This window comes from Anopheles nili, chromosome 3, assembly GCF_943737925.1.
Source record: "Anopheles nili chromosome 3, idAnoNiliSN_F5_01, whole genome shotgun sequence".
Lineage (NCBI taxonomy): Eukaryota > Metazoa > Arthropoda > Insecta > Diptera > Culicidae > Anopheles > Anopheles nili.
This window is the reverse complement of record NC_071292.1, coordinates 60599399-60671487: the sequence shown is the minus strand read 5'-3', so window position 1 is coordinate 60671487 and position 72089 is coordinate 60599399. Positions and strand designations below refer to the sequence as shown.

Genomic DNA, 72089 nt, shown 5'->3' with positions numbered 1-72089 from the left:
TATGACGGTGTTGTTCATTTGATTAAACTCGCTTTAACTCCCGTTGGTATGGAATTTTAACAAGCCGTTTTCAAAACTCCCAACAGAACGGTCTTTTTAACGGATCGCATACGGATGGAAGCATCCGTTGCCATGGTGACGATGGTGATGATGATGATATGAAAGCGTGTTGTTCCCAATTTGCGCATCGTTCTCGGGGCGATTGGTGGTTCATCGCCATGGTAACCGGCTTACCATTTTGCAGTGAGAATTCGCTTCACTGGACCGTTTCGGCTGATAATTTCCGTGTCGTTATCGGATAATCGCAATGTCTGCCGGTGTAAACTGGCGTGCGTGTAAAATAGAGACCGACGCTTTCCCTGTTAATTAGAGTAGCAAAGTCAAGTCGCATAACTTTTGGGGTAAAATCAATACATGGGTGGCAAATTTTTGGACAAAATTTCCATCGTAAAACGCCCAAAAGCTGGTGATGGTGAAGCCATTCTTGCGCTGCAATGCAACGATAATTGTAACTACAACAGGCGCGATAGAAGCGATGTTTGCATCCACAGTCTTTTTCTTTTTGTTTTGGCTCTGTCGCTCCATTTTACACTCGCAAACCCGAGTCGGTCGGTTGGTACCACCGACCGCACCAGGCAATAGTAACCGAAACGCAATGAGCGAACCCCCCAACCACACCGACGTCGGGCTGCATAATTGTGTCGCTGATGAAATTTTGTATAAATTTTAATTGGATTCTACCCCAATCACGCGTCGAGTGGCGTGAGCGATGATGATGATGAATTTATTCATTCCAGCCAGAAACTTATCGCGAAACGGTGCGACACAGCGCATACACACACACACACACACACAGTTGGTACAAAAAAAGATGGTAAAATAACGCACCAACGCGAGAAAGAAGAAGCAGTGCGAACCACGGCCAGAACGCAGTGTTCGGAGTGTGCACTTCATAATGCGTTTCATAACACCGCCGGTGGCGTCGCTGGTGTCGCCTTTATCCACCGCCGGACCGGGGCCTCGAAGCAACAAATTAAAAGTGACACTCAAACCAATTGTTGGCCCGACTGTTTCGCGTTACCATGGCGACCGGAAGCTCGTGGACGCGCCCGCTTTGCGAAAGTTGCAACAAAAATCTTTTAACTTGTTAAAAAGTTACGCTTCCGTGGGAAAGGGAGACGATTCGACCGGTCGCTCGCGATTGCAGAGAGTAAAACGAACGCGGAACTTTGCACGATATGAAAAATGCATTACAACACAAAGCGAGCCCCGAAAGAGTCGGCCCTTTTTGGGGAAGGAAGCAGTTATTATAAATTCTATCGTAAATTTGTGAGAAACGAATCAATTTACGATACATTCGCAAAATGTACGCGCTATCTGCCCATACACTTACAGCAGCTTCTGTCTTGTGTATGCATGCACGTGTGTGCGAAATTTGCTCTAATGAACGTGCCATTTCGAAATCGAAATTCAATTGCAGCAAACAATTTCTCCGTGCGGCAGTAGTGAAAGTGCATTAACGAACCCAAGCCCAAGAGGCGCCTTGCGGGCATAGTCAAAAGGGACTTCGACCCTGAACGAGGCAGCCGTCAGCGGCAAAAGCCCGCCATTGGCCCCGAGGGCATTCGTACGCGTCCCCGACATGTGGCTTCAGGCGTTTTTCCCCCCTGCCAACGCACCGAAATGAAGACGAAATGAAGCAAAAAAAAAAAGAAAAACATCGGAAAATGCTCATCTCCCAGGAGCATTGATTTAAAATGAGCGTGCCATGTAAAGACGGCAACGGGCCAAATTATTGGTTTCCGTTCGGTGCTCGGTGTATTTACGCTTCGCAACATCTGATTGACGTGGGCCATCCAGCCAGCCAGCCAGCCGGGAATCGATTTGTCACCCTTCGTATGGCCCAGGACGCAGTTCCTCTGCTCGGCCAGGCTCTCACACCATTCGGAAAGGGATTTCCACCCTGAGGCTTTCCGTCCCGTGACCCCGTGGTGCGAAGGATTCGAACCTCATTTCGTGTCCTTATCCCCTATGCACCCAAGGTGCCGCGTAATGGAGTGCGACACGTGGTATTCGCAACACTTGTTATTACGCATGAGGCTATGGAAAGCTGCACTTTCTCGCCCATAATCCCATCCCGGTGGCGGACGGAGTGGGGGTGTCGGATTGCCCTGTCCCCGGGCGTCGTGCTAAATGCTTATCGATTTCCAGCACCCCGAGTTTTGTCACCCGTGTAACGGATTTGCTACGCTGGCCAACCAAGGGATTATTGACGCCAGCGTTGCTTGATTGCCCCAGCAGCTGGGCTCGACTGGACGGGCGGTGGATTTTGGGTGGAAGAATATTGCGTGGTTTTTATTCTCCCCTTTCAGGCGGTAAATCATGCTGGATGTTGTGCAAAAACCACGTGCGGGAGGATTTTGTTTATACCTGCCATATCAATCACGTGCACATTAATTATATTGATTGTACTCGTTGTGTTCCGGTCGTCGGCGGAGAGTTTCACAAATAGTCGGCTTTGAAGTGGGAAACATAACCTGTTGCCCTAAACGACCGTAAGAAGCAGAAGGAAATGTAGTGGGTGGTGGTGGAAACAAACGCCCCCACACTGTACGGTATGCGAAATCGGTTCTCGCATGGCCACGCAAGCAAGTGTTTTTTTTGCCGAAAACCGATTCCGGAACCGAAATCGACCCATTGTGGTAAAAATCCAACGGCAACCTCGAGCGGCAGCAGTACTTCTTTCGCCATCGAAGTTGGCATGAAGGCGGGCGGTTAAACGTTGCTAGGTTACAACAACGACCGAGACCGGCGTTTGATTCCGGCTCGTTGGCAAACGAGAGAGAGCGAGAGAGAGAGAGAGAGAGAGAGAGAGAGAGAAAAGGAGCGCGTTGGCACAGTGCACGACATTTAATTTGCAACGCTTAGTCAGCTTCCGATTGAAATTTAATAGCAATCCCCGGGTTTCCACGGATCGCGCGGAAAGCGAATGCGATGGAAATATAAAACCGTTGGCGAAATGAATTTCTCCGATCTCGTCTTCGCTGGGGTTTTCTTTTTTTTCTTCTCTCTCTCTCTTTCTCTCTTTTTCTCCTCGTTTGCAGGCACACGCTCGCTTTTCCCAGTTTTCCGTTTGTAGTACGCAAACAGGTGAAACTGTTTGATCTTTCCAGCTATCCGGAGCACCGGTGGCGCGTTTCGTGTTTCGTGAAGCACCACCATTGAGCCGAATCAAACGAACGAAATGAACCAAATAGAACACGTGACCTTTGTGACGCGCTGTGGTTGCGTTTGTGCCACGCGCGCCGCAAACACTTCTTTATATAAAGACCCAAGTAGCGTCTTTGATTTGTGGGCTGTATTTTATTTGCCTTGGCCGATGGCACAAAAAAAAGGCCAATATTTTCTTTCCGCTTTCAGGGAGAATGTATCACTTGCGTCCCATTCATGCGACTTCCCCCGACACGTTCCAGATCATTAAGGGAGTTGGTTTTGTTTTAACAAATAAACCATTAAACTTTTGTGCATAAAAACCAGTGAATGGGCTTTCTTCCTTCTCATTTGCACTCCTCACGCGTATAAAAACGCCCTGGCTCTGCCTATCGCTCGCAAGGCTGCCTACTGACCAACGCTACTTTATTCCGAATTGACTTCCGGGCAATTTACGGTTTGACAAGGGTACCGATCGGAAGTTACACAACGGCGCCATCGCAAAGAAAAAAAAGAAACCCAAACTGTCTCACGCAGGGCAGACCGACATGACGGGCTGGCCCGGGGTTTGGCTCGTGTCAACTTGTGCGCAAATGTATTTTATTGTGCCTATTTTCTCAGCTCACCGGGAGGGCCTTTTAGGCCGAAGTTTTCGTCGCTAACGTGAAGGATGTACTTTTTTTTTCGTTGCTGCCACTTTCATCGCCCTTTCACTCTCTCCCATCCCAGACACCGAAGAGAAGGGGGTGTCCTTTCGCCCTGCCGTATGCGTGGTATGGTTATTTGAGTAAAACCTCCCGAAAACACATGTCCGCTGTCAGGCGCAACGTTCTCCGACTCCGCTTTCCGCTCAATTGATTTTGTCGCCAATTTAAGTTAATGCGTGACCTCACAGGACGATCGACCACCAGGGGAAAGCAAGAGGCCAGCAATCCCTTTTACTTTTTGAGCATTCGGGAACGTAAAAAAAATCCCCACCCTCTTGGGGGGGACTGTGGAAGGATTAGTGAGATTGTATGGACAAAATGGAATAAAGGAATAACGAGAGAGAGAGAGAGAGTTCATATCGTTTTCCCCCAAAAAAAACCGGTGGCATAACGGAAAATATTAATCAACTCGTCCTCTTTAAGGGCTTCAGTTCGAAAGCTCTTCAAGCAATAAGCGAAAAGCACCGGCAAGAAAATCACTTATTAAATCTCCAACGACATGAAGATTCCCGCTCGAAACGGCACTCCATCAATAAGCAATAAATATCGTGCCTGGCCGCACTGCCGGCCGTCCGATCGCGGTCTCTTATCGTCGGTGACACTTTTCGGCTCCGTGACGGGAAAAAATTAATCAAAAGTCGAAACAACCCCAAACGGCCACTGCACACGCGAACCGGAGGTCGTGTGTTTTTGTTTTCGCTCGTCGTGTGCGAGCTGGAACTCAAACACTATGCGAAGTCGGTGGGGCTAGTGGCCTTTCGCGGGGTGTAAGATTAATAGTTAGGTTTATTTTCCTCGATTTTTTTTTGTGTGTTCTGCTTTGGATTTTGCCAATTCAGCCACCAGCCATGCCATGCAGGCACGGGGTACAATTTTAGGGTGTGTGCCTAGGGGCGAACTAGCGCCTAACAACTCATTTCATTATTGGACCCCCGCCCCAACACGTTGTTGACACGTCGCTGGGAGGTGTGCTCGTTGCACGAACGGGAGAGTAGAAAATGAAATTTCATGCATCGTGATTCGCCGTTAATAATTACTTTAATAACTCAATTAAAACGCTCCCCTGCTGGTGCACGGGATCGCGCACGGTTGCTGTTAATTTAAGCTTTTGAGCGGTTTGGAACAATAACGAAAGCGCGGGAAAACAAAATCACGCAACGATAGGAACAGTTTTACAAACAAGAAAAAAACATTCTAACACATTGAATGCGTGAAAAACTATCAAACAAAACTTAGTCCCCGCTATTTTGGAATGAACTGCGATACATTTCCAATGCAGACAGATTCCTTCCGGCATTGTTACCAATTCCAGGCAAAAAATCTCCATGCGGCGAATGCTTTGGCCTCACAAAACTATGCCGAACCGAGTGCAAAACTCCTCCTTTAGGCCCTGGAGTGGGATGTTATTCAAACACCCCCATTCCAGTGGTCGTCAGTCGGGAATAGAAAAACTTTTCGCCCCATCAAAGTCGTCATCCAAGCAGGCGGTGGAACCGTGCATTTTCTACACATATAGCCACATGTGTGTGTGGCAACGTGAGTGTGCGTGTGTACTTCTCACAAACGACTTGATAAGACATTTTCAATTCCTTCTACCTATGGGGTGAATGTTTCACTTTTAGCGCCGATCCGGAAGGAACCAGCCCGAACAGCATGAATGTACACATCTCATCGTGCGAGCTATTAGACGAAGTTAAATCGAGTGTAGGGGTTGGGTGGCCAGACTCTCGGTTTTTATCTCCAGTCTCCGGTTCTTTCTTCTCCCGGTTTAAATAGTGCCGGCCATAAAACGAAAATTCATTCCGTTATCATCCCACCGGACTGGAGTACTCCTTTCCTGCAGAAGGCAAAAGGGCCCCGACTGTGGCCATTGCGCGCAAGATACGAGAACTCCCCTTTTTCACCCGGGACAATCTCCCCTGAAACACTGGATTCTAGTGGTTTTGCGACGGGTAAGGCACGCGCGCGCCCTCGGCGGCGGTGGTGGTGCTGATAGGGACAAATTTGCCAATAAAAATGTAATTTATGGAATCCCTACTTGCGAGACGGTATCGGCTCCATGCATCAGAATATGAAGCGGATGGGAAGTTTTCTGAACGCTAGGAGTTAGCCGGTGCTCTTTCGATAGGGGGAAAAGTAAGAAAGAAAATTCCCGCATGCGGAAGCGGTCGTATCTTTGCGCGTTTTACGCGAGCGCTTGTAGAAGAGATGTGAGTTTTTGATGATGAAAAAAAATCCCCTTTTTACCATGCAATGAGAGGAAACAATTTAGGGCGCCGGATAAAACAAAGTTAATTATTATCCCTTCGGCAAAACTCCAATCTCCAAATCTTGATTTTAATGAAGCACAAAATCTATTCTAAAGCACTTAGCAATACCAGCTTACTAAAGCACTTAGCAACGATGCTGACTGTTTTGTCATTTGTTTGGCCGATGTATAAAAATGATATTTTAATGTTCACGTTTCAAAAAAAAAGGCCACCCACTTACCTGTCGCAGATTAATGCGGTTTTAATGCTGCAGTAATGGAACACTTTTCCACAGATCTCGCCCATCTGGAGGAAACCCATGGGATGGAAAATTCACCCATGCAAAAGCCCAATGGCCGCTGACGATTCGACGGTACAATGGAGGCCTTCAAAGCTCAATTTATTTCCCACCCAACTCGCATGATTGATGGAAACGAATTGAGGTACCGCCACTTCTATTGTGTGAATGTGTTTTTTTTCCGTTCGGCAAACCACCTCTCCTCCCCAATCAAATCCAATTGATCTTCCTCCCTGCGCGTTCGATGAAGCTCCGGCACGTCGTTTGCTACGACAGGTGCGTACCGGGGCGGAAGCATCCCGGCCGTAAATCATTTACGATTTCACAATAAATTTTAATTAATTGCGTGGCTTTACGCATGATATTGCGCATCTCGTGTTCTCGGGATGGGTGGCCAAGTGGCCATCACCCGCGCCAGTCCCCACTGCAAATAAATGTCAATCGATTTCGGTCGACCGACACGGACACGGATGGGTTTTGGGGGTAACGGCGAGAACACGGACACCACGCCCTACGGTGATTGAACACGCTAACGATCGCATTAACGTCGTCGTTGTTACATCGTTGGTGGTGGTGGTGGTGGGCCACTTTCCACCGGTGAACCGAATCGTGACCGAATTCATAACGAGATGATTTCATTCCATGTCATAATGCAACGAAACGAGTTCTTTGCAACGGAAGGATCACACGGAACGCTCGAAACAATCGCGCGCCCTTTCGATGGCCTTTTTGGTGTGCTTTCCCTTTCATCGATCGGATGGGGTGGGAAAGGAGAGAAAAAAAAAGACACCCACAGCCTTTATTAAGCTTTAAACCAATTAAAATGTAATTCAATTGTAACATGAACAACACGCAGTGTGATCCATGTTGCAGGTAAAGCCAAGGATAATTAATTTCGTTCGCATTATTCAAGGCTTAAAGGCGTTCATAATAATTTATGCTACTGTACACCTTCATAAGCAACGTTACTCATCGCAAGTGCTTTAAAATGAGAGGACACTTTCGCTGCAGTCGTGTAAAATACATCTTCTAAGCCTGCAGCCTTCCTCTTAGGTGGGCTATACCATCTTGCCATTCATCCAAACGATGATTCATCGACAAAGAACGCACCCTTGCGGATGGGATGAATTGCGGCGTCTTACGCCCGCAGGAGCAGATAATCGATCGATCGGTGGCAACGTGACACCCTTCACTCGGGGAGAGAGTAAATATCAACAACGAAAGAACGAAGGGATATGAAAGAAAAAAAAAAGCACGAACGAACCGAAAATGAAGTGCAAATCACATCAGCAACACAATAAAACACCCCTCGGTGATGGAAGATGGTCGATTCTATGGCCGCACACCTTCGCCATCGAAGGGACTGATGGCAACAGCAATATTAGTAGTAGTGGTAGCAAAAAAATGTGTCAAGTGCAACCCTCACATTTCGGTCGGAGACCGATAAATGGCTTCCGTGTTGACCTACGGGCGACTGCGCCTAGGAACCAACTCGGCAACCTATCCTAAACCTGGAGGCGCTTTCTGTGAGAATATACACGCACAAACCCTTGGTACGCCCGCGTTCCGGTGGCAACAATTATCATCTTCAGTTACGCCTCGTGCCGGCTGGCCAGTGGATTGTAGTGCGGAGACGAGGATTGCTGCCTTTTGTTGGGAATTGAACCGATCCCATGGTGATCGTCGCAAAATTGCGTACGAAATTATTTGCTAGCTTCGGTGGGTGGGCACTTCAAACCGGGGTTTGTACCGAAAATCACATTACAGCTCACTCCATGCACCGTCCACGGTCCAATGCCTAATGCTGAAGGTTTCTGCGGGGAGTGTGTATGTGTGAATAAAATCAACACACTTTACGTTGATAAATATAATTCACATCCAATAGAGAGAGAGAAGAAAAAAAAACCCCTGTACATTGCCGCTTAAGGATATCTATTTGCCATTCGGAGTTGCCGCTTTTTCACTTCCGTAGGCGCGCGCGTAATCGCATTTCTGGTTCACTAACCTCCCGAGCTGGCGGGCTTTCTACAAATATCCGACATCAATATCCATTCACGTGCAATATTTTACATCCATAATGCCGCTCCGCACTATTTCATGCGATGGGCCACGAACCGTGGACATATTTTTCCAATATGTGTGCCCGCGGAGTGGAGGAAACTTATCAAAAGATCCACTAGACACGCGTTGATCCCCCCGGTTGCGGCAAGAAATGTAGAGTAAAATTTCGAAACGATTTTTTACCCTTTTATTGTAGTCCCGGTTCCGGTTGCTCGGTGTTCCTCGAAAGCGCGGTGCCCCCAGCAGCCGGTCACATCAAAGTGCACCCGAGCGGGAAACCAATCTTTGATATTTGCCAAGTACGCACCCAAAGACGATTGTGCCCACCCCCGTAAGCGATTGTGGGCGCCGACACGGGATCGACACAGGCTAAGCAAATACCGCTCGCATTTGCTCGAACCACTCGAAGGGCAATCGTTGAATTGCCTCCCATTCAGAACACACACACACACGCACAGAGGCACATGCACACATACCACCCCCTCGAGGGCAGGACCGAAATTGCAAATCTCCAAAGTGGAAAACATCAAAATCCCGGTGCGTATTTTACGAGTGCGAAAGGCAGCTCGAACCTCGGATGGATGGATGGATGGGCGCGCAAACCCTTGTCGTAGGGTAGTTCCCTTTTCGATTGGGAACGACTCTTCCGACTTCCGGGTTTTTTGACCTCCCACCCTTCACTGGGTGGATTGATTGGCAGTTCCAGGGTAACAAAACCCCGAGCGCCGGGAATCGTTTACGCCGACAAAATAGACGCCAGCCGCCGTGACATTTGCCGACGACGCACGCGAGGTCAACCGATACCGGCCAGACCATCGGGCAGAATTTTCTCAGCTCATGCTCAGCTCCACCGTCCATTCGAATGCGATGCCACAAATGGAAAAAAAATGAAAGCCCACCATTGCACCGCGCTGGTGGTGGTAAATGCAAATAAATTTCACAACATTAAACTCCCATTCGCTTTTCCGGACTTTTCCCAAACGCCCCCAAACGGCGGGCGCATTTGTCAGGTATCGGTGTAAGCCCTCTCTCGGGAGTATCTGGAACCGTGGGGTGGATTGAGAACCGAAGTGCCGTAAAGCCTCCAAAGAGCAGCTGGCGACTAATCCAACCGCACGCACTCGACAAACCGCACATTACCGTAACATCGATGCTCGAGTGTACCACCGCAAGGCCGGTGAGATAAAATCGAATCACAGCAGAAAGTGTTGCCGAGTGCTTGGCTTACAGGAGCAAAAAAAAACAGGACAAAAATGGCATTTCAAAGGCACATTTGATTAACCTGCAGCAGCACGTGGCACGTGGCGAGTTTCCCTTGCGCAAGGACGCCTTATCATTACAGCCATTGGGTGTGCGTATTGAGCGTCGCTGTAGGTGTTAAGCGATGTTATCGCTTCTCGAGAGAATTGCGTCTACGTGCGCCAGGACACCGGTTTGCGTGCTTATTTCTGATGGGAGCGATATTTCACCGGATAAAGCGAAACTCATTTGCTGGCGGATGGAATGGGAACGTTCACAAATTGATCACATTTTGGTTGGCTACAGGACTAGGAGAAGGTTTAACTGAGGAGTTTAATTCATCACCTTCATACTCATGTTTGTTACCATAAACAATAAAATCATTTTGAAAGCTATTTAGCAGCACCTTTTCTTGCTCTAAACAACGATCATTACTGTATTTGATCTTGTGTAACACAATCCTTTCCAGTAATGCAATATCAGCAAAACCAGAACCAATAAACCCACTCAGCACCGATGTGCATACCATTCACCATGGCAACGATTGTCATCGTGCTGCGTCTCCAGAAACGGCTTGCTACGATGCGATACCAAGCCAATCCAGGTGGGGTTCAATTAAAGTGTTTTAAAATCGGTCGAGTGCACAAATGGACGGTAATTATCCTCTGCCCGCAATGATAATTAAAATCAATTCTGAGCTGCCCCGCACTTGACAATCGGGCCCCTTGATAATGACGACTCGGGGACGTGTGTGTGTGGGCGTCCTGTTTGAATAATTACACGAAAGGCTCGGTGCGGAGTACCGGTACGGCAAGATTTATTACTACCCAGGACGAATCGCATTCTAATCAACGATGTACGTAATGAAGTCGAGCACCAATCGAACGATCGGAACAAACTGCTTCTTTCCGCTTGTAGCTGCGTTGTTTTCCGAACATTCCGAAGCCAACGGTGCTTGCAAATGAATCGAGCCCCGGAGCGGATGGAACCCGACGCATCCTTGTGCATTGTGTTCACCTCGACGGGACCCCCCCCCCCCCCCCCCGGTCCGGGAGATTCATCATCCGAACCGAACAACAAAACGCCATTCGTATCGAATGAACGTCACTGATCAAACGTGAGGCCCGTGGCCCGTGAGGGTGTGGTGGTTTTTATGCGCTCGTAAACCTCCGTTCCGAAGCAAATTAGGTTTTTCGCACCAAAGAAGGTGCAGCCTGAAACAAAAGGGATCCTCGCACGCAGGGATGAAGGTGAGGATTTTATTAGCACGCCGTTCGTTAATTTGGAAAGTTTTTCTATTCGTCTTTCGGATGCGTTTTTTTTTGTTACGCATCAATTTTCGAGGTGTGCTCCAGCTGTTAGTGCGGCCTTTGTGGCCGTTGATTTGTGGGGGCGTATTGATGTCGGCGGGCAGCGCTTTCCATTTCCATTTCATTCCTATTTTCACAAAGCACACTATTCGCATCGAAATTCGCCCTTAAAACGCGCCACCAAAAAGCCACGCTACATAAAATAAGACATCAACTCGCTCGTTCATCCGGCGGTGAAATATACCAAAACGAAGGCCTGCCCAAATCAAAATGCTTTTCTCCCGTCGAACACACCAACACGGAACATAATGCGTACTTTAACCTGGGAAAACAATCGCTCTCTCTCTCTCTCGGCGATGGATGGATGTGTCTGGCCATCGCTGGGAGCAAGCCAAACGAAGCCGAAAAAAAAACGGAACAAAGCGAAAGACGGAAGAAAAAACACATTATGGATTTTGCTTCCCAATTTCCTCGCGCGCCAAAATCTTTCCCATCACGCGAAGGGCTGCGGTTCCACCCTAAGGATGCGCGTTTAGGCGGCCTGCTCCCAAAAACCGGCTTCCGGCCGTTACGTTCCATCCCACCCACGACGACGTATTTAGCTTGCCGCGTCGCTTGTGTCCCTTAACCAACAACCGATGCCAATTTCATCCCACCGGTGGTGGGTTTTTCCCTATTCATTTCCTGGGTTCGTATTTATTTTGGGCTCGCGGAAAATTTTTGATGAGCACAATTTCCAATTAGAGCGTGTTTTTGAGGGGGTGACGCGACTGGCACGACGGATACCAGCCACTGATTAGGTTGGGGGGCGCTGGAATCTACCCACTGGCAAAGGTAGATGAATTACCGGCGGCATTTGAACGGTTTTCTCCACCCCCCATTCAACGGTGATCAGTGATGTAGCCGTGGGTGAGTTGAAAAACCTTCACGCAAAAATGAGATGAATGCACGCAAATGTGGGAAAAAGAAGCGTGCTTTAATGTTAAACTTTGAGCAGAACTACAGAACTCAAACTAAACCGTTTAATCAATACTCTTCACGAGGTTGAGCAACACTCAAGCCGTCGGTGGGACAAAACGAGAGGGGCCCAAATTATATTTAATTCCGGGTGAAGCTCAGTAGCGGCTATAATGCTGTGGAGGAGAGCTTTGTTCTACTCGTATCTACAGCAAACCCATCGGCCATCCTGGCCAGTCGAAGCGAGCCCCCAGTTGGTACGAAATATCATCTGCCTACAAATTGCTACTTGATCTCGTTGACGGCCGGCGTAATATCTGAGGCCCCCTAGCTAGCCAGCCAGTCAGCCAGCCAGCCATATTAATTCCCTCTTCGGGAACCGGAAGTAACCTCACCGGCCGGCTAGGTATTTTTCCAAACGTGTCGGAGGGTGAAGCCCCAGAAGCCGCGTTCGACCGGACGGATATTGTTGTTTGCACCCTCAGCCATTCCCGAGATCTTGGAGTTTATCTTCAAAGAGATGAAATTCATTTCTTGTTTGTATTTCGATAACCGCCCGCAGCCGCCGGCAGCCGAAAACGCGAGGTTTTTGCTTCATCCGAGACCGTTTTCGGGTTTCGGCAAAGAAAAAGGCGACCACCTGGGGCTCGCAAAAGACGCAGAAGGCAGGCAGGGTTCTATTTCCAGCGTGCTGTAGCAGGTTTTTATATATTACGCAAGTTCTAATAACCAGCTCGCGCTTGCTTTCGCCTACGAGTGCGAGCGAGAGAACAGAAAACGAATGAAGGCTAATAATAAGAGGGCTAATAATAAAACGAGGCCCAAAATGGGAAGCAGTTTTGCGCCTTGGCAAAATCTCGCGCTTCTTTTAATCAAAAACTGTAATTAGATGCTCGCTGCATTCGAATGCCACTCAGCGTTCCGGGGAAGAACTGTTCGCGGAAACTGTCGCCCAATTGTTGGGGTTAGCAAAAAGGGGAAAAGACTTTCCCAAACCAGCCTCACATCGGGACAGTTTTTCCCTCCACTACGAGCCCAACCACCCCCATACACACAGAGTACACCCGTATGCATCATAATTTATGATCTTCTTACTTATGCCACACCAGTGGCGTGTGATTTTCGCTGAAACCTGGCGAGAACCGACGAAAGCAGCAGCCGCCATTTCACTCTACCAGCTTGCGGGAGAAATTTGACGGATGAAAGCTTAAGATACTTAAACGCCAACGAACGCATAACGGGGATGGAAGGATGATGGAAATTTTCCATCCCGCTGCATCTCGGCGCTATGAAGATTTATCTCCACGGAAATGGAGCGATAGTTCGCACGGGCGGAATCCCTAACCTGATTGCAGTGATGCACGTTGCAGTAGGTGCAACCCACGGGAACCTGAAAACCCCCATAGCGGGTTGTTTATTGCTCTTGTTTTTTTTTTTTGGTTTGCTTCAAGAATAACTTAACCATGCCCTACGGTAACAAAAAGCGTGTGAATTGTGGTGTGCTAATTTCAGCGATACAATTTCCCAAACACGGAATATTACCCAACACGGATCACCTGTAACCGACGGTAACGACGGTGCTGTGCATGCATTCCTTTTGCCAAACGCGCGTTGATGTATGCTTTCCTTTTTTTTTCTTTGCGGTTGATACGTCCCGAGTCGCGTATCATTTCGCGGAGCACCCGCGCCAAGCGAATATATAATATAATTATGCAAATTTGCTCCTCGGTTATTAGATTTCGTTTTTTTCTTTTGTTGCTTCCTCCTCTCCAGCATCATATCCGGGAATCGCACGCCATCGTTCGGCGTTGTGCACCGAATGCAACCTTGCAGCTGGTTCAAAACTCCTTTAAAGTCTCTCCTTCTCGCTCTCAAGAGCCTCATTGTTTTCAATATGTTTTATCTCACGCTCACGTGAGTGAGGATATAAACGAGGACCTGCCGGGGCAAACAGGGTAATTATTATTAAAGACCACACTCGGTCGCTTTTAGCATGCTGTAAATCGTTGAACGACGTGCAATATTGGATTCAAAAAAAAGGGCTGACAAAAAAGCTCATTTCTGTCATCCTCAAGAAGGCAGGATAAATGTACCACGCTTCGGGGGGTGGGATAGTTTTACACCCACCTGTCGGCAGAGTGAGAGTGCGTCTTTCTAAAGCGACTACAAGACTGCCGAGAGCCTTTGCAAACTTGCCTTCTCGAATAGTGCCCTTTTAGCTGGTCAGTGTTTTTGCGCGTCTAGACACGTTTCTTCGCTCGTTCGTTTGGTCACTCGCTACAGATGCAACGGTTCCCGGACCCGGAGCTAATTCAACGACGCACACCAAGGGCGTGCTCTATCGAGCGTTCTTGAGGCACCTTGTCGTGAATGGTGAAGGAGCTCGATTGTCCGGCTCCAGGCAGCAACTGGTAGGAGATGATGAAAATTTACTGGCCAACCATCCGGCGGCGGAACTCGTCCGACTCACGCTAAGGAAAACGGGGTTTCGAAAACCCCGTAAATTACATTCAGACGACACACACTCGAACTCCCGCCCCATGGGAGGCGTTCGTTCGATGATATGCTAAGCGCGCAACGGTTGTATTTATTCTCCTTCACGCTTCCTAATCCGGCGAGCCGAGCGTGTACCGACATCCTTCAACGTTTCATCGGGAATTAATGGCTTAAAATATTCATTATTCAGACGCTGATGCAAACACATGCGAGACCATCCACCCACAAGCGCGGGAGGCCCTCGTGGTAATGGCCCTCGTGTCACACGCACACATACAAGCGCGCATGGGCGCCGTTCCGATGACTGATGCTCAATTGATTGATGTTTTCCCGGCGCTGCAACGAGCCCGATAATAATGCTTCACCTCCGCCGGGGACGTGGGTGGCGCTGACAAATTTCAAACTATCGTTCGTATCACCGCGCGAGAAGGCGAAGGTTCGCGCACAAGGCAAGTTCACAGGCTGCGTCGGTCCCGGTTTCGGGACGAATTTGGCAGCTAATGTAATTAGTGATCCGAAACCCGGGGGGCTGGAAGCTGGAGCGAATGGTTCAATCGACCGGCTAAAATCAACCTCAGCTGGCAGATAATAAACGCCGCGTTTGATCTGAGCCTGCCCCGGGACGGAATGACACCATCGGGGAGCGAGGATCGGCAAGAATGAATCCTTTGTTCCGGTGGAGCATCATTTTTCAGGCTGACAGCGGTCCCAATGGGGACCACGGGCTGTAAGCGGGTGGTTTCTTGCTCTCCACCCAAAGAAAACCATCGACAGATAGACGATGGCGCTTGGAGTAATTTGTCTGCGGGTGAAATTTCCTAATCGAAATCATCGATTACACGCGTTGTGTGGTGGGTTGTGTTTTGTGAGTAAACGCGTCCGTTTTTCCAAATCAACGATGATCAACCACAAGACCGCAAGCAGTCCTTCGACCTTAAATCAGCCGAGGGCGCGTAATTTGAAACAAAACCGATCGGATCCATGGAGCAGCCAATGGGGCGTGGTAATGGATTAGAAAGCATAAACCACCTTTCGCTTTCTTTTTGGGTGGTTGCAAACATTCGACAGTATAGATCCAAATCGGTATCGGTGGACCGTTTGTTGTCCGCGTTGAAATGTAACAGGATCTCTCGGGGGCGATTGTTCCAACCATCGCGCGAATGTTTCAAATTCAAACCGGCCACTTGTCGGTGAAAACATGTCGGTAATATTTGCCGAATTCAACGATTAATCGCCCCCAGTCGCGGTGTAAGAATCACGGGAAAAGAGGATTCAAGTGTGCTCACTCCCCCTCGACGGAAGGCGCTTGATGGATCGAAAACGGGTGAACCCAGGCATCGCCCTGAAACCTGAGCGGCTTGCGCGAATGTTAAAAACCAATTATCACGCTCACTAGCACCACGTGGACCGAGTGAAAAGTGGGGGTGTAATCCAGCACGGAGGCAACCCCGAAATGTTTACCCTCTCGTCGTCGTCGTCGAGGTTGTCGAATTTCGGAAGTGTTATTCAAAAAGCACCACTCGGGCCGAAAGTAAGTGAGCATTAAATTTATGCTCAAGCACCCGGTGTTTGGGCGCAATCGTCCTCCCGACGGTGGGCGTCCTTTTTCGACCGTGCCCGCCCGCCTCGCGGAAAGATTGATGGATGGGATGGACGCACGGTGAATGGACCGATTGTAAGGGTGGTAGTGCTCGCTCAAGTGGCTGCTGGGTGGGATGGATGGAAAATTAGGGCCACGCTTCTCGGTTACCATAGGGAAAAATGATGAGAGCCGAAAGTGGCCGTCCGTCTATCAGCCCGCACACTAAATGGATGTAAGCCGGGAATTTGAGCTGAAAACAAAATGCTTTTACGGCCGACTAGCGAGAGGGTTAGGAAGAGTAAGTAAAAAAACGCTCGCACACACACACGCACGCGGATAGTTCGCGTATGCAGGGAATCTAGCAGCGAATGTTTGAGACGGATGACATACGCACGCACGCAACTGGAATATATGCATATTTTAAACCAAACTTCATCTCGTCGCCAATGGCTGAACAATTTGCACTTTCAAACATCGCCCTAAAGGTGTGGCTCTTGCCCTGTGGGAAACTTACCATCAGGATATATCGAAAGACAAGTTTTTCTGAGCTCCCACTCTTTGGATACATAATCTCAGAGTAGTGGTAGAACTTTAACGGCTGTGTGGAAAAATATTTCAACTATCAACTAAAACCAGGGGCGACTAAGCGTCTTACTAGTACCGGGATATGTGGCTAATTTTATTTAATTTGTATCGCAAGAAAAAATAACAGAACATAGGTACTAACAGTAGAGTATAGCACATTGCACAAAAACGCTATCGCTAGAAAAAATAACAGAAAATATATACTAACAGCAAAGTATAGCACATTGCCCAAAAATGCATAATATGTAGATATATTGTGCTTATAATAATAATCAGCAACAAAGGGTTTCATTATAAAATTACGTTACAAAAAATATCTAACCATCCGTATTAAATGCGAGTGCATTTTCCAAATATGTCCACAATTTTCAACTGCAATGGTAGCGTAAAAATAGCTACAAAAAAAACATCACCTCATTTCCTGCCCATCTTCACTGCAAACGCCCTCTCACAGCTCATAACGCCCCCGTACAAAGGGGTGTCGCAGCATACTTCCATGCTAATGTACCGCACACACCGGCGCATTCTCTAGAGTGCGATTTGCCATGCCGTTTTAACACCAAACCGAGCGAAATGCCGGAAACCTGACACGTGCTATTTTTTTTATTTTGTGTTTCGTGCCCACACCGGACGCAGAAGAATCCCGCGCGCGCTAGTGTACGCCAGCCAAAGCGCCGACCAAAGCGGGGCGCGAAGTAAATACGAACAATCCCGTGAGGAGCGTTACTGCACACCAAACGGATCTAATGCCGGAAGCGGTTGTACCGGTCGCCCGAAATGGCTCTAAAATTTTCCCCGCCACAGGGTTTGCTCGTGTTCGGGGGCCTCGAGATCAACAAGTTCTCGCCCTTACTTGCTACCCCCGCGAGGAAAACTCCCGGAACACATGCTGGGGAATGTATCGGGCATTCACGACGGTTTCGCACATGCGCCCGGAGTCACCCCGAGATGTCCTTCGCATCCTGGAGCGGTTCTAGGCTCGTGCGTTCGTCAGTTCTCGTACGACACCCGGTGGCGTTGGGTCACGCCGTTTGTCCAGCCGGGTTTGGCCGGTTTTTCCTACTCCTCCGGTAAGCAGCCAACTGCTTTCCAGTAACCGGTAGCAAATTTCACCCGGGCAGCTTGTTTTGGTGTTTTTCGCTTCCAAATTGAAACCGCGAGTGGTACGTTGGTGTCCTTGTGAGTGTGTGTGGGTGGGTTTGTTTAAGAAAGAAGCCGTTTGCCGGATTCCCCCGGAAAGGTGCGGCGTTCGAGAAAATCCCTAGCAGGCGCATGCATGTTTTCGTGTTACCCTAGCAACCGGTACAGAGCTCGTAGCAGCCGCAGATTACGCCTTTCTTTGCACGGAAAGCGCTCAATCCAAAGTGCGAACGAAGAGAAAAACAAACACTCGATTCGGGCACGAAACACACGGTTTTTGATCGAATTACACGTAAATTACTCATCATCTCATCGGCGTGTCGACTGGTTCGGCGGCATCCTCCCGTGGCATTAATATCTAATTGCGTACGCGTCGCGATTGATGCATTTTCGTTGCACCGTACTGCACCGAACTTGGTCGGAATACGCGACACCCTTCGCCGATGGGTGGGTGAAATTATTCATTCGGTGAAATTCGGTACCTCTCCCGGTTGGGTTGGAGGCACGTCGTGGAATGCACCCATGGACGATCCTGCCGACCAGCCAGGGATTATGTGCCCGTGCGAAATGATGGTAATTAAAATTTCAAAATTTTAATCCAATCGCGATGAATATTCATCACCACCGCGCACCGTGTGCGTAATTGCAAAACGCAAACGACCAAGCGCAACCGGAAGTGGTCTCCGCTGGCCAATAAGCGCACGCAGGTCGCCCGGTGTTTGGTGCCATTGTGCAGGAGAGGAAACTCCGGAGGCCGTGTGCGTGTGGGCTTTTGTGAAAACATAAGTGATCCCCTGTGCCGGTAATTAGTCGTCGCGAGCTGGCGATGAGATGTGAGGCAACGTGCCGATGGAAGAGCACGGAATCAGATTCCGGCTGGTGGTGCTCGCGAAAGCCATTTCAATAGCTTTATTTTATTATCTTCCCCAGAGAATGCGACAGCATACGACGCGGCAGTGTTATTACAGTTAATCATTCCCGAGTTCCGAGCGAGTGCAAGTGTTGTGCAGAGAGGTGCCAAAGTGGCCGTAAATTACAAAGATACTCAATCGCAACGTTCGCAAAAAGCCGTACCGGTGCAATAAATTCCTAGCGGCATGCAACGGGCCCCTACTACGAGTGACAAGTGATTCGATTTTCATCATGAAAAACGCATCCATCCGGTCGTCGTTGCTGGTCAAAGTGAACCCGTGTACTATCGAGCGTTATTTCCACGGATCTAGTTGGCCGCTTTCTTTCTGCTACCGGTGCGGCTGGTGATCGGGTTGCTATGGTTGCAGCCCAACGCGTGGGTTAGAATGTCAACGCAGTGAGTGGTGGTGCCGTTTCGTGTGCCTTTTTGCACATGCCAACAACCATGTCCTTTCAGCCGCTACCAAACGTCCTCGGATCGGCCATCGCCTGGCGGTTGCTCCTGGCGACGGCTCTGCTCTGTGGATTACCTCGACCGGTCGCCGGCTACTTCGATCTCTTCCTCAACCATTCCGAGATGATCAAACTGATGGGTAAGTGTATGTGTGTATGTGTGTATGTGTGTATGTGTGTATGTGTGTGTTCGAGTGCCCGAGGTCCTATGCAAATGCTGCAGTGCTTCGTTTATTTAAACCCACCCACCGTGCGGAGCAGCAACAATTGCATCAATTTGTGCAGGTCAGACTGTTAACCTTCGCCATTAACCCTTCGCCCTTTTTGGCCTTTTTGGCGAAACAATCAGCGAAATCGTTGGCAGAGGAGAATCCCGTCCCCCTCCCGGTCCCGGTCTGGTAATAAATCTTCTCTCTCCCTCCATCCGGCGTGGGTGAATGGAAATCAATCAAGCAAACGTACAACCATTTTCATAACTTTGATTTCCTGGCCCCACCTTTCGGTGTTTGGGTGTGTGTGTGTGTGTGCGAGTTACGACTGAGAAAGATGAAAGGGAAATTAATGCGAAGGGATCGGGATTCCGCAGACGATTTTAACCGGACAGTCAGTCAGATTGGCCTGCGTGGATTCCCCCGTCCCCGGCTGGCGGTTTTTCGGACGATCTGCCAACCCTGAACCGAAAGGGTTTCCGACCGGTTTGCGCCAGGTGGAAAGGGCAACCTTTAAGCACCCTTTAGGCAGTTAAAGCACCGAACCATCCATCCCCGGGACCGCATGACGTGAAAACAGCCGAACCGAACGATAAATCTTTTGTTGCGGATGAAGCTGTCCGCTTTCATCGGAATGTCGAGCGAACCCGCGTGGAATTCATTCCGGCCACAATCCGTGGAAGCGGTGAAATGGCCGGATCACTGACGCCGGAGGTTTGAGGGCAAACACGGATTTCGGTCAACCACAAACCGGGTGGGACTTTTTTTTATGTTTCTGTTGTAGAAAGATTCGATTTTGCTACATTCGATAAGCCTACAATTATGGTGAGATGCTAATAAAGCATTTTTTTCTAAAAACAGAATCTTTATGTATTCTCTCGTTCGTCCCCACGGCCCAATGAAAGTGTGTTAATGGGATGCACGTGAATCGTAAATATTTAGGGAAAGTCCTACCATCTTCGACGAACCTTGACCTAATCAAGATAGCACCACGCTAGCTGCTGATCCTCGCGTGTATTTAAATCCTGTCGTGGTTTTTTTTTGCGTTTCCATCCTCACCAAAAGAATGGTGAGCGGTTTTTTTTTTCAAGAAGCCTTAACGTACCTTCCCGGGGGCTCTCAACAAAGAGGACACTTGGCCAGAAATTTAACTTCACACTTAATAACTCGTTACGGGCGAGGAATTATTTATGGGACCCTCCGGACGTAAATGAATCGTTTGGTGAATAAATTATGCCCTAATCAATATTCATCAGTACCCGCCCAAGAGTGGAAATGGAGGGGATAGAGGACAGGGAGAGGGGGTCCTCGGCCAGTCTACGAGGATTTGTCGAGCACACGCCATCTGAACCGATTCCCATCATTATCGACGCTTTGGGTTCCTCCTCACCCACACCGAAGCTCGCGCCAGACTAACGATGCTAATAGCGTTCACCACAAACAACACCCACCACCACCCAGGTTTGAGCCGGTGCAAATGGGACGAAATTAAGCATTCGGAACCAAAAATCGGTACGCGAACCGCGGCTGTCCACATTAAGTGGACTGCCGCAAGCCCGCACAGGATAACATCACATTTACGCAGCCTAGTGTAGGGGACAGAAAGCAAAAAAAAAAACAAACGCACAAAACCGTCGCACGCTAAGTGCGTTTCTCGGCAAATCGAACAGATTAAAAGTACGATGGCTCTTTTTTTTTTGGTTTTTGTGGCTTTCGGGCAGGAGTGCACTTGTGGCGATTTTCGGAAATCAAGCGGCTTCGTTCGATGGTAAATCGAATGGCTAATGTGGGAGGACGATACGAGCTGATATGGCGATCATTGGACGGCAGTTTCCATGAATAGTCATTAGAACGGGCATTAGGTTTACTGAGAATGCTCTGAAGAGTGAAGGTTGGTGAGCTTACGTGCCTTAAGGCTTGCCAGACGTTCAAGAATAAAACCACAAGAAGCCTAATCAGGACGAACCACTGCCTTAAAGTACGATTCTCTCTCTCTCTTTCTGCCACAAAGTGATCACGAGTACCTAGCGAAGCTATTCATTTCTTCAGCAAAACGCCAACCGCGCTTCGTGATAATTTTATCGTCCAATTCCCATCGCCCAGGTGTTGACTGATACCATCTCGCGTTAATGATGCTCTCGAGCGGCATGAGAAATTTGCTCAAGTACCATTGAGGTCCCGCCTCAACGCTCGAGGCAATTCGCCAAACAGTTTCGAGTTTGGCATCTCTTAGGAATGTTTTTTGGGGGAAAATTGAAATGATAAGAAGGTGAGACCAGTTTCCCGTCGTCATGCAAAACGAAAGCGAGATGTTTGGTGGTGGTGGTGATGGTGAAAAACCAAACGATACCCACGATGCTTGACAGCCTATTGAAGCGATAATTATATACCCAACATTCCACGCTAATGCGGCTCGTTTGCGGCGACGAAACCATCGATTGGAATCGTTTCACCCAAGCGCTAGACAAATAACCGCGCAAAAACACGCCAAAAGCGCGCCACGCGCGATCAGCAAATGGGTCATCTCGCGTGCTGGTATCGTGCATTGAGGCGCCATAAATAAGCGTGAAAGCCGTGGCGACACGGACTGCATCGAAACGGCCCCATTATTAACAAATCCACCGCGTGGGGATTCGTGGTGGGCTCAATTTTCTTAAAAGCCCCACCACACACACACACACACGCCAATCGGCTTTATCGATTTGCCATAATGGCCACACGCGTCGCCATGTGTAACTAGCGTAAACACTTCCATATTTTACGGCCAGCGAATGGCCACAGCGGATGCGTGCAAAAAAGGGTGCGCCCCATTGATGCGTGAGCTGTTAACACAAATCTCGCCAGCCGTGCGTGGTGGCGTTTACATGGTTGCAGATCCGTAAACGAGCACCCAATCGGTTACGATTGTGCATTGCAGTGGTTCGAAGGAGGTGTGGTGCTAGCAAAACATGGTCACCAACTCAACGCATGTTAAATGCTGTGTCCCCAAACGAAAGAAACAAAAAATGCTGCTCTCACAAGCGATAGTGCTGACAAAAAAAGCAAGCTGATATTGAATTAAAGCTGCGTTTAATTGACAACACCACCACGAAGGATTAGAAGGATCTTTGGGGGCTCAAAAAAACGCTAAATACCGTTTAACATACGCCTGTTCGGTGGAGCTCTCACACAAAACGACTCCTCCGTAGCTCCGCGGAACGAACGCCACCAACTCCCACGGAACGGTTCCGTTATCCGAGCGATTTATCAATTTCACGGGCCATAAATTTTTTCCACGAGCTCATAATTTTATGATTGCTTTCGCTCGCCTCCCCCCTGGCTCGGGCGGACTCAATTGACCAGACGGCATGTGGTATTGTTTCGATCGGGACGGGAAGGGCGAAAAATCGAAGCCAAAGCAAAGAAGAAGCACACACTGCCAGAGCGATGCTGAAGGAATGCAACGACTCAATACCGTCGTCCGATACACACACGAAATTGACACGAACTGTTGGCTCGTGGCGCGTTGTGGCATCCGCAATCGATGCTACTTGTTTTTATGTTGCCGTAGGTTTCGCCGAACCGGGCAGTGGAGTTTCTTACGGGGTTTGTGTTTTTATCCGCTGGCCGAAAGCCCGGCACCGAAAAGAAACTTTGGTTTTGTTTCACGACGCGTGAGAGTTGAAATTGCGTTTCTCGGAAGTTGGTGGTCCATTTCAATTAGAGGGAAATTTGTCGCTCACGTAAGAGAATCCGCAAACGTTGACGAAAGACCCGCGTCGTCGTCGTCGTGCGATCAAGTGCGATTCAGCGATAATAATAAAAAAAAAACACTCCCCATTCCGGGAAAAGCCCCCGGAAGATGGAAAGCGAAGTAGGAAATGTTCCCTGAAGTTCCTGGGCCTGGGCGCTAGTGGACAGTTTTTGTGCGGCCACCATACATCTTATTTCGCCATAAATCGACATAAATGTCACTTGAAATCAATTTATTATCCTCCGATATTTATTGGTATTGGCGAAAATAGCGTCCCCATAAACCAAACGGGTCGGGTGGCCTCGGAAGGCCCGGGTTGCGAGGACAGCAAAAATCGATGTTAATACCCACCGACCACGGGAGCATCTTTTGTAAAGTTTTTCCTTCGATCGCGCCGACCCAGACATGGATGGTGCCGAACGAGGGAGGTCGAAGAAGAAAAAAAAACGCCAGGAATTACCTCCAAGGAAATTGATTCTTTTTGACGTGAGTTCATAGCATACGGTTCCGTTGGAGCCTCGTTTAGAGAGGGTGCACACACATACACACACGAGCACGCGTGGCATGATTTATAGGTCTGGTGCACACAACACCGCTTCCGTGGGAAATGTGCATCCATTAGAGGGAGAGCGTTAGGGTTAGGAAATTGCCTGCATACTTCCGGCTGTGGGGTTTAACATGGATAAGGAAATACGGCATCGTCTGCTCTATTTGCTGATAGTTTCGTTTAATAACGATCGCGCGCTTCATCACCGTCGGAGCAACAAAAAAAACAGTCCATTTTGGTGTCCTACTTTCGTGGAAAACCCACCCAAAACCTGCACAGGTTGAGCTTGTGCCCAAGAATATCCTAAATACCACCGTGTCATCATCATCATCTCAAAAATGTCACTGTGCTTGTGACACGCTATGCAAAGAGAGTGCACCGAGGCCGAACCGACGAGCGACATGTACCAAGGTCGAAAAGAGCCACCACTCGCGGCTACCTTAGAGAATGTCAGCATACATCTTTAAAGCTCGCCGATCACAAAAAGGCTCCCCGAGGGTCCTCGTGTATGTGTGCTCTTACAATCATGCTTCTTATTTCATTTCTCTCGTTCTGCCACTGAAAAACCCCTCCGGTGGGGCTCTTTTCAATCAACCCTCAGGCGGTGCTTCTAAACCGCCAGATGGGTTTGTAGGACGAAAGTTTGTTTAGGCGCACAGCCCCCATGTCATCGGTGTGCTAAAATCACAACGGATGTTTGTGCTGGAATGGCAGCAAAATTTATCTTGCACCATCGTGTGACAGTTCGTGAATTATGAAGCGGTCCGTTCGTCCGACCGACCGGGTGTTTTGTGTGGGTGTGCACTTGAATTAGAGGCCAGTGTCGTATAACAGATTCGAGATCACCTCGACGACGAGCTGCTGCCAGAGGGCCACCGTGTGTTAGTTATGCCGGTGGATGCACGTTCGACCAAGGGGAGAAAATGTTTGCATATAATTGACCACAGATTTAATAATTTCTCTGCGCTGGTGAGTTGTATCCTCGAAAGGGAGCAAGCGCCATATCACCATCATATCTCAGGTATAAATTCGAACCGACACCAATGGCGAGGGTGCGTTCATATCCGAACGAACGGACGGAGACTACCACATACATTAAACATAATGTCTATTCTTTTAACGGGACGCGCCGGTGGCATCCGAGTTCTTCCTGGCATGCAAATTTTGGCACGGCACGTTGCCAGCAAAAAGAGCTAGAAGAAGCTTTCGAGCCCAAACCACGCTTGCGTTCACGAGAATTATCCCCGCAAAAACTAAACCCTACTCGAGCGGGTCATACTCGATTTCACGAAGAAAAAAAAGGCAGACATCACATTCCTCGACTGCCGAATGAGTACATCAAAAACATGGCATGCCTTTTTCCAGCCAATGATTCCTACCGAACTGGGCGAAGATTCGCCACCTCCAGCGAGCGAGACAGCGCGCAAGCAAATGGGCGCCCCCATTAAACGTTATCTAAATGCAATTTATGAACGGGAACGATGAGCACGATAAAACTCCGAACCCGTCACCGAGAACGTCAGACGTGCGCAAGACAATCGTATGGACGAAAAAACTCCCAACTGCAACAACAACAACATATCCCTTCGAAATTTCTAGGAAAAAAACCGCCTCGCAAAAGACAGACGAAGACGTGGAAGCTGCGCCACTGCTCTGGGCTGTGAAGGAGCATACACACGGGGGATATAGAGCTGGGAACCAAACACACAGTGGAAAAAAAAACATGGCGGAAACCTTTTATGCAACGTTGAAATTTTATGAACTTTCCATTCATTCAACCCCTGCGTTTTGCGTGTGGTGGCCGCGCGACGGAGAAGAACTTTTTCGGCCGTGGCCAGGAGTTCGCCTTTGCCTTTATCTTTTTATTTTATGGGGGCGGGGAGGATTGCCACCCCGTGTAGAAAAAAAAAAACAAACCCCACGCCACGCCAAAGATTTCCGCCCGCGCTTCACGCATCATAAACGCAATCTGAATATTTCATGCAGTATTTTTTCTAACGTTTCGCTCGCACGGCGTTTGTTTTGTTGGCACTCGGGTTGGCTTTCGTGAGCCACGCGGTATATTTGCAAGAAACTTATGATTTGATAAGGGAAAAAGGAGACGGTGGTTGGGTGAATAAAAAAAAAAGCAACCAACACGAATCACAAAAATATGATCAAACGTAAATAAACGGTTTTTCCTCCGGCGCGAAAGAGGCGCTAGTAGAACCGCGGGTCACCGGAGTTTGGCTGGTTTGGCCACAGTCCTAGACAGAGAGAGAGAGAGAGAGAGAGAGAGAGAGAGAAAGATAGGCAGCTGGAAAAGCTTTGATGTCGCATCCATCCGAAGGTTGTGCAGCTGACAGCGCTCCGGCTTTATTTATGTTGCGAAACCGAAATCACTCCGCTTCAAATGCGCTCGAGACGACCTGGACGCCACCGATATCTGCCACTGCCATTGCCCCGTAGGACAATCCGTTAAAAGGCATGCGTTACGTTTCGGGTAACGTAATTATCCCTACTCTCCTCCTCAGGACAGGACAGGACGCACGCCATAAAGCGCACCATTAAACGAAACGGCATTGTGCTTAAGCTTGCGTTCCACCCACTGGGGGGGGGTGCTAGGAAAATTAAAACGATATCTTGTCACCATAGCAAAATGCGAGCGTGCGCGCGAGTTTAAACGCCCACACTTCTTCCGAGTTCCACCAAGGGCGAGGGAGGTTGCTTGAAATGTTTGCGTCGTTTGATAAGGAGCTAATTTTTCGGGCCTCCCGTTTTCTCGGTTAATTCCTTATTGCTTTCGAGTGCTGCGGGGGGGGGGGGGGGTGATTTTTGTCTTTTGAAAACTGTCTCCCCCCTATAAAATTCACGCAACCCTGCGTCGCTTTCGGGAAACTCCTTCCCAAACTGGAGCAGCGCGTAGGAGAACGCCGCCATTTCCATTTCCCAGACAAATAAAGAAGGTAAATCCTGCTTCCGTTCTACATGACTCACAATTTGACACACAAACACACACAGAGAAAAAAAGCGATACAAAAATAGGGTGGAAAAGAAACCGACGTGGGTGTGGGACGGGAGTGTCTTCCGTCCCCCCTTCAACCACCCACTCATCCTACGATTGCCCAATCTCGCTTCCAGGAGGCGGGTTTGAATCAAAGTTGCCGCTTTTGTAAAATTTTCACTCCGGCCTGCCCCAGCGAGGTTCTCATTTTTGGCTTTGTTTAATTTCAATCCAAAACCCACCCCCTCGCCCGGTGGGCCTCCCGGTTTGTGGCCCTCACGCGATAAGGCACTCCCGCCAAACGGTCTGCCCAATTTCCCACAGGAAACTCTCTCCCTGGGGGTTGCACCGGGTAGAGGGGGCACCGGGTAGCGGGCTGCGGATTGCTGATTCCATGAGTGGCTTCAATTCCGAGTGCGTGTGTAGTCGGTTGGAAATATTTCACCCCGGAGGGCGTCGTGCAAACCCTGCCAATACAGCGGGAAAGGATATCCTCACCATCGACGGTGCACACGAGACAAGCGCGAGACGCTGGAGATAAGTTTTTGTGGGATTTTGGTGCCGCAACCCTACAGTACAGGTTCTGGTCTTCTGGCAGGACGTCTGGCAGGGTGGTGGTTCCATCTTGACTGCGCCACACGTGCCGCAAAAGGAGCCTTACGATGATATCTGCTCGCCCCAAAAAGCGAGGGTCGAACTACCGGTGGGTGGGAAAAAGGGAAAAGGGTTCTGTATTCAATTTTCATGATAAATAAAATTGATAGTGATGGCGCCGGTGGTGGCCAACGGCGTCGACGGACGTCTTTCGACTGACGGAATCGCATCTCACGACTCACGCCCGGCAAGGGAACCACTTTAGGAGCCACGAGTGCGAGAATCCGGCGAAAGGCCACACTCTGTGCGGAAACTTTCTCCGGTCCCGAAGCAAGCGGCTGATAATTGCATTCCGGTGTGCATGTGCAATGTTTCGCAATTTTCGCACGTTGTACCACTCGCCACCACTCCGGGTTCGAACGCTAGCACCATCCGGCAAGCGAGCGGACGAGCGAGCACATTTTATCAATATGGTAATAGTTTGCACCGAAAGTTGGTCACTTAGCATAATTTCCAGCATATCGTCGCGCTCGCTTGCCCGCCGGGCGCTTTAGTGGCAGCGGGCGTAGAAGTTGTCCCAAGCGCCCACACATCACTTTGCTGATTCATTTTTGAGCTTTTGAGCCAGCCGTGTGGTTAGGCGAAACACCGGTGAAGGAATCTGAAATCCTTCGAATGCAAAGTTTTTGCACACGTTAGCCGCTCAGAATATACACCGGTAATGAACTAATGTCATTCTTTTTCGAAAAGAATTTGTATATGACATTAAATTTTATATCACTTCTTTTTCTACTTCGTATTCATTCAAACGAAAAACCATGGGTTACTATGATCCTGACAAATGAGGTTCATTACCTCGCATTCAGCGACATAACCTCACTTTATCGACTTCATCGGCATATCCTTACGGGTCTAGTGCTTGAAGCTTGGCTTGATTTTGACATCAATATTTTCCTAATGGATTTTTGAGAGTACATAAGTAATTCAAAATAAATCAATATTTCTTAACAAATACGATTGAATATGATATTTTTCTATTATTTGATTGTAATTAGTCGTCAAACAGAACTTTTCTTCACATTTTGGTTTAAGAACATAACTAATGAGAGTACATAACTAATTAAAAATAAATCAACATTTCTCAACAAATAGATTGAATATGATATTTTTCTGTTATTTGATTATAATTAGTCGTCAAATAGAAGTTTTATTCACATTTTGTGTAAGGATATGCACAGGAATTCTATTACTCACCTAATTCACGCAGCATTTGTTCGCTCACCCAGGAAGTGTCTGGAAATAAAAACAGAGAAAAAAAAAACGTATTATTTACATACGTTTCACCACAGAAATTCCGAAACGTACTCGAAGTCGAAGCTTAAATGATACAGCTCCACCTCGTGCAGGCGAGTGTGCCATTCAACGCACGCCTGCACAAAGAATTAATTTGGCGCTGAGTATATCATCCGATTTTAAGACCACTCCACCAGCCAACCTTTAGCTGCCAACTCCCGGCGGCCGTATGTAATGAACTTTTGCCAACTACAGCCCGACCGGCTCATAAGGAAATGAGAAATTTCGAGCCAAGATTCATCGCACTTCGGGCTACACCACACCCACACGCACGCCCGTTGGGCGCTAACCGTAGGCTAACCGGGGAAAAGCGACGGCGTGTGTTTCTCATTGTTGCTCCGAATTTCCGTCGTGCTAAATTACCACCACCCACCGGACCAGCGCCCCCCCACCATACCCCTATTAACGCAAGGCGCCCGCCGGAAAAGCGCCACAGTTCGCACGCCGTGTTGCTTAATCAAGTGAGACATGGTTCTGCTCGCTGCCACGTTCCCATACGTGCGCCGTTTGTCATTCTATTTTATGGTACCGATGTCGCCCTGTATGTAACTCGCATTTCCGACATCCGCTATAAAAGCCAGTTTCGCTGACTCGACCGAAATGTAAAGCGTCCCGGGTTCTCAGTTTGGGGTAGATGAGGTAGATCTTGGAGTAGATCGCATCTGGGAGAGCTTGTTGCTGTTGTGTCGCCGTTGCCGTCCCAAAGGTTTACCAGGAGCGAAAGCTTTGCAACAGAGTCAATCCTGGAGGCGTCTGCACAACGTACGTCCCTTCGTGACGCCATATATATATAGGAAGCTTGTGCTCGTGCTGCTGTTGCTTTCACCGAACCTCATTACTCGCTAACAAGGGGTTAGATATTTTATTTTAATTACGTACCAAAGAGAATACAGAACGCAGAACCCTTTGCCAAGCAGCAGCGCGGTTGGGTTGTGGTTCCTCCAGCCGGTAGTCAGTCCGTTACGGTTTTGTGGGGCACGTCTTACGCATGGTGCCATTCCATCAAATTGCATCCGTTTCCGGAAGCTGAAGCGCTTCATTTACCGCGCTCGTAAGACCGTTTCTTGTGGCACCTGCTTCTTTGTGTTTTCTTGGCGTGTTTTCATTACTTGTTCGCACACACACCTTTTACAATTGCAGTCTTTGAAAATGGGTGGTTTTCTCTTTCTCATCCCTCGCAGGAATCGAAGCGGACCTGTTTTACGTGCGCGACGGTGCCCTCAACGATTACGCCATGAGCTTCGTAGTGCCGATGAAGCCTGGCATCGAGTTCTTACGGTTTTCCTGGCAAAGCCGAACGGCCTACCCGGTAAGTATGGTGCAGTTTGCTGCTCCCCATAACTCTAGCAATAAACGTTGCGCGATTTCTTACGCGCACTTCAATTCGAATGCATGTCCAAAACCACCTTTCGCTCGAGTGCAGTCATCTGATCGTCATCCTTCACACTCCGATGGGGGTGAAATTTCCCAAGCTATCATACCCCCAATCGCCCGTGGTGCCGCATTCCTGCTTAAATTTCAACCGTGCGCATCATCACGTTTATGATGTCTGATCGGAATATGCGCTTTTATCCGCACTCGTTAGTTCTTTTGCTTAGTGCTGCTCCTGCGGTTTCCCAAGCTCTCCCAAAAGCTTCCCATTTAAGGAAAGCGCTCGAAAACCCTCGAAGGGATGCGACGCAAACACGCCGTGTACACAATGGCGTTTTGGGAAGGAGCGAAAGAGAAAGAGTGTACCAATTCCGCACCATTAAACACGGAATTGCATCCGACGGGCACTGGGCGCACGATAGCCATCGAACGGTCGAACACAGCGATCCTGCTGCTGTTGACGTTGATCCCGACAAACGTGGATTACTGTTCGCCTCTTAGATCGTCCTCGTTTCGGAAGATCCCATCCGTAAGGAAGCGTAACTCTGCATTACAATGAAGCGCCAAGGCAAGGCGCGAACAACGATGCGATAGATCGGACCACGAACCAGCCAGTTTATGATTCTGGGTAGTGGGCTTTTTTTCCTTCCCTTTTGCTCCACGTTCAAAAGCTTCCCAGAATGGCCAGACAGTCAGGCTAGCAGGCCATCATGTCTACCAAGGCCCCACTATCCGTTGCATGAGGATATTAGTGCGAATTTTTTTTCACGTATAGTTTTTTTTCTTCCTTTCCAACCACGAGACTTGTGTCGACGCGTCGTGCTAACACGCTTGTCAGCACACGCTAAAGCCCCCTTCCATAGGATCGTGTTCCGTGATCCGGTTTTCCCGGGGGTTTTTTTTTTTGTATGCGCCCTAAACGGCGGGCGGCCTTTTTCCACCCCCAAAATGGCTCAAGCCACGAAATTATTCCACCGTGCAGCAATGAAAGAAAAACGAAGCATTCTCCATTTTCCATACTTACTGAGCCAAGAAGAAGGAAAGTTAAAATTATCAAACTATCTCAATGTTTCTCAGCTGTTACACGCGGCCACGACGCCGCCCCGTGTGCGCTTTTGTCCTTGTGCACGGGTTCTCGTGGGGTGGGGGCGTACAAAAGACGGAAAAAAACGATCCCCGTCTTCATTTCCGGTGGAACTGGGTCAACTTCATTTGCGCCCGTAAGCCGTTCGGGAAGCAGTTTGAGTTAACAAAATAGACCATTATCGGGCCGAAGCACGAGGCGGGTGTTCGGGAGGGTTTGCTTAAAACACCGTGTCGTGGGAAGGCGGCGGACGCGACCCATGTCCCTCGCTCCCATTCCCCTTTTCTTTGTGGTGGAAAAGTGGCGAGTGAAAAACTTTTACTCCCTTCACAAGTCAGCCAACCAGCCAGCCAGTTCCTGGACAACGACGACGACGTTCCGTTCTTCTTCGCGCTCATTCCAGCGTTACTTCGTCGTCGTCTAATTTTACATGTTGATGGGAAATCGTCCAAAAGTTTCGCGCGGCCCTCGTCCTCGTCGTCGTCGTCGTCGTCCATCCTCCGGCAGAAAAAAAAACGAACGTGAAGTGGAATAAAAACTTAACGCCAAACCGCGCGGTCTGTGGGTTTGTGTGTGGGTGCGGTTCATTTCGGGAATGGTGTTTTGTTTTGCATTTGTTTGCCTTTTTTGCCGAACAAGGTGCTCGACAAGAGGGCGCACAAAAAATAAATAAATAAAGCGAGAGGCAAAGGCAAAGAAAGGCACTTCCTTTTTGGGAAGTAAGTTGTGTGGGAAAATCGTCTCCGCTGGTGCCCATTTTCCGGGGTTATGCAAATGCGCCGCGATGATGAAAGGGCTATTTGTTTTTTTTTATTCGCTTCCTTTCCGCGAAGGAGACATTCCGTTTGTTTGTCTAATATTGTTGCCAAATAAAGACCGGTTAAACACGGCAAAACACGCACAACACGTGTCCACGGGAGCTGTTGCTTCTCCTAAAGCTGAGCTCATTTTGTACGCACGATTCGGTTGATTTCGGGAAGAGGATTTTGCAGAAACAGCCGTGCCATAAGTAAGTGGAAAAATGTTCAACCCGAAAATATCGTCCATCGATTTCGCTCGTTCTTACGAGCGGTGGATTAATTTAAATCAAGAACCAATTCTTTACCGCACGGAAAGCGCTCCAAAAATAAGCGAGAAGAAAAAAATAAAACCCTTTCGATCGGGCGAACCGCCATAAATTTCAATTTCCACCGACACCGACACACATACGCGCGCTCGCTCGTTCCTCCCGAGTTCCGGTCAAGCGTGTGAAACCCCCCAGCGTGCGGTTTATTTGTTCGATTCTCGATCGAAAATGGGTGGTAAATGCGCACAACCGTAACCGCCAAGCCGGACCAGAACCGTGGCCATGTTTTGGGGGGTTTTTTTCGCCGACTCACGCGAAAATTCGAGCGGAAAACCCCGAAAACCCGTTCAACAGATACGCTATGGCGCGAGAACTGACGCCGGGTGCGATGGGGATGTGGAGGAGGTCTTCTCTTTTTTTCCCCCGAGGGAATTGAGAAGGGGTTTTCTTTATGCGCTTTCTCTCTCTTTCTCAGGGAAGCATTACCACCGCCGGTGGGTCGAATGAAATGAAAATTTATCTCCCGATGGCCAGCGTGCACATTCGTCAAATAACAGGGGAAAAAAAGGGAACCCCGCACGAAAGGATAAGAATGTGCTCGTTCCAGCAACGCTGGCCAGAAGAAGGATTAGTGACCGGGTCAGGCATTAGAACGGTTTAAAGCGCCCCATCAATACATCTTTGATCGAAGCCGGAGTGGTGTGTGGGTGGGTTATTCTATCGCCGCCCCCGATGGCTTTAAATCTCCTTCTCTGCTACTCAAACTAGCTCAGTCCTTTATGCGCGGTTTGGCTATTTTCAAATTCATACATTTTAAAACGCTCACCCCCGGGGGTGAGGGCATTATCCCTTTTTGACTTTTCCCTTGGGGGGTATGGAGCTGGGCCACATAGAACTCGCTTGGCGAATTATGCTCGGATCCGTAAATAAAAGCGCATCTTCATGCTTTTCGCCCGTAATGAAGTTACACGCAACGCCATTAGGCGCTGGGTAGAACTTTTGCCACGCGCTAATGGAACCCATCTGTGGCCGTTCCTTCGTTCCCGTTGGTCTGTCTTCCTTTTCCAAACTCACTTCGAACGGTGGTGGGTTTTCCTGTTGGGGAGGTGGGGGAACTCCAACGCGCGATCCGTAAACTGACGGAACTAATAAAGTTATGCAGAGTGGCTTGCGCGGATAGGCGTGTTGCTTTTTTGGCCGAACCTTTTTACCAAAAGCCCCACGACCACGCTCTCTCTCGCTCTCTCTCTCTCTCTCTCTCTCTCTCTCTCTCTCTCTCGCGCCGGCTTGCCCTTCGAGAAACGTCCCCACTCCGAAGGGGGAAAGGATCAGGAACGCGTCTTTCCCGCTCGGTCCCTTTAATGCAATCAAAAGCGTTGTCTCCGACCGTGTCCGTCGACATCTAGCCGGGAGAGGGTCGTGTCGTGTTGCGCCCAGTTTAAATCCGAACGAGCTCGGGAAACACACTTCCAGTTTCCCGCCCGGTTGAGTGATTTAATTTGTGAACCGAGCCCGACGACTTGAACTTTCCAAAACGTCCGGGTCGCCTAAATCTGGTGAAATAAACTCAATTAATCAGATCGCCGCGCTGCGCTGGGAAAACGTTCGTCTACGATCCTCCGTTGTCATTTGCATCGGCGAGCTCGGAATCAAAATTCAATCAAAAAATTTCGGGAAACACGCCCTGATTGCGACACGGGCAGTGTCTGGCGAGCGCGAGCGCGAAGGCGGAAGTAAAGAACAAAGCAGCGAAGTTGGTCGACTCCATCCACCATCGGTCAAAAGACTGTCCCTTCAAAAGACTGTCCCTTCAATCAATACCTTTTTATAATTAGATTTTTGCCACCGCGCTCGCCTCTCTCTCTCTCTCTCCTTCTCTCTCTCTCTCTCTTGGAACACAGACACAAAAAAGGTGAACTATTCGGTTCGCGCGAGAGTCGATATTGCTGCCATTATTTTCATTCCCACCCACCGGAAAACCGTTACACATCCCTTCTTCACATCCGGCCCACGGCACCATTGCATTGGACTACCGATGGCTATTTGTTGCTTGCGATTTTAATGCGATTACCGCCGGCGCAGACGGGAATCAATTAGTTCTCTTTGTTGTTTTTAATTAGATTGCGCAAGTGAGAGAGATGCGCGTGTCGGACACTCCCCGGTGATTGTTTTTTAGCAGTCGAAAGTTTGGTGGTGCTCTTGTGAACCGAAAACCCGGAAATGACACGACGAATGGGCCTCTGAATGTGAATAATTCATTTGTTTACACATCGACGATGTCGACATCCTTCCTCAGGACAGGGATTTAAGGTATCTGCCATTGGAACAAGCTGTTTAAGGCCCGTTACGGCGTTGTGTGATGGGTGTTGGTGATGAGCCTAATCCGAGCTAATGTGCTACGGTGTTCACGGGAATATTGGTTTCAATGCCTGATTGGATAGTTATTCGGTGGTGCTAGCATTTGCGGATGCAGCTACCGATAACGCCTGAACCACTCACGCCGTAACGCTATCCTTTTTCAACCAGTTATGGTAGTCCTGCAGGCGAATGCGCTACGAATTTGTGACTTGTCACACCTTTTCTGGTCGTAAAATTGATTGGAAAACCATACAACAGTTGCATTCTCACGTTAAAACATCCATTGGGATGATTTACGTAAACAAGTTTAAGACAAAAACTTGAAAACTTCAAGTGTTCTCTTCCAATAACATGCCTCACAACACGACAGCTAATTTGCACCAATTATGCTCCCAGTTATTCTCGGTTTAAGTTCAACAAAAAGAAACGAAAGAGCAGTTTTTGCTATTCGATCATTTTTATCACGGACAGTCACGGTTTTCAGGGACTCCCCTTTGCAAACTTTCGCCTGCCGAATAGAACAGACAGCAGTCTCATCCGACAGCAAAAAACCCCCAAAAACGCAAACAGATCCTTGCCCATCCTAGAATTGGTTCACTTCATTAGCGTCGGTGGCGTCACGGTGTTGCCAGGGCAAAACTGGCTTCAAAAACTCGCCCAACTCAACCCAACGCAATCGCACGCCCATGCAAAGATCAATCAACACAAACGGTCGGAGGTTGCGAAAGCGTGCCGGCAGGGCAAATTTTAATTAAAAGCATCGTTACATACTTTCTCTGACGGTCGCTTGACGGTACGGTAAAACTTTCCACCAACGCAACGCCACCCGTTGATTGCAGCCGAATGGTTCATTAACGATATCGAGCTGAACCCTCGGATGGATGGAGGTCATTATCAGCAAATTCATCCGCCGTTCGCCGCCGTGCTGATTCAATATTGAATATTAATTTATTCTTTCGAGCAGCACCAGCACACCGAATGATGAGCGGCGTGGCGTGGGCGTCGAGTCCATCGATTATCATCAATTAAGATGTCCCATTCAACGGCACCGGAATGCATGCAGCGAGCTTTCTTCGTCTTCTTCTGTCTGTATCTAATCAAACGTCTCTGCCGCTGGTTCGTTCGCAGCTTCCCTACACGATATCGGTGCACTACGACGGGAACGATGGTGCCCTGCAGCATCCCGAGCTCGACATCCCGACGAGCGGCATCATTCCGCGGACGGTCGAAAGCTTCACCGTGCATCTGGTGTGCTGGGGTAACGTCACGAAGGAGGTCGCAGTTGGTATTCACCTGCACGTCGAGGGACCCCCGAAGCACAACGACACGAAGCTGATCATTAAGCGGAACAAAATTTGCATCAAAGGTGAGTTTTGGTTGCGAGGCGTTTTTGCGTGAATTCTTAAAAAATGCACCTATTCGCTTTGAGGGCTTTGTTGCTTTTTTGGGCTTTGAGGAATCGCTTTCTTTTTAACCTGTTTCGCGGGGAATGCTTTATGTTCCGTAGTATTGATCTTTTGATTATGATTCTTCGCCTCCGACGTAAGTGTTTATCATCCGCCTGGGTGCTGCCAAAAAAAAACCTCTGTCCAACAATCGGCTTTGTTTAGAATTCATTCGCCCTTGCTTTCCCAATAATTCGATTAACAGCGTGCAAAACGAGAACCGAAGAATGCACGCAGATAAATGGAAAATATTTTATTGCCCACTGCCACCGATGGAAGGGTTTTCGCTTTCAGCTTCCCGGCCCGTTTCCTAGTGCCAGATGCCACTAGGTGAATTCAGCAGCAGAACTTCGACCTGACGGGTTGGAAACGAACCCGTCGGCGGTTTCACCACACCGGACAGACAGCACCCGACCCAAATCTATCGAACGTTGATTGCATCATATTCATTCGCCTATGCTTGCCTTTCTTTCGCATTTCTTTTCTGGCTGATATCGGCGTGCAAATCGATGCGGCATAAAATGCAAATTGATGTGTTCGATGATTTTGCTTTCGCCTTCCCCCAGCCAAAACGGTTGCGTGCGCCCCGGGATGGGTGGGTTTATTTTATTTTTACTGTTTTTTCTTTTTCGTATTGCTTTTTCATTTTCCCCTGAACCGATTTAGAACAGATTATTTGGGATAAAATATTCACACAATCGGGGCAAAAATGCGAGCTCCATTCGTGCACGCACGGGATGCCGTTGGCAGGAAACTAATTCATTTTGCAAATAAGAATGCGAATATCCTTTAAACAGCTGGCTTGGGAGGGACAATTTTGCTCCAAGCTAAGAACCATGTTAAATTAAATAGACTGCTTTCTTAAATCATCAAACAAAATATATATTAAAATGTGATCCCACTAAACAGTTATATCTATCGCTCGTGATCACTGCAAGATTTAGTCGTTTCAATTAAAAGGCCCGATAAATGCTACGAAAACGTGCCACTATGCGCGTTGGTTCGACTTAAGTAAACTTTCTCTCTTTCACCATTCCCAATTCCCTATCAAACTTCACTCTCCCACAAACGCGTTGGAATGCGATAAATTTCAATTAATTCCTCCCTCGAAACTGCTCCCTTACACCGAGCAAACAAAGACACCCCATTCGCAAAGGGGAAGTTAAGAACGTTAAGAAGCGAAGGCATATGGCCATCATTCCCTGCAGCCCACGCGACCGCAACCACGTGGGATTGGGGGCCGAATTAATCGAGGCTTTTCGCGAGTTTATTACGCCGAGAACATTCCTTAAGTCGAAAGCCCACGGCTTGTATCTATTGGCCAAAGGAAAAAGCAACAGCCAAAAAAACAAAAACCCCAGCGAAGTAATGTTTGTGTTTTTAGCCCACATCCGAAAACCCTCAAAAAGCCGGCGGTGGTTCGCAAATTTAATAGCAAAAATGTTCGCTTCCCACCCAGTAGCAGGTTTATGATTTTCGATTCTCGTTTCACGCGTCGCTTCAGGTATGCATCCGGCCCGGAATCGTCTGCCAGCCGCGGAAATAGCACCCCAGCAAGGACCGGCCCTACTGGGGGCGGCCGCGTGTGCCCTCGGACTCGTGCTGGTCGTGGGGCTTATCGCGAGCGCCATGTACGTGCGCGCCCGAAAACAGATTCGGCAGGACTCGCTGCAGTAAGTATGCGCTTAGATCGTGCCGGCCCTAATTAATGGCTAATCGCGTGGTAATCTCTTTAAAAAAATGGTTCGTACCCATCTTCTTGCGTTCAACCAATCATGGGGTGATTTTATTTTTAGGTTTTAATTTCAAATTAAAGACGCATTTTAATCCACCCGCCAGTGTACCTGGTGGAATGTAGTTCTCCCTCGGCCCGAAAAGGGATGAGCGCTCCAGCGCTCGGTTGTCGTAATCTTTTAACCAACAACGCCTGCACGTGTCTTACTTTCATAGCGTTGTTTGCAATCTCCACCCGACCAACGTGCTAATATCGGTCTTGTTCCTTCGAAAAGAACATGCACAACCGCTTGCAAACGTGTGCTGTCTCTCTCTCTCTCTCTCTCTCTCTCTCTCTCTCTCTATTCTTCGACGTCGACAACACGGGATGACGTGGACGGTAACACATGTCTGAACATGTTCATTTTAACCGAACTGTGGCGAGTGACGAGAAAATGTGCCTTGTCCTCGTCCGTGTGGCGCATCCTTTTTTTTTTTTTGCACCCACCCATCGATTTCCCACCCGGGGGATTTTTGAAGCGCAGGGACAAAACCGGACGCATCCCGGATAATCCCGACAGCTGCGATGGCCGGAATTTATGCTTCATCGATCTTGCTTGTGCAAGACGGTCACCCATCGCACTTGCATCGGCAATGAGCTCACTCTCCAAGCACGATCGGTTCCGATATGCTGTTTGAAAATACGTCGCTTGGCCCTTCGGAAGTGGGGGCGCTACTGACACCGATGTTCGTTGCATTATTAATGTCATGTGTGTGTATGTTTTTTTTCTCTCTCTCTCTCTATTTTCCCTCGCACCCCCGGTAGTACCAGCTTCACTACGGCGGCATACGGCAGCCATCAGAACGTATTCATCCGGCTCGATCCCCTGGGACGTCCGCCGAGTGCTAACAGCGGTTCCTACGCGACGATTGCGAGCCTCAACAAATACCCGATCAGCGAGTCGAAAAAGTCGTGTAAGTGTCACCTCCCCCATCCCTGGCTGACAAGTGATTTCATTACGACGTGTGTGTGTGTGGGTGTGGGTGTGTTTCTACTCCTATCACCTTTTTTTTTTGCTCCTTTTTGGTACCTACTCTTCCACAACCACTTCGCTGTTCGTCCGTGCTTTAAAAATGGCGGATCAAACGCTGCACACCCCCGTAGATGCGCTCGTTTTCCCAATTTGCTTTAATTAAATGTTTTCTCCATCCATCCGTCCGTCGAATTGATGCTCCCTGAAATCCAACCCAAACCCCATCCCTGGTAGCCTCGTTTTGGTTTGATATTTTTCCCCCCGAAAAATAACCTCTGGCACTACCTGCTGCTGGCTGTATGCTTCCTGTGGGTTTCCCAACCCACACGACAGCTCATCCTGAAACGTAAACACGAGCATCGTATCTAAAAAGGGAGTTCTCCCACCCACCCACCCACCCATGCGCCATCGATCGGCAACAACAATCGCACGCGCGTATATACCCATGGTGTTCGTTTCTCGAATCTCGTGCGCTTCCCGGCGCCGTTCATTTGCAGGGTTTCGCAGCACCCCTTCACCATCGCCGTACGCGACAGCCCTTCTGCCCTTAGGGCAACAGCAAACCGGGACGACGACGGGGACGGAATCGGTCTACGCCAAACCGGAATCGGTCTGCCCATCCCGGGTGTCCTACTACGCTTCGTCCCAGCTCACACAGGTAAGTGCTGTCTATATTTCGACTCGACAAACACCGGTTGGTACGGTCACGCGTGACCGAGGGTCACTTTCGCGGACCAATCCTGCCCTTTTGGGCATGTTGTCCCCCCCCACCAGTAGGGGCAGTATTTTTTATAATTTACTACCGCACGGGGTTGATATCGTTTATCGTGCTGGCGGCCATAAAGTGCGCGCGCGGATCGAATTTAAGAACCAACCACCGGGGACCCAGCTCCGGGGCTGTCTGGGACGCGCGTTGCTGCAAAGTTATCTTCTATTCCCGGGAGCCACATTCGCGCTGAAGTGCCTAGAGGATGGAGGTTTAATGAACGCCGGGTAATACTGCTTCACATAAATCACGCGCGTTACATCATAACGCCGGTTTTTTTTTGTTGCTGTAGAATATTGTTCTATTATTCTGCAAAACACGGCGAGTTCCTATACCTTTTGTGGAGGGTTTGAGATATTTTAAAGTGCTTTTCTAATGCATGTTTTAGATGTTTTTTTTTTATTCTTTAGAAGAGTATAAACCTCAAAAACATATTTATTACCTTTAAAAAAATCATCCTTCGTTGGTCAGGCACCGTTTTAAGGACGAAAAATTATCATTTCCCATCAATTTATTAGCATCGATTTACTTATGACTCAGCACCTCAGATCAAAGCACCGCCCGTAATAATGTACGCGCATTATTTCGCCATTGGAAGGAGGGCAAAAAAGAATGAATGAAAATCAATAATGACCGTGTCTCGTTATTCATGGCGGTAAAAAATAATCTCCAAACGGCACCTTCCCAACAAAGCCTGCCTCCTTCCCGCTGCACGCATTCGTTTCCTAGCGTACCGGAACCGAAGCAGATGAAAAGCGGCCACCGACCCGCTGGAGAAAGGAAAAACTCGCTCGTTTTTTTCCCCTGCTGCCACACGGGACCGTGGAAAACGGAAGAACAAGAAACGACCTGGGAAGACAAAATGCGCGGTCCCTCGAAACACGGTACGGTTGCGTCCACCTCAAGCGTGACACGTCAAAGCGTATCGAAAATTTGTCACCGAATTGAAAATTAAGCAATTTGAATAGAAAGTAGGAATTTCCATTTCCCAGCCACGGAGGAGCGTTTCGCCGGCGGAGAAAAAGGGAACTTTATCTCTGCTATCAATGGCCGACGAGCGCCACACCAGAAAGCGTCAATCGTGGCGCCGAGGGACCGGAAACGGATCTCGATGGGGGAAGTTGGAGCCTGCGAAGTGTCACCAAGGTGTCAGACACCGTTCGCCAGAACCGGCGCCGAATTTAAGCGCACGGTTTGAAGTTTGCCAATTGTTTGACAGCCCTTTTTAAGCGGCTGCCATTATTGAAGGGCGCGGTGTTGTGCTAGTTCAATGTGATTAAATTTTAACGCCATTCCGATGGCTGTAATCACATCAATCGGGGGTGGGAGCGCGAGATTTGCAGCTCCGGAACGTGACGAGCCTGTTTGGGACCTGTTTCAAACCCGGGATGGGAGGCTTTTAATTATGCGTCTTGTGGTTTCAGCTTCAACCGCGCTGGGCATGAAAATGTCTTTAATTCGACATGAATGCCATCAGCAGCACGGGGTTTATATTTCTTTTTATTTTCCTTAAAAATGATGCCAAAGGTATGCTGCTACAAGTATGCACCAGCTCGTAACAAAGCCCGGCATAACTGTCTCTGTGTGTCTGACAGATCCCACACAAAAGACAACCCACAAAATAAAGCCAAAAGCATCATAATTTGTGAAAAGTTCGCTTATAACGTGCCGGAGCAACAATGCTAGCGCTACCTCGAGGCAGTGCTTGTGGTAAACGAAAACAAAAAAAAATCCCCATCCTTCGGAAGGAACTCGCGCAGAAACGGGGCAACATCCTTCTTCACTCTTCGGCTCGTCCGCCTAGTGGTTGAGGTGTTAGTTAAAAATTAATAACAATAATGAGACTCTTTGTCGCACCGAAAGATGAGACCAGTCATTTTTCACAAGAAATCCTGCCTCTCCCGCATACACCACCAATCCGACCGCACGGTATCCTTTCGAGCCACCACAAGGACGAACGCACACACCGGGTAATGCATCCCCAGTGGGCAGGGGGAGACGCCAGCAGGAAATGGATGGGAAAATGATCCCTTGATACCGTAGCGGGTGTGGCGGTGCGCACTGCAGCGTTCGGTTTTTTAGCTTTTATCAGCAAATACTAACGACCACGGGTGCCTTCGAGCCACCGGCGCATGGGTAAAGAGCAGGTGGTCGCGGATGGAAAATACGTTGACACTTTTCGGGTTTCCCGGGCAGCCCTTTTGCGCAGCGAAGGGTTTGGGAAACCCCCCGGCCACCCGCAAACGTAAGCTCGAGCCACAATTTGTAACGCGATATGCCGCCATCGCCCACCCGATGGGGTTTCCTTTTTTTTCTCGTTGCGTTGCTTTTTTTAAGCCTTTTTGCTTTCTACTTTCTTTAGACAAAAACGCTGCACGGGTTAACCTCGGTGAAATAAAATCATGGCGCGTGACAGGAGGTGAGAAAATGATACATAATTCTCTCCCACCCGACCGGGTTGGCTAAGGGTTATGACATCGACCATTCCCTCCGACGCTTTCGACACCTAAATCAGTGGAGCTGCATCGTGAACGAAAGCCCGGTCCACCCTTAAAGCGGGCTCACGGGAAAAGCGTATCCGATTATGTTCATTAAATTTTAAGCCCACAAAGAAAAACTGTCTTGCCACACACACACACACACACATACTGTGGCCTACTACAATGGCACCGAGTAGGGTAGGTTGCGAAAACCTGGCATGGGAAAGTTTTTGGCGGTAGTGTTTTGACACCACACAACCATTAACCATAGCAGGCGCTGGAACGTAGTTCACTGTTCGCCCTAATGACAGCTGGGTGTGTTGCGCTAAAGGTGGAGAAGTTTTGCCAGTGAGAAGTGTCAACGGTGAAAGCGATATCTGTACAGTGACAAGTATAAAGTTTCCACCCGCACGGCCGGAGTTTATGAACACACCGGTGGGTGTGTGTGTGTGTGTGGCGTTTTAATGACGTTTTCATCATTAATTTTGAATCCTCGTACCGGACCTCGCTCGCCTGGCACACGGGAAAAACACGTCCCACCTTTATCCTCGGACGGTTTGAAACGCTTCGCAGCGAAAAAAGGGAACAAGGAACACACAAGACGGTGCGCAGCAGGAATTCAGCAGCTCCTTTCATCATTTTCAACACCCGCGTCCCCTTATCGGTTGACCGGCGTCAAAAACCCGAGCCCAACGGCGACGCAGGACACAACCCGGGTGCGACACAGTTTTCCACCGGCGGCGGCATCGTGTCCGAAACAAAGGACCAGATCCTGACTGGTGAGCACGGGAAATGAGATCCCGAGGAAGGATCTCCGGCCACGGAAGGTGACAACCCTTTTTCCTGCTCCGGCTGCAACCCAGCGGTGATGTTGGTGTGGTTCGTTGGCACCAAACCAGAAATATCTTCAACTACACACAACACCACCCACCACAGTGGCGGTTGCTGGCAGAAGCAGGTGCAAATGAATTCACGCCGTTGTCGGGGTGAGTGGGTGGCAAAATTTTCTGTGGTAAAAAACTCGCCCTACGCCACGAGCGCCACGATAAATTATGTACTTTAAAGTATGGCGCGTGTTCCCCTGCGTGGGTTGTAGGTGACCGACTGTGTGGGTGGGTTCATTAATAACTTTCTTCGGGAATATTTTTCTCGGAACCGGCACTCGGACCCAACACACACACACACACACACCCAGTGGGACACTTCAAAAGGCGCCATTATTCATAATTGATCAAACGTGCGCTAATGCGGGTACGGGAGCTGTTTGTTTTATTTTCTTTACCGTTTTATTCCTCCACAAACAGATAATTACTTAAGCAGAACATTTTCGCTATCCCGGTGCGAAATGTTTCTTGACGTACGGGTTTTATCGCCGCCGCGTGGCCCTGTCCGGTTTGTTTTATCCACCGTCGTGTAATTGATTACAGCGCTCGGAGGCCACGCTGCGCTCTATTGATGCAATTAATCATCGAGTTTCCATCGTTTACAGTTTCACCCACACGACCACGGCGAGCAAGCCCATTCGCTGCACTTACACTCCTCGCTCGAAAGTACATCTTTCATGTTGGCAAAGTGCCAAACGACCATGTTGGGACTTGTTGAGCAAGCGCGGCGGTGTGTGGTCAAGTAGCACCTCGACCGACCGGATGAATCGTAATCGTTGACGTTTTCACACGAAATCCTTCCACTCGGTGCCACTTTTAACGTTTGATCTGCTGCAGCACTAAGCAGCCAGCAGCACCACTGTTGCCATGGAAGCAGATGCTCACTTAGACCATTTATTTTCGATTTATTGTGCGCCCTTTGGTTGGCATGCTGCTGCTGCTGCTGCTGCTGCTGCTGTTGGGAAGGTTATATCGGTGCACTATCAGGATGTCTTTGGGATGTTATTTCGCTATTCAAATGCGTGCAGCAGCACAGCTACTTACACATCCTGCCGGTGCAAACTAACGATATAAAATAACCTTTTTCCCTCGTTGTCCACCGGATGTTTTGCTTTTACTTCTCTTTTTGCTCCGTCCCTCTATTCAAGTGGTTCCCGATCGCTCGATCCGTTCGCTGCAAGTGTATCGGCGAGACGGATTCTTGCCACTTGGAATAAAGCTCACCACCGGCAGGGAGTAAATTCCATCGCTGAAAGACCGCTTTTCTCTGCTACGTATGCCGAACGAGCGAGCAAAGCGACACCCCTAAACCATGCCAACCATGCTACATTGTATCAATCATACTCCGTGTCCTTCGCAGTAGGGCACAGGCCAGTGATGGTTCGTGGGCGGCCTGGCTGTGCTGGGACAATTTTGCTTCAGTGTCTTTCAACAGCTTCGTGGCACTCGCTCGCCCCGGTGCTTTGTTACGTTTCTTTTCGTCCTAGTTTTTGTTCCTTGCCGTGTGCTTCAGCTCGAAGTGGGACATACTCGTCCTGAAAGGGGTTTCGAAACAGCAATTCATTGGCGCACTTCGCGTGTGCGTTGGGTGAGTTGAAAAGTACATTTATAGTTCACTTGGAGTGTAATTCGTGAAATTGAATTTTAGGTGTACTAAAACCTAAATTACAAACAATCGTTTCAAGTTGATGAGTTCCCAACGATTAAATATTCATATCCTTTGCCTAAATAGAATTGTCACAAATAATGGCTCGAAAGCATAAGCCATTAGAGCGATAATTCACATCATCACCATGATATTATAACCCCGAATGTGTGTGAATAAATACTTTTGAATCCTCTGAAACCCTTTGCAATGCTACCTCATTGCTCGAGCCTCGATAGCTCATCGTTCGATCTTGTGAATAATTCAAGCAAATGGATGGCTGTTCAAACAAAGTGAAGATTTATTTCCATCAATCCGCACGCCGGCTCAGCGTACGTGCGGAACTTCTCCATCCGCCGGCGAAAAAGCTCGGATCCCTGCGCACAGGTTCTGGTGCTTCGGCCACGATAAGTGCAGGGTACAATTTTTCTCTCGCCGATTTTCAACGGCGCCCGGGTGTTGATGGATGGAAACCGGAGTTCAAGCTGACAATGGAGTTTTCCGGGCGCTCCTTCTATTCGGTGCATTCTTTTGACCAGCGGCTTCTGGCGTCCATTTATCAACGGCCCTCCTCCACGGCAACGACAGTGGCCGGCTGGCCGGCTGGCCGGTTTCGCGGAAGGATGCTGCCCCGTTGGTGGCCGGCTGTGAATGAATACCTCGCGATTCACCACCGAAGGTGGCATGTTTTATTCAGCAGCCACTCGCCATATCTTCGCAGTCCGATTCAATATTTGCGCCCGGCGAGAGTGCGCACCCTTCGAGAGTTGGGCCTGCGAGCGGCGCTAACGAACCACGATTTTTATACATGAGCAGCAAGAACCGGGAGGGGTTGTCCGTTTTTCTCGCCCGAAAGGCTTTAGCGCGCTGAAATCGCGCTGCCTCAAAGGGAAAACGCCGACAGACGACGGTGGAGTAGAGACAAAGCGATGAAAGAGAAAGAAAAAAAAGCCCAAGCGCCGTTTTATCATCGTCATCGCCCATTTTTCCGGGCAAAAGCTCTCAATTATCGAGATGCTATCGCTTCGAGTGATTAGTTAGCGTTGAAGGGAGAAGCACACGGACGAGCGTTCTCGCAGTTGTTGGCAAATGAATTGAACTCGAAATTGTATCCTTTCACGGGTCGGGACGAGCCTTCTTGCACCAGGGCAGGAACGAGAACGAATTAAGGTGTATTGTTGAAAAGCCCGTTTTCAAGAATTTCAAGATGCCCCGGGAAAAGGCCCCTACCGGAAACAGCGTTTCAAACATCTCCATACCGGGCGCTCAATGGTGTGGAATTGAATTGAATCTTTACGGATTGACGAACATCGCTATCGATACGCTTGGAATGAATCCCAGGAATTAGGGACCTGATGCTCTCAGAAGCAAACCCATTCCCAAGGTCCCCAATCGTCCGCAGGTCAATCCCGACCCGGGAGTAAAACTAATCCGAAGGCTTAACCGGAAACGTCCCGCGGTGAAACCGTCCACCAACAATCGATTGGCCAACGCAGATAAAGTGTCCTTTCCCTCGGTGCCTCCAAAAAGGGCCGATCACATCGATTCCGTTAGCGGAGCTTTAGTTGGCTTATCAAATTTCTCTAATCATCAATGAGATCCCATAAACATCCTGGCCAATCCCCAGGCCAAGACACCAACCAAACGTTCGTCCTGTGTCCTGTGATGCTTCCTTCACTCGTTCGTTCGTGTCCCAATCGGGCTTGAAATTTCATTTTCCCACCTTCAAGTCGCACTGTGCGTGGACAAGCGGAACGACACACAGAACACGAACTGCCTCCGACACGGAACTGGGCTTGTGTGCAAATGTCTTCTCGACACGCAACGTCCTGCAGGAGGCTCTTAGGGTCTGGCGTAAAAGCTCCCCCATTTTGGGCACCTCGCCCATAACCAGCAATGACGGTCGTTGAGGCAAATAGGCAGCAAAAATGGGGCTCACCGTCGAGCGAGCAAACGAGCAAAGGATTGTCTTCGCTTGGTGCGTCGTGGCCGTTGTGACCCGAACGTAAAAACGACTTGACGTGTTGGTAATTGCGAAAGCTTGCGGCCTAAGGGACGCGCGTCCCGGTAGGGATGCCCGGGAAAAACCCAAATCCCGGAACCGTCAATTCGGGGATAGATGTGAGGATCTCCGAGAGCTCTCTACCGCTCGATTCCCGCCGACCGGTGTTATTGTTCATTTGGTGGTGATTTTCCACAAATCCCAGCCCCAGCCGACCGGGAGTGGGTTTTCCATTCGCCACCGTAATGACGTTCGTGTGATCCTCTTTTTGCAGGTGTACAGCCTTTCCACGCCAGCACGGAGCATCCACAGCAACGGGTCGAACCCGAAGGACAAGCTGCGCCGGATCGCAGTCTCACCGGGTACCATCATCTGCCAGCAGCTCGTCCAGGAGGGCACGTACGGGCGGATCTACAGTGGTATCCTGCACCATCCGCTTGGTGAAACACGCGACGTGCTGATCAAAACCGTCGTCGGTAAGTAGCCGTTCGCCACAAAACCACAAACGGCAAATGGCCAAACCTCGATGGGGTTATAAGTCGGTGAAACAGGGCCTTAGTGTGTCGAAACACCGGGTTGGTTTAGAATATATCCTTAAATGTCCTTTTTGTAACAGCAGCAAAAAAAAGCGGTCATAATAATGTGTTACACGGTTTTACGATGGTTGACAATAGTTAAATTATTACGTGCCTTTTTGCGGATGTGAGAGAAAACTTTTCCTAATCCGATTCAAGAGTACTATCGCCGTTTTATTGAGTTATCATCAGCAGCCTGCAACAAAATCGAGTGAAAAAGCTCCCTTCTTGGCAACTTCCTTACCACAACCATTGCATGCAAGACGAAGAAGACAAGTTTTCTCACCAGAAACGCTACTCCATCTCTTTCCCAGACGGTGCCTCGCTGAGCCAGGTGGCTTATCTGCTGTCGGAGGGATCCACCCTGTGCGGGATTTCCCACCCAAACATCCTGTTCCCGGTGGCGGCGGTGACGGAACTATCGGGGCCACCGAAAGTCGCCTACCCACTGGCGGCCAAAGGCAACCTCAAACTGTAAGTAAACCCAACTCGCCGCTTCCAACCGTAACCGGAAGATTTATACACTCTCGCTCTCTCTCTCTCTCGAGCCGGGCAATGGTGGAAACTTTCACCTACTCCCTCCTCTGAGATGGTGGCAAGTTTTCACGAAGAAACAATACGAAGCTGGTGGTGATGGTCGCTGGTTTTTGGAGGGAACGATGCCACCACGAGTAAGGGTGCTGGCAGAAAACCAACAACTAGGATCAGTTCCTGAATAAACATTACATGAGCCGTGTTCGGCGCTCGTTCCAAAGAACCACGGCCTGGCTTCTTGGTTTTTGCCAAACTGATCGCGCACCAACCAACGGCAAGAAAGTCAACGTCAGCCGAATAGGAAGCCACCAGTTCGTTTGCAGCGCGTGTCGCGATGGCAAATAAAACCTCAACCCGGAACACGGGAACAGCCCGAGTTCGGGCGTTGTGGGCGAAAGGCGTGCGATGCAAAGCAACAAACAAAATGTCATCCCTTTTCAGTATGGTGGTTCGGTGACTTCCGGTGGGCATCCGGAGGGCAATGTTGAATGGTGGTTCAGTGTTTTTGGCTCTTTTTTTTTGTTTACATTCCCTGCTTTCTGTGCCTTTTACGGGAGGCAGGAGTCGCTTTTTATCGCTATACAAATGTAAGAAGTGCAATGGTAAGAAGCTCGAGGGTTTTTTCCTTCGAATTCATCGCTTGAACACAGCCCACGGTGGTTCGATCGGTGAACGGGTCAGCAGCATTTATCAAATAGACATTAGCAAAACCCACAACCGCCGTTTTGGGACAAGGGCTAGGCTCGCGCGTGTACGTGGCGTCCTGGGAGCCGGAATTTAGGGCACCTTTAGGAGCCCATTTTCTGAATCAGTGGAAAAATCGACAAAGCGGAGAGCCACCAGTATTTGGTCGGATTTTTCATCGAATTTTCCATTTTCTTGCTCCCCCATTGCAAGCATCACAAAACTTGATGATAATATTTCGATGTTTCTACATCTTTTTGGTGGGTTTTGAGGAATAGGTTTCTTTGCCTTCCGTTACCTTCCACGGAGTGAACGGGTTGTTTTGGGGACGAATTCCAACCCAAGATGCCCACGCGTTGACACAAATATGTCGATCCTATTCCCAAAGAATAGCCATTTTTTTCTGACCCACTACAAGGAGAAAACCCTTTTTGAGATATTTCTCCCGAGTTTCAAGAATAAGATCGATCGCTTATCAGGGTACTCGCACCCGCTGCCAAATCAATCGCTGTTTATGAGTGGACACGAGTGTACGAGTAACGGTAGGCATACGAATGAACGTCAATTACCCTCCAGACGGGTACGTTTGCTTCAGATGAAATTCCGGGAAAATATCCTCTATAGCTCGATTCAGCGCCATTCCAGTGCCTAGATGAGGGTGCTTTCGTTAAAAATCAACCAAAAACACACGCAATCTAAAAACAACCACCGAAACCAAGCCAAAGCCCTTCCTAAAGTTCCTTCGTCATCGCGACCGTGGAACGTGACATCCATCTGTTTTTGTGTCAATATTTAACCTCCCGTTTTTGGCTCCCTTCCGGGAATCCGTCGGCGGAACCGTTTGAGATTATCCCGCACAGCTGTACTTGGCACTTGGGTGAAACCAACCACACCACCCCACCCACCGAATCGTTTTGCGAACCGGCGAAAAACCTCAAAAGCAAATCACCATAAATTTAAAACCAATCTTCTGCCAATCTGCTGCCCACTGACTCTCCATTTCGTTCGTCGTTGCCGCCTAACAGATACCTGCAGAGCTGCCGGGAGATCGGAATTCAAAATTCGCAGCTCAGCACCCGCCAGCTGGTGGAGTTCGGTCTGCAAGTGGCCCGTGGCATCTCGCACCTACACTCGCTCGGTGTGCTGCACAAGGACATCGCCACCCGGAACTGTGTGTAAGTAGTGCGGGAGAGTTGTGGGGATGTGAAATTGACGAGATAGGCTCACTTAACGCGCCCGAAGGGCGGGTCGGGCCGGTCGGTCGGTCGGTTGGTCGGTGCCCATAAACATCACATCATCTGTAATGTGAAACGGAATCAAATCTAGCCCCCGGGGCAGGCGCTCGAGCCAGCAACAACAACAACAACCAACGACAAGATTTTCCATCGTCTCGTTATGCGACACAGGAGGCATTGCTTTTGCTGTACGTTGCCTAGCTGCTCCACCATCAGCGTGCTCGTGTTTATACCCTCCGGTTTGGTGGGTTGGTTTTCCCATATTTTTTTTTCAATAGTAAAAAACGAGCCTTCGCTCTTTTGCATCTACGCATCTAATTGTATTTTCTGCCGCATGTCGGGTTCGGAGCCGATGTCGCGTGGGGCATGTTTTTTTCGAGCTTTTTTTTTGGTTTTTAGATTTGCCCTTCAGGATGGTTAGCGGAAAAACGGCACACGCGGAGAGATAGGCCATCAAAACATGTTATTGTAGAGACAAAAAAGAAAGAATAAAAACCAATAGTACGTTTTCCAGCAGTTCGTAGAATGGCTTGGAGGAAATGGAGGCCTCGAATGCTCGTAGGATGATAGAACACCGGCTCTCCTTTCATTGTTCATTGCGGTACATTTATGAAGAACCAAAGTCCCTTCGTTTCTTGGTAGAGATGCTACCTGAACCTTGTTTTCTAGCAATTTTGTGGAACTAATTATACTTTCATTGCAATTCTTATTAATGTTTGTCTTTTTTTCATTCTTTACTGTTTTTTGGTGTTTTTCTATCGCCTATCAGAGGTTAAACGCCACGATTATCATAAGGTTTAAGGTTCATTTGCTTCTTTGATTCTTTATGAATTCAACATCCCCAACTTACGCATGGGTATAAAACAAAATATCCATTACTTTTGAAACTGGCTTTGAAAAAAAAAGCTTTCAAATAAAGTGCTAATCGCACATTAAATTGACCCTGCGAAGATACTTCCAAACAGGGCCACCAGATTTTTTACATTTAAGACACGAGTCACTTATTTTCCTCCTGGGAAAACACCCTCAAAATCTCTTATCGGTGTGCCTTTTCTTTTCTCACCCACAAACTGCACCACTGGGAGTTACGCGAACTCCTTAAAAAACAAAAAAAAACAAAACGTACCACAAAATCTCATCCTTTTAGCATTTTCTCTTCCTCATGCTTTCCCAATTTAACCACAGCCTGGACGTGGAGCTGAACGTTCGTGTTTGTGATAACGCACTGTCGCGTGACGTCTTCCCGAGCGACTACAACTGCCTCGGGGACAACGAGAACCGGCCTGTCAAGTGGATGGCGCTGGAAACGCTCGAGAAGAAGTTCTTCACCGCGTCCAGCGACATCTGGAGCCTCGGTGTGCTGCTCTGGGAGCTGGCCACGCTGGCCGCGATGCCGTTCGAGGTAAGTCCGGTGGGTCTCGTACCCCCATTATAGCATTACATCAATCACAATCACCCCGCATCGATGTGCGTGTGTGTGTGTTTGTTTGTGTTCGGATGGAGAGGCATTAAAATATTATATTTACTCGCTCGGTTCGGTACCGACCAACTACTGGGGGCGCACACTAATGGCGCAGGCTGGTGCTGTTTATTTATGATTTCGTCACTACCAACACAACGCCTAGGGCCCTCGACGGTGTCCCGGGTGCCCTCTTCACGGCACTCCACGTCTGCCACCCACACACACACACACACGCACATGGAACCGAACTTGAAGTCACTTCATGCCAGAGGCCTCCCACCCCCCAGCCCCATGCCATTAGTGATAATGGCGATGGTGTTGACCTATTTCCGATCGGCCACCGGACCAGACTGAACCTAAGGGTTTGTTAGGGGTCGTTTGTGGGGGGGAGGGGTGAGGGATGGCGTAATTTTGATGAAACGCGCCACATGCAAAAGGACGGACGGTCCAGTGGCCATTTGGTGCAATGTCCGAAATGACATCGTCCGGGGGCTCTTCGGTTCCGAAACCTGATAAACCCGGCCCCGCCATCCTGCCAGAACGGGCTGTCGTTCGGCCGCAAAATAAACACCACGTGTGGTTGAACGATAAATTTCCCGCCTCCACACACACACACACACACACACACCCACACAGACACCCGGAACGGGAATGCTGACTTCCTGGCAAACCAACACGCGGTCACACAAGCGCGGTGTTGTGGATGGTTTTCGTTTTGGGTATCATTTTTTCTCTTCCTTTTTTGACCATTTTCATCCCACCCATTTGCTGGACCGTTTCAGGCGGCATTAGGGGATTTTACCATTTATTCCCTCCCACAAGAAGGACCGCCGAAGGTGGCGGACCGCCCCACCGCACCATTACATTGATTATGAATTAATAATAAATAACAGTCAATTAATTAAATTGATTCTTTCGGCGGTTCTTCCGCCTCGGGGACATCCACACGCATCTCCGTTCGGTTCCGAAATCCTTCCCTTAAGTTGGGAGAATCTCGCGGGAATCCCGCGTGTAGGGGGATGGAGAGTTGGGCAGCAATAACACTTTAAGCGCAACAATAATCATAATCATTGCAGGCGCGCGCTCGCTCGCTCGCTGCCATTTCCGCCGGCATGATCATCGTGATTGCATTGTGTCTTGTGGGCAAGCAAGGAAGTGGCCCACACCCACGGTCCGTCCCCATAAATCTGCCTAATCGTTTTCAATTCTTCATGCACGTCGGGCCGGGAACCCGAAACACACGGTCGCGTCTGGCTCCTTTTCGCTGGCGTGCTGGCGATTTTATTTACTGCTCCCTCACGCCGAACCGCATCATATCCTTCCCGGGTGCTTCCCATTTGCCGTCGTGTGCCTTTTTCTCGTGTTGCTTGAGAAGGAGGAGGGTGGAAAACAAATTTTCAACAATCTCGCAATAAGACGCCGTCCTGATTCGGGGCCCTCCCTGGGCCTCAGTAAGGACGATTCCCTACATTACGCAGCTCATTACATGAAAGAATTCGTACCATCTTCGGGGCCTGCCTTCGGAAAATATTTAGGCCAGGCAATAACGGCCTCCTTTCTCTCCCAGCCCTCCCGGTTCAGTTCCTGTTCCCGTTGGCCATTACGAGCATCCTTCGTCCTTATTGCTTTGGTCCGTTCCGGCTCTCCGCTTCCTTCTTTTTTTGCTTCTGCCGCCTTTGCAACTCTCATTTATGGGGCCGTTTCCGGTCCTTCTTTCTCTCTCTCGCCTCGGCTAGCATAATTGCGAAACGGTCATCGTCGTCGTTGTCGTCACCCTTCCACCGTTGGTCACTCCTTTCTTTGATGATGGGCACCGATGGGGGGAGGAGAAAACGGGGGGCCACTCGAAAAACAAATGTGACGCGCGGCTCTTCCCCGTTCGCGTTCATCGCTTTGCGTTTTTCGCCTTCCTTCGGGAGGCTTTCGATATTAGAATTCTCCCCCCTATCTCCCCGGTCAGGTCAGCAGCGGCCATGTTTGCAGCTTCCCTTCGACCCATTTTTTTGCCCAACCCGGCCTCGGTCTTAGCGCCTTCCGGACTAAATTATTGCATTGTCTTTGATCCCTATGTGTACCGCCGTTCTGTCCCGACTCAACCCCTTCGTGTGCGCGAAAGCAGGGGCGAGTTTTATTTGCTTTTCACACTCACTTAACGCAACGCGCCCGTTATGGGTGAATTGTCCTTAATGGTTTCCCCCTTGGCTGTCTGCTTTTGCTTAAGCTCCTATCACCCCATTTGTGCTGCCCGTTCAGAGAGCCAACGTTCGTGCGTTTGTGTGGAATGGATTATGCTTAATGTCCGTGTGCCAAGGCTCACTCGTTTGACCGGTTGTCTTCTTTCTCTTCTCTCTCTCTCTCTCTCTCTTTTTCAGGAGGTGGATTGCTTCGAACTGTCGGCATACCTGCGGGATGGCTATCGGTTAGCGCAGCCGGTCAACTGCCCGGATGAATTGTAAGTATAACTGCACACCGTCAGTTGGGTCTGAGGGCCCTCTGGCTTATCACCACAGGGCTCAGTGGTCAGTGGAACGTTTTGGTGGAGGACGAATGGGGCGAAGTTCCGGTTCGGTCTGATTAAATTATGGCTCGCCAAATGACCTAGCACAACGCGCAACGTGGCGCATTAGCTACGTCTGGGTGATTTTGGGTTTTATCGAACGTGCATTTCATACGCACAATCGCTTCTTGCATGTGCTTTAAACTTAACCCTTTTTTTTTTGTACTTGCACGTTTTTGTGATTGAACCATAGTTCAACATGACGAATGTATCGAAACATGCCCATCACGTCTGACCAGCTAGACGAGCCTTTGAGGTGCTTTAATTTATGCTAAACACCTGCGTTAGGCATGCTATGCATGCCATGGTCATTTCAAAGCTACTTTATTGGTTGATACAATAAAATAAAGTATTTTTAAAGAATTTAAGGTGGATAACTTGGATGATGAGTATTAAATTTGTTGAAATATATCAACTTTTCACAAATAGAATCATCTTAGCTCAGAGTGACGTGTTTGGGTTGACATTTTTGGGCATTCATTTGTCTAAATCATCTAAATATTCCGGTAATAATATAAAAACCACCAACACAACGCGAGTGCTGAGCTGGCTTTCTGCTTTTATTGCCTTGCACACGGCCGCTTTGGTACCATTTTCCACCGTCCCCTAATTAGGACTGATTATTCATTCGCATTTCGTCGGCACGCTGGTGCAAATTGGCGGGCATCCTTGCTCCGAGGCATCCATCAGCACGCCCGGTTCCAACCAACGCAACGAGTTCTAGTGCTTTCGGTCGTAAAGAATTCAATACTCTTTTTTTCTTTTTTGTGGGCGGCCAGATCGTACACGTATACGACGCTCATCATTAAAATCTGCCAAAATTAATTCCGCTGCGCTCGTACGCATCTGTGGGGAGAGCAAAAAGCATATGCCGCCGTTTTCGCTAATAAAATCGCTAACAACACGTCGTAAAATGTTTATCCTTCATCATCGCGGTGAAAGCTTTTTCGTACGTTGCAGCGACACGCAGCGTTCATTTGTACGGGGAGAATGAAATTGGAAAATTTTAGTAAAAAAGAAAACAGAAAGCCAGTTCCCAGATCTCCCCTCCCTTGTGGATTCGTGCTCCAACGAGCTTTCATAATCGTGCGGCAGTTTGCATGCTTTGATCGCGATATCACTCGCGCGATACGTTTGCGCGCGCGAGCCATTTTTGGGTGGCCGAAATGGCTTTGCGAAAGCCAAAAGCCAAATATGGCCCACGGTGGGGTGGTAAAACATAAGTCGCACACACTCTCCCTCAGCAAAAACAAAAGACGAACGAAAAAAAAAAACACACACACCAAAAGCGCACCGAGACGGCAAAGGTGCAAATGATCAAATTGCCCGTCGTTAAGCACCAGCAAAGAGGCGTGTGAGGCGGCATCTCGAGGGTTCGTGCCCATCGCGGTCATTCGCACACACACACCCACACACACGGTGCGCCAGGACGAAAGATTCGCCAACAGCAAACGTTACATCGCCGCCCCGGTGCCTCGTAACGGTTGTAAAGTTGCACTTTATGTCCGATCCATAAAACGTCATAGCACGATCGTAAAAATGGCGCGCCTCCCTCTCACATACGCGGGTGGGAAGCCTAAGAGCCCCCTCTCGAGGTGTTTATGAATAAAATTACCACCCCCGGGCGGGTGTGCGAGATATTGCGCCTACCGTGCGCAAACATTTACCGTATTTTGGCCACCGATAAGGGGGCCATGTCGCTGATAGCAGCGTATGGTTTGCGTTTTTGGGTTGGGTGAATAAACAACCAACGGCACCGGCTACTTGGATGCATCCGACTCGACTTGCGTTTCGAGTCGTCGTGTTGAGGAGTTGAAGTTTTTAAATGCAGTGAACGTTGCATGTCGTATTTTATTTACGTTTTCTTTCTTCCGTTGCACTAAAATTTCACATTCAAATGGTTTTTTTAAAATCATTCAAAAAAAACCGGCCATCACGACTGTTATCATTTGCATTCCGCCGGTCCTTTGCATTCCCGGTTACTTGTCGACCAGCCTCTCTCTTGCCAGCTGTCAACATTGGTTGACTAAACATTTACCCTCAAAAACAATCGGTTCACCGCCGAAGGGAGCATCCTTTTCGGGGTATTATTATTATTATTATTACTACGAGTAGTACAGCCTCCAGCAATGTTCCAGCCCATCCCCACCCCCCTCCCCCCACCCACGCCTGTCTATCTCATTGTTGCTTTGTGATGCAAAAAATCATTTGCATACCGTTACGCCTCGCTAGTCGCGACGGTGAAACGAGCGGGCGCTAAAAATAAACGAGATCGCAGCGTCCTCGGGTGTCCTGTTGTTCTGTCCAAACATCCGGCATGGGCATGGGTTTTTCGCCGTTCACCCGACTCTCGCTGTTTTTGTGTAGACACAACAACTGCACCACTTCCCAGGCCATTACAGGGCATAGGCCCGACGTGCCCGCGGGTGGAGACACTATCGCCCGGCGCGGATCTGCCCCGTCTGCTGCAGCTGTCTATATTCTTATCTGGTTGCCGTCGTTTCACGCGGGCGCGCTACTAGACGCCAGCAAACTGCAACCCCGGGAAGGAACTGCATAACTGCACCGCTCCCACGCGTTTGCCAAGGCTCGGGGTCGAAAATTTAATGCTCATTTATTCCGTGCAGCTTCCGCCCATTAGCGGTACTTTACGCCCAACATTTCCAAAGGAACCGGCCCCATTTCCTTTCCAACGGGGCCCAATAACGCGGTGCGCTTTCTGGTTGTGGTATTTTTTTTAGTTTTGTCTTGGACCCGGCGGCACGACACGATTCCCAATGCTGACTTTGTCGCCCTCTTCAACGAGAAAGACAAACAACAAAAACAAAGCGACATCCCAACGCCAAACTGAAGCGCTATCGAGTGGAAGGCGAAAAAAGCAAACCCTCCAGGATTGGTTTTCCCTACGAAAGGAGCAGCAAAACGTACACCCATACACACTTACACAAAAAAGGCGAATTTACAAACCGACCCTTGCCAGACGGATTCGACGGTATGGAAATGGTTCTTGTTGTGCGGGCGAGCGTGCAACATGGTTCGCGATCCAGAACGGAATAAATCCCAGCATCACGCCAATGGGTGGTCGCGGGTCGGAGGGCGCACACTGCACCGGGCTAATGGCGTTGAATAATTCAACTTTTTAAATAAAGACACAACTACACACGAAGCAGTAAAGCGGAAAAAAAAGAGAGAGAAAGAGAGACAAAAACGAACGATGAACGTGGTCGCGGTTGTAACGGCCGCGCGTTGTATTCCAATCTTTATTTCCTTTCGCGATAGCGTAGAAACCCGGGGGCAGAAACGAAACCGACACGTCCAGCATTGCGACTCGTGGAAAAGTTTGTCCTCAAAGTGTCCTCTCGCCGACTCGATCATAAAGTGTGCCGGATGTGGAGGGGGACGCCAGGAATTTTGGCGAGCCTTGAAGCTAAAGTTTGGAAGGATTTTTTTCGTTTGTTTTGTTTCGTGTTTGTGGAACCGACTTTACGATCAGCCTTTGGAAGAAGATATTCGGTCACGCGGGCTTTGATGCGCTTGATGCTGTTGCTGATTTATTGACACCAACGGAACGGAACGCTTCCAAATATTCATTACCAAAGTTGAATGATAAAACCCCGGTGCGGTAGATTGGTTATTTGTTTTTTATCCTCTGAGGTGGGTTTTTTTTTGCTCGCTCTCCTTTTCCGGACCCGACGCATCAACGTGACATTTTAATGACCCCTCACACAAAAGGATGCTGCTGTGCTCTTGATCCTTGTTTTTGTTTTGCTCATGCTCAAGCAGCAGTAGAAGTAGTTGGAAAGTGTTTTAATCCACTAAACATTGCGAAGCAGTTTTGCGAACGACCAAAACAAAAAAATGTCAAGTCCTCTGGAATTACACCGCAAAATGTCGCAATGAGGAACGATGTGTACCATTTTCTCCGGAAACCAACGCGCGGGTCCGTGTCAACTTCACCAACGAGAACGACCGAAGGACAGCAGGGCACAATGAAAAGCCACCGAGATGCTAATGTGCGCTTCTCACTGTAACAAACCACGGTACAAATATGTAGCATAAAATTAACAAAAGTTTAAGCTACAATAATTCGCCTGCTTCGTCCACCCACTCCCATTGGTTTCTCGGTTTGTGCATGGACACGGAACGCAGCAGAAGCATCAGCAGATGCTTCACGCCAGTGATCTGGCAGCACGTCCAGTGCAAGTAGAAACAATGCCACCCGAAAACAAGAAAACTGACACATAAACAAAAAAAACACAGCGACGCCAAATTGCGCCATGGTAATCCTTTCTCCGCCCTACGTCCTACGAGGGTGGTTGTTTTCCATCGCTTTTCCACGCCCGAGAGAGCGGCACTCAAGTCCTCTTGACCATTGTTTATGCGGCTTTATGCAAAGCGGAGTCAACTGAATAATGAATGCTTAAGCGCAGGGCGTCATATTTTCGGAAGCCGTGGAAGGATGAGCCAAATGGCGCTCAAATTATAAGCCACTGACAACCCAGCCCTCGAGGAAGATCCGTGCCTCGAAGACAATCGAAGCAAAATATGAGCGTGCCTTCCTCTGGGGCACTTTGGGAGAAGGACAAATTTATCCTTCACTCGAGAGCTGATGTTGCGACAATGATTCAACCCCGCAGTGGGTGGGAAGGCCCGTTTCAGACCAGTGACTGCTGGGTCTGTTCTCTGTAAGTCGCAGATCATTTCGAGTCAATTGAACCGGATGAAGAATTATGCAGTCCTTCGTACCAGTCGCCGAAGCGGCTTCGCGTGGGCAAACCCGACCGAATAAATCTTCACGCTCTGCTGTAATAAAAAAAAAGGCCAGCTCCCACTTCAGACTGGAAGCCGGCACAATTTAAACGACCATTTCGTCGCCCGAACCACAAAACACAACCGGCGGCCGTGGCGCAGCAGGACGCGAGCTAATTGAAAGACAAATTAATCACTTTAGATTTATTAATTCAATTATCGAGCGCCTGAGCTCGGAGATGTGAACGAATTATGGACATATATTCGAGCTGACACGCCGACCGAAAATCGACTAGGCACGGAGGAAGATGCGGCCACAGTCCATTGGTTTGCCTCGCGGAAATGGTTATGGACGGAGCGCATAAAAGTGTCCCATCTGGCGAGAACACAACCAGACGATGGTGTCGTTTTGAAACGACAATTCAGCGCGGGCGGAGGTTTCATTCCGTTTGCATCTAAGCCGCGCTAAGTAATGGCCAGCGGGAAGTACTTTAACGAGGCTATTATACTGTTTGGAATGTTGATTTTTTCCCCCTTTTCGAAGGATCATTCAAGAATGAAAATTAGGAAGAGTAAATTGGGCGATAAAAATAATAAAGCGATGTCCGATCGTTTCCGCAATTTCGCAGCATTGAATCTTTGAGGATGCAGCACCATTTTGTAAGTCATTCTGATTCGAAGCAAGCCATGGAAATTACTGACAGTTTAGCTGTCAGTCGTGAGAAATAGCGGATGGCATTTTCAAACATCCGCAGGGTGGAAATTTTAAATTGTAACAACCTTTTTTGTTGGATACAACTCAACAGATACAACAGATAGTAGATGGACACAGCTCAACAGATTAGTTTTTATTGCTTTGACGATACTTTAACTCCAACAACCTATACAACAACCATAGGCAATTCAATTTTTTGCGCCACCTCGATCGTTAGTTGCGTTCCATACCTTCCGCAGTGCGCCTTCGGTGCGAAATTTATTCCAACACACCATTCTCAAACCCGAACGGCCACCATTTTGTCGGAATCGTCCTGCAAGCGGTGCAAAACCGTTTCTTTAATTGATTGTCAGGATTTCAGGATTGTCTCCACCCTTCTGCCGTGTGCTCTCGCTCTCTCTTCTTTTTTCTTTCTCATTTTATTCAGTTTAAATTTAGTTAAATGCGCTGTCCTCTCGGCAATATGCATTCAACACCTGAATAAATTATCCATCCGGCTGGTAACGAACCGAAAGAGAAAGAGAGAGAGTGTGTGTGTATGTGTGAATGAGCGTACACGATGCAAAAAAGCGTCCCAATGTCATTTCGTTATTAAATTGCATTACCTCACACCGTACCGTGGCCGATGTAGTATGCAAATTGCTCTTCGAAACTTAAAACATTTCCATTCATTTAGCGACCCGCGGGTGCCCCCTACCATCCCATTTCCGCTTCCGCCAATTGCGAAGGCGACACACGGGGAGAATCGATCAAGAAAATCTAACGACCGAGGCGAGTCCTTTTTTTTTCGTCCACATGCTCGCTCGCTCGGTCTCGCTTGCGTCCCTAATACCCACCCCCTAATGCTTGTCACCTTCCATCGTTTCAGCTACACCGTGATGTCCTGTTGCTGGCTGGCGGACTACAAGCAGCGGCCATCGTTCCCCCAGCTAATTGCCTATTTGCACGATTTTCATGACGACCTGGGCAAGTACATCTAGGGTGCGGCAGGTGGCACCCCACGTTGAGGACGTTTCAACCGGCCCCGGGTCCAATCCTACGGTGGCGTCGAAGAGGGTGAACGAGACTCGCAAACACGCACGCTGACAAAAAAAAGGAAAGGAAGGAAGGTACTAGAAACCGACGGACCCTAGTGCCCCGGAACTGTAGTGTTCGCCAATTTCCAACCAACCCGATGCATGCGACAGTTATTGGCAACCGGTGCGCTTCGGTGCGCTTTTTGCCTCGCTTCTGTCGTACCAAACTGAACCAAAAAAAAACAAATGGAATCTCCGAAACGTGACTAAATCGTGGCCATGATCGAAAACGCAACACGTCGGCATCGGTAACCCAACGAACCTCGGGATCTATGCGGGACAAATTGATGCAATATCGGAAAGTCTTGCCACAGACCGGGGCTGGTGAACGAAAGCGAAACAAAAACCCCCAAAAAATGAACCTGGGAACGAAAACTATCCCCAAAAAGTGCGCATCGGTGCAGATGCTCACCATTGGTGGGAATGCAAAATATGCGCTTGAAAATTGGTGGCAATGAAAGGAGAGCGATGGAAAACAACAGCACAAACTAGTACGAATGTTCCCGAGTGAAAAACCACGGCTAAAGGGGCTCCCAATTCTCTCAAAATGCGGAGAGGAAAAAATAAACGTCCAGGGAAATCTCACTCACGCGCGAATGTTTGAGTAGCTGCGTTCGGTGCGTGTGTATTTAGTGTACTCGACAAACGAGAAGTAAACGTAAAGTAAAAAGAAAACAATTTGAAAACAAACAAAAAAACATCTCAGTCGTTATACATGTCGTTACAATTAAGCAACATTTGCGGAGATATTGGGTGCAGTTGAAGCGTGCGAAAAGAAAATAGGGTAAAAATAAACAAAAAGGAAAAACAATTGAAAAAATCATCAAACGTGAGAGAGTGATCAAAACCACACCACATCGTAATAGGTGGTAGATAAAAAAACATAGCAAAACGAACAAACGAAGTGGGTGCGATCAATCAAAACAAGTAGAGTAGAGATACGGAAAGAAAAAACAAAACGGAGAAGCACAAACCGATGAGCAAAGCGCGTACGCGTATCGACAGAGCAGAAGCATCAAAATCAAAAAGGAAGGAAAACCGCAAAAAACGTAAAATAAAAACCCGGCAAAACCGCTGTGGATAACACTCAGAAAAAGGAAGAAGAGGAAAAAAAATCACGTTACAAACGAGTGGGCATGAGAAGCAAGCACACATTTATCAGGCAACCGAACGAAATATACACATGTTTATATATTTTGTTACGTAGTTACACTTTTTACAAAAAAAACGACGAGGAAAAAAGAGCAAACTTTAGTGATTTGCACGAGCCACGCGAATCGACGTGGCTCGGTTGCGCGCGAAAGGCGAAAGTTGATGCAACTAACTCAAAACAGTAGAAATTTACACACAGACGCGCAACGGTGAAACACGCAACTGCCACATGGTGGAAATTGTCATTTTCCAAGCGCTTTCCGTTGCTTTCGAGCGTTTAAAAACGGAATAAACGAAAACCACCCAAAACACGGTGTTGGAGGTCGAGCTCGTGCTTTCAGTTTCACGGGGAGAGACAAAAGTAGACGATCTTATGCCCCTTTCCTGAATCTTTCATTTGACCTGCTTGACGACTGCATCGCTTTCCCCGAGTGAATAGCAAAACCAAAAACAAAACAAAAAAACAAGAAAAAGTTGACCGAATCAGGTGACAAATGCATTGTGTCGGGTGCTTTTGCTGTTTCGACGAGCTTTTCAGCGCCACCATTTATCTTCCATGGCATGCTTTGGTTACACGCTGCGAGTTTTTCCAACCCGTCTGTTGCTGCCGCTGCAGCTGCGGCTACTACGATCGCGAGCGCTATTTTTACTTCCTTTTTTTTCGCCTATCCCACATTGAGGGTTTTCCCTCAGGCGTTGCATTTTATAGTGCAATTTATTTCCATCTTGCTTGCGAAAATGCCTTCATCTTGTCCGTTCACCTTTGCCCTCGTTCGAGCCCTCTTGCTGCTGCTCTTTAGCTTGTCTCCACCTTTCGCGAAGGATAGCGTGAATAAAAAAAACGCAATTCCGTTCCGCATCGGAAAACTATCGCTTTGGAAGGAGCAAAATTACAACGCAAATAAAACCGCACACACTTACGCTCTCTCTCTGTCTGTCTTTCTCTCTCGCTCGCTCGCTCGCTTGCTTGCTCTCCCTCTTCAAGATGAACCCATTTAGCTAATACCAGTGGCGTAAATAAACGCAATGGTGGACAACGTCGGTATAATTACGCGCCCGGGTGCGTCCTGCGCTACTTGCGCACCTCCGCTTCTTATACGCCGCTGGCACCCAAACAATTAAGCAAGCAAAAAGTTAAAACTTGCGTGGCGAGGAAAAAAATGCCATAAACCTATTGGAAGCAAACAGGGTAGTAGTTCTATAGGGCAAAAAAAGCCAGTTCTGTTTTCTAATCGTTTCTAATCGAATGTCGAGATGTTGTAAAGTCCTCCTGTACGTCCTAGCTCCATCGCTCTACTAAAAAAGAAGCGCAAAACTAAACACGTAACGTAACGTTTAAGCACTCACTCTCTACTCTTATCTATTGCTAGTCTATTACTTAGTGAACGTATAACAAGACAAAAAAAACGGTAAAAAATGGTACACACTTTTTCCGCTTCTCTAGATGTTACTATTTAATGCAAAAAGCCCCAACCAAGCGGCCGGGTGGTGGTGTGAGGATCGATACAGATCGTAGGAGAAGGCTCAGTCAGTGACCGTTCTGCAAGCGAAATGGCCGGGCACACCGCAAAAATTAAACCGAATTTAAAGACATTACATTTGTGGCTAGTTAATTTACGTGCATCTTTGTTCGGAGCTAATTTGCGGGGTTTTTTTTTCAATCGAACACAAAGGCCAATTGAAAAAGGGAGTCAATTAGAGGTTCAGTTGTATTTAGAGCGAACGTTTTCTTTCGCTTCTGTAGAGAAACGCCTTTCAGTATGCGTTATGTTATTGTGCGTTTTATGACTCTTTTTACGTGCTCAAAACTACCGACAAACAACCATTCGCCATTAACCGTAACCGAGAGCAGCAACTTATCCTTAAACGCAAATCGTAGTGTCTAATCACGTTTCTCCTTACATGTCTGCACACACTGATAAAAACTGAGGGCTCTCTCTCTCTGTCTCTCTCTCGCACACACCCGCATACTCCCCGAAAAACGCATCGCAAGGACGAAATTAGGAGAACAAAAAAAAGGGAAGAAATGACGCGCAAATGGGCCACCGCCATGCCAAACGTTGAAACGAAAATGTAATGCACTGCCAATGCGGGAGTAGAATTTTAAGGAAATAAAACCGTGGATTTAGGCGCGAAAGGATGATAACACAAAAACGGTGAAAATCTTGCAGGAAGGGTATATGAAACCGCGATACGATGTCCACGCGTAGGGCTGCGATCCTTTTAAACTATCTCAAAATAGATGTTCGTCGTGTTCCAACGTGCTCGGATCCCTATGTATCCTGAAGATTTCACTCACCCCCACGTTGGGTGGGTGTTTAGTGAATCACCTCCTTCCCTCCCATTCGCTACACGGGATCTAACCGTTCGTTCAGTCTCTGCACCCATCGATAATGAGAAGCAACACAGCTCGACCACATGGCGGTTGAAGATGCGCGGTAATCAAACAAAACCGTGCAAACAAACAGTTACCATCCGCAAGCATCCGTGCAATGGCGATGCGCAATGTTGGTGGGATATGATCGTAAACGAAACAAACAAACAAACAAACAAACAAACAAAACCAAACGTACCATGAAATGTGACGAATAAAACGAACTAAGTGTCAACTGTGCCACAGTTGATGAAATCATACATCTCCGTGTTCAATGGGCGATATTTGTTCGATCCGAAAAAATAAGCTCTTTGTGGCTGTGGTTGTCTCTTGAAACTTGAAGCTTGTTACTTGGTGTGAAGAAACAAATAAAAACTCTGTCCTGAAAAGCAGTTCAGATTTAGCCCTCTCCTATTCCGATTCAAAATTCTTCATTTTATGTGTCGCCATTTTAAAAATGTGCTTGGCATCGTCCATCTTTGTTTTCCACGAAAGCGTCATCTACCGTCTGATAGCGCAACACAATACCACTAGCATGAGGGTTTGTTTCGCTGAGACGATTTTGCCACCCCTATCGTTAGGGTATGTTAGTCTCGCATCATTTAGACTCATTTTTGCACTTGCGCTTACTCGCTCTAACGCATTCATGCGCTCGATCTTGTTTTGCATCCGTGACGTCATCAGTGTAAGGAAGAAAAGGGAAAATTTTCCGTGTAAGCTATGTAGTTTTTTCTTGTTTTTCACAAAAAAAAACTGCACTGTTCGGCTTTTGTGAGCGAGACAACAAATGAGTGTTTCTATTTCAGTCCAGCGTCACGAAGGTTGAGCGCGACGAATGAAGGAAAAACGTGAGAAATTGCTTAAATTAGTTCATTCCTGTGTATCTAGTTAAAACTGTATAAGCGAAACCAAATGTCTTGTAACACGATATAACTATCGTAACTACTTACATAGGAAAGCTTATATGATGTTTGACTCCGCATGAATTTCGTTATATTTTGTAAATTTACTATTTGAAATAACCTCTTGATTTTTTGCTATTAAAGTACTTTTTATCAAAACTAAAACAGAGCATACATTTCATAATAAATCCCAGGCGATGGAATTTTCTCTAAACGAATCATCGTTTGCGCTCTAAAAGAGGCTACAATGCTGCAGATGGTTAAGTACCGTCGAGTTCATACATTGGAACATGATGTGTGATGTAACAGAACTTTCAATGATAGGAAAAAACTCGTTTATCTTAATTTTTTGGCAATACAGCATCAATGCAATGGAACAGAAAAAGGCGTTTTAATCAAATGGATAACTTATTTCACTATAAACATTAATTTTCCTACAATACGAAACAATCCCTACTGCCATTGGTACTGTTATTGGTAAAAGTAATAAGCCTGAAGTGTAGATTAAAACCTTGAATAGTTGTTTGTAATTTTTCAAATAATTTATACTCATTTGCATGTGGTATCATATTTCCAATTTTATTTTCGTGAAACATAGCAATTTTAAATGGCAAGAATAATCTCCACATGCAGCAGACGTGCAGCGAGTTCCGCAGAGTTAGTTCATACAAACGTTTAATCGTTTTCTGAGAAAGCCTCATATGAAATCTATCAAAGATTTTATAATATTTATGCAGAAAATTGTGTACAGCAAACAGTTCACTAACATTTTTCCTAAATTATAATATTTATTGCATTTGAAAGCAACTAAAACAATTGATATGCTAATGATATTCGAACTGTATTCGAAGAGCACAAAATAATTAATTTAACAATACGAAATATCTCATCGGAACAGCATCTTACAACCCCATGTTGTAGTTTCAACATAAAAATGAAAATTCTATTAAAACATTTTCTTAATTGCATAGTCTTCTGAAACGGCCAAAAGCAAACCAATCGCCATGATAATCACGTTACAAATATGCAGTGAGAACTATCCAACCGAGAAAAATATTATCGCTGAACCTAAATAATACAATTTGATATATTCAAGAGCCAAGCGAAGCCAATCCTTGTTTATTCTTGAGTCATGCCTTAATCTGGTAAGGACAATACCGTATTTTCCCGTGTATACCTCTGTCGCATAAGATGAACCCTTAAATTTAGGTTTATAATTTTTCCTAAACGCTATTTTTAAAAAATTTAAAATAATTGTAAATAATTTACACATTTAAATTCAAAAATTTAAAATAAATTACACAATCTAAAGCTAGCTAGCTTCGTGTATCTTTATTGTTGTCATCAAATTCCTCTCCAATTTCCTATACTTTTCTCTTTTCCAGAATGTGAATAGTAGTTGTTTTTCATGTAACTGCAACTTAATTGGCTGTGCACTGAAGCATAATTTCACTTGTGTAAAAGATGCACCTTTTACAGGTCGAATGAACGTTACATCACCATATGGACTAATTTTAATTTAATAAAAGCAATTCAGAGTACTTAAATTATTAAAAATTAATAGTTTTTAGACATGAAAATTTTGATTTTTGATGGCGAATATAAATTTAGATGTTATTTGCTACTGCGCCGTATTGGTTATAACTTAAATAAATGTATAAAAAACTCTTTTTATATTTTATAATAAATTTTTGTAATAAACTGAATGTTTTATAGCAAAAAATTTTCGACGCACTCTTTCTAAGTAAGTGAAAAATATTTTGACAAGATAAAACACTGTTGTTTAGCATCAAGTAACATTTCTATTATTTTGCTTGTAATAAAATACAATAAAATACGAGTGAAAAACCACCTTACCTGTAATATAAAAAATAAATAACTATAGCTCGTATAACTCGTAATTTAAGTCGAGGCCAACATCAGCTTCCATCAACGCCTATTACATTTTATGAGTTCTGCGGAGTTCATACGCTTACGTGAAAAATGATGCGCACTGGAAAAATAGTAAAAAGAACATGTATTACAGTTATGTATCAAAAATTTGTTAGAATATATGTTGTTCTAGTATGTCGCCGCATAGTATACATTAAACATTCCAGCATGTTACAGTTTTATTTGTTCTAAGGTTAGAGAATAGTGAGTACCGAAAAGTTCATACCTATGCAACGTTATGGATGTTGGCAAATGCAGTCTATGCTTGCATTGTGAGCAATTTATGCTAAGGAGAGATGTACTGCATTTGTCCTAAATGCCTATCTTCCTGAAAGTTTTTCCTTGCATTTTTCGAGAAGAATAAAATTTCAATTGAAATCATAAAAATATCTCTCAGTCGAGGCCAACATAAAATCGGTCCAACCAACATAAATCCAGTGCAGTTCGAACTCTCTAAGCCGCGAATGCAAACGCATTCCAAAACCAAATGCACTTCTCACGAACACCAAACGGGCGATGCGTATGTGTATGTGTGCGCTTGAAGCGGAAAAAATGCATTAAGCCGTCCAAGCAAGCGTTGCAATCTTTATAAAAACGGGGCTAGAAATATTCTCAAAATTACGCCCTTGCACGTACTTTTCGGTGTTTCCAGTACTTGAATATTGTGCTTCCTTGCTCTGGGCAGCGAAAATGACTTACGCATGGCATTGAGGGCGATGGGAAGCGTACGAAAAATAACTTTTTCTTCCTCGATTGCGACGCGAAAACGCAAAGAAGCATTGACAACAATGCTCAGATTGCCATGGCAGCGGGCCAACGTAGCCAAGTGCTGCGTTGCTGTTGTCACACCTCACGGCTTTCAGCCCTCCGACAGATGTTCCTGATTGTTCGCTTTACCAATCGTTTCGACACCATTTTGGATAGGAAATGCGTCATCAAATTTAATTTTTCTAAAAGCGGATAACCGATTTTCTTCGGTAGTCGTGTATCACAATATTTAAACTTACTTTACAAATAACATATATTCAACAAGAACTGGTCGTTAGATAGATATAAAAAAACTATCATAAGCTACAAATAAAATAAGTGGCATTTTTTGAGCTAAACATTGTTTACATTAGGATTACAATTTTCATATGCGTACAAATATGAAGACAAAAGTATATGTGTCACCTAAACATCTAAAATTTTTGGTATGTTTTATTTATGCTGACAAAGATCCTGATATTTTCATAAAAAATTCATCCATTTTGCAGCGCTATATTATTGTACAGTTCAACACGATAAAATACCTATGACTTATCGATTCCATTTGGTCTAAAGAAAGCTGTTCATATATATTTTTTTCACTTAAAGACCTAACAAATAATAACAAGTATTTTGATTGTATAAGCTAAATAGTTTGTAGTGCAATGTGTTATTCTGACATGTTTTCAAACACTGTCTCAAAAATGCAAACTCAGAAATTAATTAAGAAAACGTTTTGTTTTTTTTTTGTGTAAATTATGAACTTATAACGCTCATTTAACGAAAAATTATTCCATTAAATATTTTAAACATTTTTCTAAACTATACATTTGACCAAGCGAATTCTGACTAAATTACATTTTTAAATATTATTATTTTACAGTTATAAAACATATGAAACCCCGGTAATCAAGAAGCAAAAATAAAGTATCACATGCAGTCATAGTAGGAAAAGTTCTACGTTAGTAATAGTTTGTATAATGACATAACAGTAAAAATTTTTGGATATTTTGCTGTCATTTGTCTGTAATAATGTCATTTGTGCTAGAGTGTTTCGAATTAAAGCTCATGTTATACTAAGTACAATGCTCCGCATACGATGTTCTGTAGGACATTGCATCATGCTTACATTATGTTAGGCATACAAGCGCATAGCCCATTTATACCATGTACACAGTACAACATACATACGTCATTCGATCATTAGAAAATATTTTTCATTAAATAGCACACCCATTTAACGATGTAATACCCATCGATGTTAAGGACCGCTGAGTTCATACGGCTAACAAAATATTCTTGTTCATTCTTAAAGACGTTCTGACTTGCAACACTAAATTATGAAAGCATAAGCCTGGGCATGTTCAATAAACATTTCTATCACAATTTCAAGTCTACAAAATAAAGAAAAATAAATGAGTTTTTATAATACGTTCCGCAGAGTTCATACCAAGCGCGAACATTAACGTATTTGAAGGGCGAAAATTTACAACGCATTGTATTTAAACATAGTGTCCTTATCGTCCCGCAATCATAGTTGCAAAAGAGTGAACTCTCACCTCATACATTTGTCAATAATTAGTGAACTGTTAAGTGAAACCTTGCAGTGCTCCTATTAATTGTGGTGCATACAAAATGCAACGACAAAACGCATCGGCAACAGAGCTCCGGCCCTGAGCCGCCCAATCGTGAACACGTATTTTTTTTACGCACGTTGCCACACCAACACAAACGCGCGCTTACAATCTCCTGCCTTTGTCTCTGCTCGACGGCTAGAGCGAATGGGTTTGTTTCTCGAACCATGATCACTGGCATTAGAAAGACGTCCTGTGGAGCTGAAGGCAACGACATTTGGAAGGCTTTCCCTGGAGATTACCGACACATTGAAGCCTTCTAATTTCACTCGCAAGGTGTGGATAAGCCGTTAAGCCCTTACACGTAATGTAATGAATTATGTTTCTCTGTGCTCCAAAGCCTACTTGGAAACGACCAAAGCACACCCGTCGAAACAGCCAGCCGAGCGTGTGGGGCGATGTCATCATCTCAAGGCGCGCGACTCGCTGTCGCCAAAGCGCGCTGCTTCCAACATAGCAAGCGTTGATATTTTGTTTACAACACCCATCGCATTCTGTCACGCATTGAGTCGCTCTCTCTCTCTCTCATTCACGCGTTTGTGCGCCTCGATGGCTCCCCACCCGAGACTCGGCCCCGTTTAATATTCGAAGGCCGCGTCGCGAGCACACGCGCTTTTTCGCTGATCAAGATCGAGCGCGAGCGCGCGCGCGCTCGATCAGATTGATGGATTCGCGCGTCTATACGCCGCTTTGGCGGAGGGAACTCGAAATCGTATTTTATTGCCCACTGGCTTCCCTGGCCGAGGTCAACGGGTGCGAGTCCGGGTTGTGAACGGGTGTGATGTGATTTATCCACCGCACAAAATTGAACAACGCGGTTCGTTTTGAGGAATGATTTTATACCCTGAAATCGGCAGTTCGTTTGGTAGATTATGTTTATTGTGGTCCTTAAGTCTTGAGATGCTGTGATTAACTGACGTAAAAAAAAACGGCAAGGTGCTTTCGATACTGGGGTATTTCTTGACATTTCAAGGAAATAATTTTGCATACCCGTCCGAAGCCGGTTACGTGGATTAGCGTTTTTGTAGAACCAGAATATAAATGGAAAGTCTTCCGCACATATTAAGCATGTAGATGAACAATTTTTCCATTGAAAAATAAATTAATAATTCCCAAAAGCTATGCTAATGTTATGCCCCCCAAAGGCAAGTACAGTTCAGCTGTAAGCATGGTTCAACAATTTAATTTCGTTGCTAATTTCCCTGAATCCACTTGGGCTCGTTGAGTGCTACATCGTACCGTTTAATCCCTTCGTTTTAGATTGATTGGCTGGGGCTACGGTGTGCTTGCGCGAGATAAAACTAAAAAGCCCCCGAAACGTGAGAACGTCCCCACGGACGTGTCGCGGGCGCCCCATTGGCGGATAGCATCGGAAAACTATTCCGAGTGCTCACACGGCAGACGGTGAACCAACAGCAAAAGATAAAAAGCCATACTCTCCAAGCCGCGGCCAGCAAACCACACGAACTTTCCTGGGAGGCTAACAACGATCAATTTTAATTTCACCTCAAAAACCTGCCGAGTCATTTAATTATTCCACGAGATGTGTTTTTTTTTGTGGTTCGTTCTTGCCTCTATTGTAGTCTCACCTTCATTTCCTTCATTTTTCCCGCCACTTCCACACGTACGAGGTGGGGTTTTACGATGCTTTCATAGCACCACGGCCGGGCAAACTGAAGCCACAGTGCTAGGTATGTTTTTCTTCTTTTCTTCTTTTATTTTTGCTACTGCCCCATCGTTATCGTCCGTTTTCAATTTCCTGCACTTTGGGCTGTGGTTATTTTCTTCTTCCAATTTCGAGCGTCTCCGCGTGCCGATAAGAAATAGGGACGGTCGGGTATGCACACGCTCTCCCCCCAAGGGCCCATAACGAAACTGTCATAAACTTTTCTCATTATCGAAACTGAGGACCCTTTTCGGTCGCAGATAAAAATGGATCTTGCACGGGCGGATCTCGTTGCAACAGAGTCTCGCTGCATGGCGACCAAAGCGAGCGCAAAACGATGAAAAATAGAACCTCGTCAGGATAATTAATATCCTTCTTCGGTCCGAGTCACGGAGCAAAAGTTTGCCTCGAAATGCGATGCCCGAGGGTGGCTGGTGGGTAGATTGTTGTCGTCACATTTAACACAAACAATGTTTTTTGATGGTTTTCCGACAATTCGCTCCGTTTGCCCAAAACCGTTGGTGGATGTTTCAGCGGACACGCAACTGACCAAAAGCGCGCTGACGTGTAATTAATCGGTTTTGGGACGAGCGAAAAAAAAACGAAACGAGAAGAAATAGTTTTCGCGGGATGAGTTTTTCTTGTGGTTGCAAGACTCAAAGGGAGAAATGAAAATAGAAAATCACTTCCACCTGGAACGAATGCGCCAATCGTTGATGGAAATCCGATCCGAAAACGAAGGGTAACTGATTGAAAGCGCACGGATCGGTTTCAATCGCTTCAGAAAATTCGCAAACCACAAACTCACCGGCCTGGGCCGGGCGGCACCAGCTACCTTGTTCTTCGGTGTGCGGTTTTCTCTTGCTTCTGTCTAGATTTCGCGTGCTCCCACCGTACGAGATTCGCCAAGAACCGAGACCAGTAATCGGAAACAGAAGCATCATCGTAACGGATTGGCGGATCTCGCGTGCTGTCAGTGTCAATGCTCGCGGCACATCCAAGCATGCGGTGCTACGCAACCGGTCACATGTACGGGCGCATCAAAGTAGGCGTACGTACGCCTGGGTAGTTTGACGTCTTCGTGCGCCCTTACGCGCGACACACGCGTACGCAAACTGGCGGCGTGCGTTGGCGATAATCGAAGCCACTTACTCTCTCTTACTCTTCGCAGCCCGGCGGGCATTGGGAAGTTTTCATGCCCACCGTACGTATTCTTTAGCATTCGAGATAGTATAGCAGTTTTTGTGCGCGAAATTTCGACACGTTCCGGGCGGTTTGAATCGGTTAACCCGCAACGATATTGAAAAACGAACCCCGGAAGCACCAATTTTGCGGACACCTTGCCCTTTACGAAGGCAAATGGGGCAATTAATTTACGACCGTAAAATCCCTTCCAAACACACCAAAACGTGGCGTTCAATAGCGCGAATGAAACGCGATCCCTTGAGTCATTCATCGCTAGACTGAGTTGGGTGTTGCTGATCCGAGGTCAACGTGCCCCATCCATGCAGTGGGGTGGTGCGTTAAATAAAATCCCATCGAACAATAAACCCCACACTGAGCTCATAGTTAAACATATTTTGCTCGCCTATCGCCGCACGGTGCGCGCCTTCGAGGCGCGTTACTTAA

The 72089-nt window shown here is 47.6% G+C and overlaps 1 protein-coding gene across 1 annotated transcript; it reads left to right on the top strand.

Annotated features, from left to right (window-relative positions):
• The first annotated feature begins 19191 nt into the window (after nt 1–19191).
• On the top strand, nt 19192–61012 carry LOC128727546 (tyrosine-protein kinase Dnt). Its single transcript, XM_053821468.1, has 12 exons — nt 19192–19339; nt 29800–29927; nt 35626–35863; nt 37447–37615; nt 38482–38630; nt 39187–39347; nt 46741–46942; nt 47356–47515; nt 49285–49434; nt 50680–50896; nt 53329–53408; nt 59846–61012. The coding sequence occupies exons 1-12, from the start codon at nt 19192–19194 to the stop codon at nt 59955–59957; spliced, it is 1914 nt and encodes a 637-aa protein (XP_053677443.1). The 3' UTR covers nt 59958–61012.
• The last annotated feature ends 11077 nt before the right edge of the window (nt 61013–72089 follow it).

Coding starts and splice junctions, on each gene's coding strand:
- LOC128727546 (XM_053821468.1), top strand. CDS start 19,192: ATGTCCTTTCAGCCGCTACCAAACGTCCTCGGATCGGCCATCGCCTGG. Junction 19,340..29,799: donor CGAGATGATCAAACTGATGG/GTAAGTGTATGT, acceptor CATCCCTCGCAG/GAATCGAAGCGGACCTGTTT. Junction 47,516..49,284: donor GCCAAAGGCAACCTCAAACT/GTAAGTAAACCC, acceptor GCCGCCTAACAG/ATACCTGCAGAGCTGCCGGG.